The 68,528-nt window shown below is 38.4% G+C and overlaps 5 protein-coding genes across 9 annotated transcripts in view; all 5 read left to right on the plus strand.

Moving 5' to 3' along the window:
• The window catches only part of LOC130719234 (uncharacterized), a 1,173-nt gene extending 185 nt beyond the window's left edge, over nt 1-988 (plus strand). Inside the window, exon 1 of the mRNA XM_057569866.1 lies at nt 1-988. This exon is cut by the window's left edge and continues 185 nt beyond it. Coding sequence (XP_057425849.1) covers nt 1-988 — 988 coding nt within the window.
• A 117-nt stretch (nt 989-1,105) lies between these two features.
• LOC130719235 (uncharacterized) lies at nt 1,106-7,731 on the plus strand. Its single transcript, XM_057569867.1, has 2 exons — nt 1,106-1,630; nt 6,229-7,731. Exons 1-2 carry the CDS (start codon nt 1,106-1,108, stop codon nt 7,729-7,731), a joined length of 2,028 nt encoding a protein of 675 aa, XP_057425850.1.
• An 11,805-nt stretch (nt 7,732-19,536) lies between these two features.
• LOC130720704 (prefoldin subunit 6) lies at nt 19,537-23,398 on the plus strand. 2 transcript variants are annotated; one of them, XM_057571389.1, is made up of 6 exons: nt 19,537-19,727; nt 20,540-20,652; nt 20,748-20,818; nt 20,948-21,072; nt 22,707-22,767; nt 23,156-23,398. In XM_057571389.1, the coding sequence occupies exons 2-6, from the start codon at nt 20,577-20,579 to the stop codon at nt 23,210-23,212; spliced, it is 390 nt and encodes a 129-aa protein (XP_057427372.1). In that variant the 5' UTR covers nt 19,537-19,727; nt 20,540-20,576; the 3' UTR covers nt 23,213-23,398. The 2 variants fall into 2 exon arrangements, with proteins under 2 accessions (XP_057427372.1, XP_057427371.1); XM_057571388.1 differs by having other exon boundaries at nt 19,538-19,727; nt 20,520-20,652.
• A 1,237-nt stretch (nt 23,399-24,635) lies between these two features.
• On the plus strand, nt 24,636-42,180 carry LOC130717376 (protein TRANSPARENT TESTA 9-like). Of its 3 annotated transcripts, none has more exons than XM_057567590.1 (20): nt 24,636-24,889; nt 25,035-25,086; nt 25,162-25,238; nt 25,333-25,466; nt 25,642-25,738; nt 26,041-26,098; nt 27,023-27,131; nt 27,227-27,347; nt 27,451-27,640; nt 28,235-28,566; nt 31,449-31,537; nt 31,640-31,695; nt 32,282-32,344; nt 32,510-32,629; nt 35,201-35,306; nt 36,274-36,348; nt 36,449-36,498; nt 40,284-40,452; nt 40,536-40,702; nt 41,598-42,180. In XM_057567590.1, the coding sequence occupies exons 1-20, from the start codon at nt 24,837-24,839 to the stop codon at nt 41,862-41,864; spliced, it is 2,385 nt and encodes a 794-aa protein (XP_057423573.1). In that variant the 5' UTR covers nt 24,636-24,836; the 3' UTR covers nt 41,865-42,180. The 3 variants fall into 3 exon arrangements, with proteins under 3 accessions (XP_057423573.1, XP_057423571.1, XP_057423572.1); XM_057567588.1 differs by having other exon boundaries at nt 24,637-24,889; nt 32,489-32,629; XM_057567589.1 differs by having other exon boundaries at nt 24,638-24,889; nt 32,489-32,629; nt 40,296-40,452.
• A 12,503-nt stretch (nt 42,181-54,683) lies between these two features.
• Nucleotides 54,684-59,621, plus strand: LOC130717996 (protein SMAX1-LIKE 3). 2 transcript variants are annotated; one of them, XM_057568426.1, is made up of 4 exons: nt 54,684-55,153; nt 55,281-56,457; nt 57,152-57,392; nt 58,306-59,621. In XM_057568426.1, the coding sequence occupies exons 2-4, from the start codon at nt 55,292-55,294 to the stop codon at nt 59,392-59,394; spliced, it is 2,496 nt and encodes an 831-aa protein (XP_057424409.1). In that variant the 5' UTR covers nt 54,684-55,153; nt 55,281-55,291; the 3' UTR covers nt 59,395-59,621. The 2 variants fall into 2 exon arrangements, with proteins under 2 accessions (XP_057424409.1, XP_057424410.1); XM_057568427.1 differs by having other exon boundaries at nt 54,684-55,127.
• Nucleotides 59,622-68,528: the final 8,907 nt, after the last annotated feature.

Genomic DNA, 68,528 nt, shown 5'->3' on the forward strand with positions numbered 1-68,528 from the left:
CATTATGTTTTATGATGCTTACAAAACCCTAGGCTTATCTGTGAAAGACCTGATCCCCTATGACCATGACTTGATCGGTTTCACTGGGGACAGAGTTCTACCGTTAGGATATTTTGATGCATACCTCTCCCTAGGAGACCCTAATGTTTGCAGGACTATCAAAGCCCGGTTCTTAGTGGTGAAATGCCCAACAGCCTACAACGCCATCATCGGCAGACCAAGCCTTAATGTCTACCGAGCCATCATCTCCACCCACCACCTGATGCTGAAATACCCGTGGGTCGGTAGGGCAATTTCCGTACGCGGAAACCTAGCCATGGCCAGGGGGTGTTATAACTCTAGCTGCAGATTGGCGCGAGAGGATCGCAAGAGGAAAGAGCCCGACCGAGGCAAAAGGGTCGAAAACTTCCATCTTCGAGCAGGAGCGTGCTTGACAGACATCGATCCGCGAGTAGACCAATCCAGAGAGGACCAACGTCTTAAGCCGGACGGGGAAGCACGACCAGTCCAGATCGGTCGTGGCCCCGAGCAAACCACCAAACTGGCGCGAGACCTCCCTCAGGATCTGTCCAACCGACTGGAGACCCTTCTGAGAAGTAACAGACACCTATTTGCGTGGTCGTCCGAAGATATGCCGGGCATCGACCCAGCATTCTGCAGTCACAAGCTATCAGTAGACCGTAGATTCAAACCAGTGGCCCAGAAGAAGAGGCAGATGAGCGCGGAGAAACAGGAAGCAATCAAGGAACAGACAACGGAACTTCTGAAAGCCGGGATCATTCGCGAAGTTAAGTACACCACTTGGCTTTCGAACGTGGTCCTGGTTAAAAAATCCAACGGGAAGTGGAGGATGTGCGTGGATTACACGGATCTGAACAAGGCCTGCCCTAAAGATCCCTTCCCCCTCCCCAGCATCGATGCCTTGGTGGACAACTCCTCTGGGTACGAATACTTGTCCCTCATGGACGCATATTCTGGGTACAACTAGATTCCGATGTACAGAGACGATGAAGAGAAGACCGCTTTTATAACCGATCGGGGGACATATTGCTATACTATGCTCCCATTCGGCCTGAAAAACGCAGTGGCCACCTACCAACGAATGATGACCAGAATCTTCGGGGCGCTGATCGGGAAGTCGGTCGAAGTCTACATTGATGACATCATCGTGAAAACACCAAAGGGGGGCGATCATGCAGCCGATCTGGCCGTCGTGTTTGAACAGCTGAAGAAGTACAACATGCGCCTCAACCCCGAAAAATGCACCTTCGGAGTCAAGAGCGGGAAGTTTCTGGGATATATGCTCACCAATCGTGGGATTGAACTAAACCCCGAAAAGTGCCAGGCTATTGTAGAAATGAAAAGCCCTAGGACGGTCAAGGAAGTCCAACAATTGGCGGGGCAGATGGCAGCAATCGGACGGTTTCTCCCGAAGGCTGCCCTACGAGCCTTACCACTCTATGCCTTGCTAAAGAAAGGAGCGAACTTTACTTGGTCAGAAGAGGCCGAACAGGCTTTCTCCCGGCTGAAAGAGGTTCTCACCTCCCCACCGATCCTATCAAGTCCAAAGCCAGGGGAGCCCCTATACTTATACTTAGTTGTCCGAGACAAGGCTGTGAGCTCCGTGCTGGTACGAGAGGAAGCGGGAGCCCAACTTCCGGTCTACTTCGTCAGCCGCTCGCTCAAAGGAGCTGAGCTAAGATATCAGATGCTCGAAAAAGTGGCACTCGCCCTCCTGACCACGGCCAGGCGACTCAGAAGGTACTTCCAGTCTCATAGCATCATTGTCCGCACAGATCAACCGGTCAGGCAAGTCCTCCATAAACCGGATCTAGCCGGTCGAATGGTGGGTTGGTCGATCGAGCTTTCCGAGCATGATATTCGATATGAGCCCAGACGGGCGATCAAGGCGCAAGTCCTAGCAGATTTCCTGGTCGAACTCACGAGCGAAGAAGACACGCCGGCGGAAATCTCCTGGGTCGTCCACGTGGATGGCTCGAGCAACAAAGAGGGGGGCGGCGCCGGGATCGTCCTACAAAGCAACTCAGGGATGATCGTAGAACAGTCGCTACGCTTTAATTTCCCGGCCACTAACAACCAAGCTGAGTATTGTAAGGCCCGAGTTTTTAAGTTCATGCTAAGTGAATAAACTTCTTATTCACGATTAGGGTTGATGTAATGTGAAGGGAAACCTGAACGAAAGTTTATTTAATGAAATATATTTATGAAGGAGAAAGTTCAGGAAAAGTTCAAGGATTGCATTATGATCGATAAAAGTTATAGCACGAACGTTGTACGCTTAAACCTAGGTCAGAAACCCTAGTATATAGCTAATTTTCACTTTTAGGCACGTTGGCAGTTAATTCCAAAAATCTTCAAAGAAATGTTAGAACTTCTCTTTTTCCATATATCACGATCGTCTCGAAGCGAAACTCTAGGATCTACGAACGCCCGATTCCAATCATCGGAAGTTTGCCGAAACCGAATCCCTGGTATTTCAAAACCCTAGAATTTCTCGACAATGAAGACTTTATCTATTCAGAGCTTCAAATGGATATTCTACACGCGTACACCCATTTCTCTTGATGATTTAAATCTTTCTTCAGAAGGAAGTTTTCCATTCCGACGTTCGAGGCAAAAAGCAACTTATCGGGTAAAATAGTTTTACACCGACTTTGCACCGACTTTGCATTAGTTGCCAAAAATACGAGGAGACATCTTTTTAGCTTAGGAATTCCTTTGCCAAAACCTATCTTAGAATTCATGGAGAATGATGCCGGAAAAATCAGATTCGCGAAACTTTCATTTTCCCGCGAATTTCCACCTTCTATATATAGCAAATAAAGGAAGAAAAAACACAATTTTCCTCCATTTTCTCTCCTCTAAACCGCGGCCAAGAACAAGGAAGAAGGAAGAAGAGTTTTTCTTCATTGTTTGCTTGATCGTTGATCCGTTAGTTGCTACTTCAAGGCTTCGAGGTATAGTCGCTAATCCTTACCTCTGATCGCTTTTTCTATAGCTTTTTTGTAGAGTTTTCTGAGTGGATAGTTTATGGGTTTTTGCAAAACTATCCTGAATCTTTCATTTCTGATTCTAAACCTCTTCTATGTATGCCCAAGATCACTTCTGCCGGGTTAGATTTTCCGTTATGTCGCCGGAATTCCGCCGGAATCAATTTGAACCTAAAATACCCATTTTATGTAGTTTTTGAGTAAAGTTCCAATCTTTAGGCTGTAAACTATCGCCTTAGCTTAGTGCTAGTAGGATTAGTTGTTATAAACGTCGTTGGTGACGTCCCTGCAAAATTTTATTTTTGGGATTTCAGTTTTGAAAATCCTAAGTTAAAAATCATGACCAAAATACCCCTGCGACAGTTTTTGATCCGATAATTTTTCCGAGTTCAGAATACCCTTAGTTACGGCTTATGAAAGCATAGGAACCAAGTTTGATCGAAGAAAAATCGAACCCTACAATTACCTATAGTGGCCGAGAGCTATTAAGGGGGAGGAAGAAATTTCCTTTTTCCGAAAAATTGTCTTTTCGCGCTAGATTATCGTACCTTAGAGTATAGATTACTTCGAGTAACCTTAGTAAGTATCGATAGCTTAGTTTCCGATAGATTCTGATTGATTTTTGTGGTTTTGTTCTAAAGGTGATTTTGAGGAATTTCCTGAGGATCAACACCTTGCTTGTGAAGAAGAGTTTGAAGTTTTTGCTGGAGAACCTTCAGGTGAGGGCTTCTCACTGAATCTCTAGTTAATGCTTAGGGTCGACATTTCGACATTGTTTACTGTTTATGCACTGAGATTGTGTGTGATTGGAAATGTTTTCTGAGGCTTCGGCTGACAATGTAGATGATTCATCTACTGAATGTTTTTGAAGATTGACTTACATGCTATATGCTATGTGGGTAATCTAGGATGTGTGGTGCATGCTTTATATGCTAAGTGCTAAGTGTTTATGATGCGATTTATTGATATATGACATGTTGTTGATTGTGATGATTTAAATATGCTTTACACTGAAAATCTGAGATTCTGAATGGTGAGAATAGCGGGCAGGTCATGCCGATTTTATTTTGAGAGTTTTGAGAAAGTTTGATAGGACGAACGAGGTTCGGGCCTTGTATAGGGTTTATGGATCGAGACATTCTCTGGAGTCATTTGGGGATTCGAAGATCCCGAGAACTTATAGGAATTGCGATAAGACTAAAAAGGATATTATTTGGAAAAGAAAATTCATAAGACATTAAACAACCTCTAAATCTTTAAGTAAGGGTAATAATCTCGAAAGGAGGCTTTGGATGAAAATCATAGTTTGGAAAAACGAGAAGTGTCGTCGGATCCAAGTGTTGAGTCTGTTGTTGTTGTGCTGTTGGAGCAGCGTTGGTTGTTGTGCTGTTGGAGCAGCGATGTTGTTGGGCTATCCTGGGGATAAGTCCGGGGAACCGTTAGTTCCCGAGTATGTGATACTCTTGTGCTGTTGGAGCAGCGATGTGTGTTGTGAAGTGTGTCTTTTGTCGCAGAATCGACTTTGCCTTAGGGTAAGATTTTAGAGACTTTAATTTACCTAGAACACGTGGCGACGTGTCGAGTGAGATCGGAGACGTTGGTTGACTAATCATCCTGCATTCATGCAACATTAATGGGGTATTAACACAGGACGTACTCTGGACCTCGTCGGATTCCAAAATGGTCATAAGACCCGGATTTCCGTGATAGAGCGTCTGTAGACGTCTCTTGTAGCAGACCGAAATGGCAGACCTACGGGTTACGGCTGATCTGACTACCGTTGTTGTTGGAGTAAGAGGCACGCGGGCCGAAATGGCACCACCGTGGCTGGTGAAGGGCTGATCCGTTGATGTCCATCCGTTCCGGATTGCATATTGGTTGACTGGGTTAACCTGCATACATATCATGCAACATGCATACTAATTTAGTTGTTGAGTGTGATTGCTATTTGATTATCTTACTTGTAACATGCTAAGTGTTATTATTGCGTTCATGTTATTGTGGAACATGCAACTCTAGGAATGATATCTTTAGCTATAAGCCTAAGTGGCTATCTATTATTTGTACCTATTGGATTTATTATCTACATAGTTCTTTAGAGTTGACCCTCGCGTCTTCTGTGTGTGTTTTGGCGGACAACGCCTTTTGTCAGATGAATATTGCGGACTGGTTCGACATGGTCCACCCTTCGGGGGGGATTAGGTACGAGATGATAGATCAGGACGACCCCGGGTCGTGGGTGGTTGACCCCGCGAGCCACCGAGCGACCTATTCGGGGCGTGTCATGGAGGACCACGTGGACAGTGGAGGACTCTTAAGGTCAGGAGTGTTGAGGCGATGCTCTATCAGCTTCAACTTGCCACCGGGCGTTCACTGCGGACCAGGTCTTGGAGGAGCACCGCCGCCACCGTCATCTTCAGAGGAGGAGGATCCCTCAGAGGAGATTCCAGCGGGAGTGCCTTCGGCAGGGTCTAGTGCACCCTCCGTTGCGATCATTGATGATCAGGGTTCGGGCCCTAAGCCCGTGAGTCCAGCTTCGGAGAGCGTTGCAGGTGCGAGGGGAGGACGGATAGAGTTGATAGACTTGGTCGTTCTGGATTCTGATTCAGACGACGATCATGCTGACACATAGTTTTGGGTGTTAATATGAGCTCCTCGAGTTGGGATTAGTGTAGGAGTAGAGTTTTTAGCTCTGACAGTCTTGCTTCATTTGTTACTTAGGGGACAGGGTAGATCCGCCTATAGCTTTTTGTGTGGTTTCCTTACGGGAATCACAGAGAGTTGGTTGGACTTAGGAGGTCTTATTTTCAGGCCATTGGGTCAGCTGATTCTCAATTTTGAGGGATGGTGTTGTGGGCACTTCACCCTTTTCATTTGGTCTGTATATATTGCCTACGGGCGTCGCACTTTTCTTTCCGTCACTGGAGGTTTACTCGTGACGAGGTTACTACTACAGCGGGGGCTGTTTATATATTGTATATTAGTTCTGATTATTATTATTGTTGGGTTTTATTTAATTCCGTCTTGTCTTAGTTATTATCGAAAAAAAAAAATATTCACGTTTTTCCGCATTAAGTTTATTTTGGTTACTAAAGTGACGCCACCGAAATCGGGGTGTTACAAGTATGAAGCTTGCATCGCCGGTCTGGTGACAGCGCGGGACCTGGGGGCGCAGGACATACTTGTCTGCTGCGACTCCTTACTAGTGGTCTCACAGGCTAACGGGGAGGCGCAGGCCAAGGACCCGATTCTGGAACAATACCTCTCCCACCTGAAGCGGTTGGCTGCCACCTTTCGTAAGGTGGAGTTCCGCCACGTCCCAAGAGCTGAAAATGACCGCGCGGACACCCTAGCAAAGCTGGCTAGCACCGGGAAACCCGGACTGAACAGGACAGTCATTCAGGGCACACTGGCCCTCCCGTACATCGCGGGCCCCGACCGATCCACTAGAATCCACACCTTGAGCGTTGGCACGGACGACGATTGGAGGACCCCTATTGTTAAGAACCTCACAACGGGCTGGCTACCACCCGACAAGTCGGAAGCCATGAAGCTGACTAGGAACGCTTCCTGGTACACCTTGGTGAACGGAGACCTCTTTAAGAGAGGATTTTCCACTCCTCTTCTTAAGTGCTTATCAAAGGAACGAGCAGAGTATGTGCTCGCCGAGATCCATGAGGGCAGCTGTGGCCACCACCCCGGCGGGCGTTCTCTGGCGAGAAAGGTCCTCCGGGCCGGCTACTACTGGCCCACCCTGGAGAAAGACGCAGCCGACCACGTTAAACGCTGTGACCCATGCCAGAAACACGCCGACCACCGCTTAGCCCCACCCGAACGGCTCTCGACTATGGTCTCCCCTTGGCCTTTCCACCAATGGGGAATGGACCTCTTGGGACCTTTTACAACCGCGCCAGGACAGCTGAAACACCTGGTCGTCGCGGTAGACTACTTCACCAAGTGGATTGAAGCAGAACCCCTTGCAACTATCACTTCGGCCCGCATACAACGCTTCTTCTACAAGAACATCATCAGCCGATTCGGGGTACCTGGAGTACTTATTACCGACAATGGCACACAGTTTGCCTCCCAAGGGTTCAAGGAGCTCGTAGACGGGCTCCACATCAAGCACCACTTCACCTCTGTGGAGCACCCCCAGACGAACGGACAAGCCGAAGCGGCAAACCGAGTAATCCTTAGAGGGCTCAAGAAAAGGCTGGACGACGCTAAGGGCAACTGGGCAGAGCAACTCGATCATGTCCTTTGGGCATACCGCACAACGCCGCACTCTACGACTGGGGAGAGCCCCTTTCGCCTAACTTTCGGCACAGAGGCGGTGATCCCAGCAGAGATTGGAGAGCCGAGCGCTCGTACCATGGGCCACGACCCGGGACAGAACGACCAACTCATCAATGAAGACCTGGACCTTCTCGCCGAAAGGAGAGCCGTTGCCAATTGCAGGGAGTTGATCGCGAAGCAGCATGCAGCCATCCGCTACAGCAAGAAGGTCGTCCACCGCGTGTTCCTACCAGGGGACTTAGTCCTCCGCAACGCCAGCATCGGAGCCCGAGGAACCGAGCGAGGCAAGTTGGCCGCCAACTGGGAAGGCCCATACAGAATAACTGAAGCAACCGGCACCGGCGCCTACAAGTTGGAGAAGCTCTCGGGCGAAAAAATCCCCCGCACTTGGAATGCCGCCAACTTGAACCGCTACTACAGCTAGCGCGGTCAATCAAACGTTTGGAATCGGTTTTCTGTTTTTCTTTCATTTTCTTAAGTCTAGGATCAAGGAGCTACTTTCAATCCTCCTCTTGTAACCGACGGGCATACTTGCGTTATTTAATGAATCAAGCAGGAGCGTTTTGTTTAGCTATTTTCATCGAACCGATCGGAACAAAATAAAAGACCCACCGGGCACCAAACTAAAAGACCCACCGGGCACGAAAATAAAAGACCCACCGGGCACCAAACTAAAAGACCCACCGGGCACGAAAATAAAAGACCCACCGGGCACCAAACTAAAAGACCCACCGGGCACAAAATTAAAAGACCCACCGGGCACAACAAATCAAAAGACCCGTTGGGCACGAAGGGACCCACGGGCATGGAATCTTAAAGCCCTCGGGGCACCATGACCATACGACCGCACAAAAAAAATAATGATAAAAATAAAAAGTCCTACCGGGACAATAACAAGACCCAACCGGGCGCGTCAAATAATATAGATCGGAACTAAAGCAAACCAAGTAGTGCATTCATTAACATTGATTGTCATTACAAACGATTACAATAGCCCCGCACGGCTCAGAACACTTAAAAAAAAAAATTACAACCCCCTCAAGGGGCATTCTCCTCCGGGAAGGTTGGGGTAAACTTCCCCTTGGAATCCACAGTTCCGATCCGGCCTTCGGAGACCACCTTTCGATACCCGACCGGACCGGTCTCCAGGCCCGGGTTAACAACTGAAAGCTGACTCACCGCATTGTTGAAAGAAGCCTTGTTAATCTTGGACACGGTGGCCGTCAGCTTTTTCTTGTCAGCTTCCAGAGAGGCGATCCTGACCTCAAACCCTTTCTTTACGGCCGCACCCTGTTCTCGCTCTTTCAGCAAGGCAGCCTCTACCTCTTTCACACGAGCCGCGCCGGTCTCAGCTTTCCCCTCCGCAGACTTCAGTCGCCCTTCCAGATCTTCACGAGCCTTCTCATCGTCCTGAACCTTTTTCTTCAGCTGCTCATTCTCAAGCTTCAGGCTGTCCAGCGACTTGCTTAGCTCTTCGATGGCAGAGCACCCCTCTTCCAGCTCCTTGTTCATGGAGGATATCAGTTGATCATCCTTCTCAACTTTCTCCCTGAGCTCCTCCAGTTCCGGAATGGTTGACAACTGGAGATACCTGACAGCAGATGCAGTCTTGAGCGAGGCACGGAGAACGTAATTAAGGAGTCCGGCAGGCTCCCAATCGCCCAAGTACTTTTGGTCATTCTCCGTCAGCACGAGTTCGTCGATCTGCGCCAGGTGCTCCCGGCAGTTGCCAGCCCTAGGACCCCAAATGGAAAGCCTTTCAGGCGGGGGTACCACGGTGACGGGCACTGCCCGCTCCGGGTCGGAGCCCTGCACTTCACCATCAGCATGATCTTGATGGTCATCCACTCGGCGCTTCTTCGAGGCCGGGCCCTGGGTACCCTCTTCCTCAGAAACCGATCGTCCTTGCTCCTGGACGGGATCGGAGGTCCCCCCAACTACGGCCCCGCCCCCATCCTCCCGGTCGGGCTGGGGTTGATTTTCAACATGCCCCTCTTCCCCCTGGACAGCATCAGTCCCTTGTTCCGCCTCCTCGTCTGTGGACTGCCCGTCTTCAACTTGCAGCGCGTCCAGCAAGGTCCTGTCAATGTCCGCCATGCCACCTGCCCAACGATGAAAACAACATTAGCACTCGAAATGGGAAAAAGGCAACGGGAAAGGGCATTACAAATAAGTAGCTTACGTAGCAACTTAGCGTTCCTTCGAACACTGTAGGTACACAGGTCATAGCATCGAAGGGGACGAACCGGGACCTTCTTGTCCCCTTCCATGACATAACGAATGGCGCCCATCAACAACCGCTTGAATTCCAAATCGGCCGCCGATAGAGCCCCCTCGTCCGAGAAACTGAATGAGGTCACCTTTTCCCGATAGTGGGCCGCGTTCCAGGCCAGTGGGAACCGCGCCCGCATCCCACCCGTTGGTCCCGGCTCGAACCACCAGAACGGAGGCGGCGAGGTCGGCGCCACCCGGTAGAATTGGTCCTTGAAGTCTTTATACGATTCGGCAAAGGCTTTGAAGATCGGGAACACCGTCCTCAGAGTTACCATGCCGTGACCACCGTGACCCTGGGTATGGGCGACCGCAAAAAGATGAAAAAAGAGGGGCAGGGACGACACCTGCCCAAAAAGCGCGCAGGCGGTCTCATAACCGCGCACGAAACCCCAGCCCCCGGGGTGAAGCTGGGAGGGCGCCACCATCATATGCCGCAGCACGGAAACCTGAAAGTCGGTTAATGGCATCCTTACCTTCACCTTCTTCATGGTATAAATATGCATGTAGATGCCGAATGGGGGGGTCTGCGGGAGCCTCTCTTTCTTGCCAGGCGCAAAAACGTCATGCCCTGGACCGATCTGCTTCTCGGACAGATAATACTGTCGCCGGAAGTGCCCCTCGTCCTCATTAGCGTAACAGGACTCGATCCCCAGTATCTCCCGACACCAGTCGTCTAAATGCGCTCGGTCACCTTCCAAGTGAGGCCACTTTTCTCGATCGATCTTTTTCCGTTTCGGAGCATCTTTGCTCATCTTCGGCTTGGAGCCTCCCCCGACCGCTTTGCCCTTTTTCTTTTCGGCTCCGGTCATGCTTAAACCTGCACAGGGGAAAGCGTCGTTTCAATATCTCAAGTTATGGACCACGACTCAAAGGGGAAAACCAATAGGATCCGCCTTTGTCCCCGGCAGGGAGAGCACACCCAGTGCCGGAGGACCAGCCCACGGACCGTCCCTCCGCCGCACGGGGGGGAAGAGACAACCCTCTCCCACCCGCAAAGACGCACCCTAAGAACCCCTAGAGGACGAGACGAGAAGAAGAAGAAGAAAATAAAATGCGGAAGAAGTCGAGAAGAACTCACCAAGTAACAAGAAGAGGACGATCACCGGGGAATAAAGGACGACCGCCGGGAAGCTGCGCCTTACGACGTCGGAATGGAGAGCTTCAAAGGAGGAAAAGATGAGAGCTTGAGGTGCAAAAGAATGGGAAAAACGCAAATGAAACCCCTTCTGCCCCCTTTTTATAAGAAAAGTTAGGAATGGGAAGCGACGCTTCACCAAACCCTACGTCTGTAATGATGACGCTAGGGGAGGCGGGAAAGCTACCACCCAATCAGCTTCCGCCACGTCAGCAGGGGAGATGAAACGACGTAATGCGTGCCATTTCTTGTCAGACGCATTAATGACGCCGCCAAAACGTCACTTCATGTTACTGTTACGAAACGTTTGGATTCGGGGCCACCTCGCCGTCCCAAGACCATGGATGGGCCGGTCGTCCCACTAGGCCTTCCCGGGGTCCATGGGGGGTTCCGACCGTCCCATATCAAAGGGGATGACGATCGTCCCCCACGACCGTACGTGCAGATTCTGAAGCTCACGCCTCACTCATGTAGTGAGACAGAGCTGGGAGGCAACACTGTTCCGGTAAGGGCTGACAGGGACCGACCCAAAGGGCGTAGGGAAATCCACGAGGACCTGACCGGAAGCTTCTAGCCCACTTCCTCAGTGGACTAGAGCTGGGGGGCTACTGTTCTGGGACGACCAGGGAAAGGGTGTCACCGAGCGAGACGACCAGGGAAAGGGTGTCACCAAGCGAGACGACCAGGTAAGGGAATCACCCGAGTGGACTCGACCACGAGCGGGACGGCGCTCACCCCCAGCCCGAGGACATGGACCCCACCACCTAGGGGTTGACCTAAGCCAACCACCCTACGGAATTAGGGTGGTTGGATGGTGGGCCCCCTAGGCAATCTAAACCGTTGGATCACTGCAAATCGCAGAGGGAGCAGAGGGATCCAACAGCCCTCGACCCACCAGTACGAGCCATGCATGACGTTGCATGGCTCCAACCCTAATACTCCAACTTGTATATAAGGGGGGCAGCTCACTCACTCTAAGGTACGTTATTCTCTCCAATTTCAGCTACCCCTTTACTCGATTCCCCTACTCACTTTGGCATTGGAGTCCCTTGCAGGAGCCCCTCCCGGGTCCGTTCAACAACCCAGCACATCGGCTTCACTTCCTCGATCAGCAGCCCCGCTCTCGTGATCCGCCCGATCACAATTCATAAGCACAAATTGAATATTCACAAAACTCAAGATATCTCAATCCAATAATCATATTATCACTCAAGATCAAGAACTTATAGGCAATGTCATGAGCATAACCAACGAAGCAATATGTCTTAGCACCAATACTATTTATCTTAACATATGGTGTTCCTACTTTAGTCAAATACCCCTACAATTTAATGATTTTCAATCATAAGAAGAGTAATTTCTACAATCATTAGAAAGTTTTCACAAAGTTAATCAGAGACTCTGTTAAAATGAGATCAAACCTATTTTACTAGGACCAAAAGCTGTATTTAACCCAAAAAACTCAATACTTCTCAAAGTTTAAGTTCTGGAAGCCATTTTGTACCCTTTTGGAAGTGTAAAAATTTTTGTTTCTAGAAGCTCAAGTTCCGAATAGGTGGTTTATTAAAAAAATTACAAATCTAAAAGTTCAAGATCCGGAAGCTAACTTTTTACTTATGGAATTTCAACTCCCCGAAACTATTTTTTTAATTCCTTAACATAAAATTCCAGAAGTATAAATCAAAATTTTGTGTATAAAATGCGTAACTAATAGTATTTTTTTATCTAAAGGAATTTAGAAAATTAAAAATTGAAATAATAATTATTATTTGTTTTTGGTCGAAAATAATTATTTGATGTGTAATCTATCTATCTATATCTATATATATATATGTAAAGCTCACTTGAGCTATAAGTATTAAATACATTAAACAATGAAGTTAACCAAATTAAATTTCTGTTTAACATTCAATATAATGTAACTTTTGAAACATGTCAATCTTTTTATTTCTTGACTTTACACATGCCAATATAATGTAACCTTTGAATTAAATTATGTAATAATTTTTTATTAAATAAATTAAATATAAAGATTGATTTAGCTACCTATACTAAATAATAAAATTATAAACTAAATTTTGAGTTTTTTTTTTTACATTACCCATTTATTATTTCTTTATTTCAAGAAAACAATCATCAACTATAAAAAAACTACATTAAATCATATGGTTGTACTATATAATAAATAGTAAAAATAGAAAATATATTAAATAATAAAAAAACTCCCGTTTTTTTAATTGTATTAACTATTAATTATAAATTTCAGTTACTTATAAAAAAATATTTATTAGTATTAATTAAAAAATGTTAGAATATTAATTATCAATCATAAATTGAAGGGGAGAAAGTTAAAATAAAACTATGTAATATCTTGATACACAAAAAAATATTGAGAGTTAAAATTAATTATAATAAAATAATATTTATTAAAAAATAATTAAGAAAATGTTGTCTTTAAGTAAAAAAGTGGCGCTCTATAGGTATTTACCATTAACTATAATATGTGTGTATTCGTTGAAAAAATTCTTTAAATATAATATTTGATCTATTATATATTAGTAGAAATTACTTGAAAAAGAATAACGGAGTAAAATAACTATGACCAAAGTTGAATAAGTTTAAATTTAATAAATAATTATTTACACTAATAAAATCATTTCTTATTATAATTTTAAAAGTTAAAATTAATTTATTGTGGATATAATGTGTAAAAATATGTCTTTATAACTTATTTAAGATATTAAAATTTATTACTTGATTTCATATCTTTCAAATTCACATAATGATTTTCTATATTTTTTAAATGAATAAAATTTTAAGTCTACTTCAGTGCTAATTATTTAATATCAATTACTACAGAGAAATGCATGCGTATTTAATTTAATAATAAAGTTGTTTGTGTTGAACATATATGAGACTATTGCTTGGTTTGTGTGTTTGGTGGGTCAAGGGGAAGTGGAATGATTGTCCATATGATTTGGAACAGTTTGCTAGAGGCTTTGAGCGTATCGAATGGCCACGAAAACAAAAGATGCCACGAATAGTGTATTGGGAGCAACCGCCAGCCACTATTTTGAAGTTTAATGTGGATGAGGCGTCGAAAGGGAACCCAATGGTAAGTGGTATTGGCGGGGTTTTGTGGTTACTTTGCAAAAGGAACTGGATTGTTGTGAGCTTTTGACGAAGGTTCAAGTAGTGTTACATGCTTTGTTATTTTTCCAGCAATTTAAATTTTCAAATGTGGTGGTTGAGAGTGATTCTTCCTTAGTGGTTGGGTGAGTGTCTAGGGGAGATAGGAGGTCATGGAAATTGAAAAATGTATTTAATCATATAGATCATCTGATTTTTGTAATTCAGTGTGTTGGTGTGGTGCATGTATTGCGTGAGGGAAACACTGTGACGAACTTTTTGGTAAATCAAGGGTGTGGTAGAGAACAACAGATAGGGTTTGTTGTGATCCAATGTAATTATCTAAATGAGAAGATTGTTCTCATTTTTATTGCGTTTCAATATTTTTTTTTAAATATCAATTATTAATTTGAGTAATATTAATTATTTAGATCTAGAGAACTCTAATTCTATTCAATGAATGTCTCAACTCCATTATTATTTAATTTATTATATTTTATAATTAAACATATTTTATATTTATATTTATTAAAACTACAATAATTATATATAATTTTAAAAATATTATAAATCAACCCGTGCAACGCACGGGTATTATTTCTAGTATATATATGTAAAGCACACTTGAACTTTTGTATTAATTACTTTACCTTTGTATTAAATACATTATATAATTAAATACAAAACTAAAAAATACTACATCTACTTTATTATTCATTATATTAATTAATAATTGTAAAACTTTTCAATTTCTCATGTTTTAAAATATTTTTTAATGTTGATTAAATTTTAATTATTAATTATAACTCGAGGACAAATTTTTAGAGATATTTACTATTAAATATATCGCAGGCGTGTATTATTTAAAAAAAAACTTTCAAATGTGTTTTTTGACCTATTATATAGTAGTAAAAACATTTTCTCAACTTTTCTTATGTTATTAATAATATTTTCCTTTTCAAAAAAAATTTAGGGTTAATGGTCAAGTTAGTCCCTAAGTTTGTAAGCGGGTGTGATTTTAGTCCCTCTGAGGATATATGACGTTTAGTGGCAGTAAAAAACTAACAGTGATTGTAAAATTGATTGCCAACGTAATTTTTTCTCAAATGGACTAAAATTAAACTCGTTTACAAACTCTGAGACTAATTTGATCATTAACCAAAAAATTTATTAAATTTTTGTAATATCATTTATTTACATAAAGAGAAATCTATTACAAACATTTTCATGCATAAAAAAACTCTAATACTCTCTATTTAAATATCTAAACCACAATAATCTTTTCTATTATTTTTTTATTGAATAAATATTTTAATATTTATTATATATATAATTACTCTATTGTAATTTTCATATAATATTAAAAAATAGGCTTAATAGCACTTTTGGTCCCCCACGTTTCAAAAATGTGCAATCTTAATCCCCCACTTTTAAAAATAGCATAATGGTACCTTAACGTTTATCTCCGTTAGCAGTTTTGGTCCCTCAGCTAATTTGCTGTTAGAAACTTAACGTTTTTGTTTGACATGACATTTTTTTTCCGATGTGGCATTAAGACTAAACACGTGAGAATCACGTGAGCCTTATCACAACATTAACCCTCTGATTTTCTTCTCCCCATCGTGTTTCTTCTCCCCATCGTGTTCTTCTCCTCCAAATCCCCAATTCACGAACCCTAGCCATGGGAGGTTCTGGAACCACACCCAAGACTGAGACATGCATAAAATAGGCAATAAACAATCCAACCATGATTCACAATACTCAGACATCAATAAAAAAGGTACCTCGAAACATAGTGAGAGGGCAAATCAGCTCTAAAAAACCAAAAGTCACAGCTTGAAGGCCTTTTCTCTGGGACCATCTTCTCGGGGACCACCTTCTCTTTCTCTTTTGTCGGAGTGTTCTTCTTTTGCCTTGGAGGGGTCTTCTTCGACACACCTTTCTTCTTCGAATCCGTCGCCATCTCTATCGCTCTCTGTCGCTCACAATCGCGATCGCAATCGCAAGTCGTCACCACACTCGAGCTTCGTACCACCGTCGGCCTCGCTCGCTCCTCACAACCACAATCGCACCTCCTCACCACCACAATCGCACCTCCTCACCACCGTGGTCCTTCCTTCCTCTCGGTTTTGTCGCCGTCGTTGAGATATGCACTGTAGATTTTGTGCAATTTTGGACCTAGGGTTACTAATTGGGGATTTAGAGATTGATTTAGGTTCAGATAGCCTTCACGTGAGAATCACGTGTTTAATTTTCCCCCAAAACTTTTCTCTCTCCTAGTCTTAATGCCACATCAGAAGAAAAAAAATGTCATGTCAAACAAAAACGTTAAGTTTCTAATGGCAAATTAGCTGAGGGACCAAAACTGCTAACGAAGATAAACGTTGAGGTACCATTATGCTATTTTTAAACGTGGGGGATTAAGATTGCACATTTTTGAAACGTGGGGGACCAAAAGTGCTATTAAGCCAACAAAATATTGTCAATAAACCCGTGCAACGCACGGGTATCTATATATATATATATATGAAAATAAGGTTTTCTTCTAGAAGATCTATGCCACATGTCCCCTCATAAGTAATTCATTTTCCCTCCAAAACAAAAAAAATATCCAACATTTTTTGTTTCAACATGAACATCTCATATCCTATTTAATTCACTTAATTGTCTATTTCAAAATATTATTTTTAAATTTTCGAAAATTGTCATGAGTTTTAATTATTAATATATTGAATACTAATAATTAATAATCATAATTATTTAGATTAAAAATGAATATTAGATTTTTTACTTTACAGCATTAATTTTTTAAATTTTGATTTTTCAAAAATACATTTGATTTATTTTTATTTATTGTCTAAATAATATTATATTGGTTTTGAAATGAGTATAATGAGTATATCAAATAAATATTTTTTCAATTTTTAGCATGACTTTTTTTAATTTTGGAATTTTTGAAGTTTTTATAAAACAAATAAATATTTCCTATTTTCGACACTCATCACTACTATTTTTAAGAAAACGAATTTTGAAGTTAAAAAATAATAATGATGACAATAAAAAATTAATGAGTCAAACAAGTCATACAAAAATCATGTCAAAAAAATTGCGAAAATGTCAAGTATAATAATGGTGCATAACTCTTCAAATCAATAACTATGATTAAACCCTGCTTAATTAGGAAATTTTAAATTTCAATTAAATAACCAATGGAGCATTTCAGATTAAAAAAGGAGATGAATCATTTCACAGAAGAAGATATCTGATATTTTAACTTCAAACCAATAATAACCACATAGTCATTTCCAAATTCAAATACAATCAGCGGGAATAAGACATGCATAATTAGGAAATTTTAAAACTCTATTAAATAACTACAGTGTAGTATTTTTTATAATTATTAATCTATTGTATATTTTTCCAGTTGATCATGTATATTTATGATCATGTATGATAAAACCAACACATTTATTTTCCAATACAAAAAAAACACGTTTCTCTCTCTGCAATTAATCATGTATATTTTATATTTCCTCTCTTTCTTATTTTTTATACACTTAAAATTGATTTTTTTTTAAGAATATAACATATGCAATTCCAAAAGGTGATGATCTGATTTTCTTTTTCTTTTTTTTTTATTAATGAGTTTGTGGCTCTAGATCACTCTCTGGAAGAGATGAGTTTGTCGTTGTTGGCTGATGCTATAGGTATCCCCTCTGTGAGACCTTAGTCTTCTTTTCTTTTCACGCAATGTACGAAAAAAAAGTAAGGATTAATTCAAAATCATATTGATTTTCAATCCCTCCAAATTAATTTCCAGAAAGTGATAAAGTTTATTAACTATTAATTGAATCAAAAGAATAATAAATAAAATTTGTTAAATTTTTTTTTGCAATTAATTAGTTTGTTTTAGATTTATAAATTAAAATTCTTAAATTTTTGTTTAAATAATTTAGAATTCATGGTAAGTTAGAAAAAAAAAGTTATTCTATTTTCAAAGAATAACATACTCTAAAAGAAATTTATACAAAATATTTAAAATATAACAAACGTATAATATTTTATTCACTATATACACATTTTCAAACTTGAATGCAACATGAAGGATAAAATAATGGGTGGGATGGGTAGCTCACCAAGTGAAGGGTAATGAAGGATGAAGGGTCAGAGCTCAAACCCTGGTGAAGGAACTAATTTACTAATAATTAACAACTAACATTTTCCGATAAAAAATGAAGGATATAAGAATGTGAGTATTATCATACATATTTTACATCTGTATGGTATGTTGTATAGTATAAAGCATGAGAGTATAAAGTCTGATAGTATGAAACCTAACAGTATTAGGCCTAATATAAAATTAATATTATACAATGTTTGGTCATACATTGTATAACTTATCATTTTATTTAATATGTTTTTATTTCCTGTTTTGATTTCTGTTTTGTCTCAATCTTAACCTCAACATATGAATATGATTGGTTGTTAACCAATTCGTTGCATTCGTGGGATAAAATTTTTGATCCATATATCATTACTCTTTAATTAATATAATCTTATATTTCATAAAATGTTGAATGATGAAAGATAATATAAATTTGAGAATGATGTTAAAGGGTGGTGAAGATGGTGGTGGTTGTAATAGTAATAAAGGCGGTGGCGATGACTATAGAGGTGGCAGTGGTGATGCTGAGTGATGACAGCAGTGGAGGAGGTGGTTGTGGCGGTAGCGGTGGTGCATGGCGGCATGGTTCTGTGTCGTGGGTACGGTTATGCTGGTTGGTGGCCGCATGAGTATGGTTACCAACAAGGTCCTCCAGGGTCTTTTCAGTGGCGGAGGTCCGACATATCAGTAGGACAACCACGCAAGAGGTGCTTGTGGACTATATTGGTGATGGTGTGCAGGTGTTGTCGTTGAGTCACCGTGCAGCATCATCTTCAACAAGTGAGAGGGGCGAGTTTGTGAAGGAAACAGAAGCAAATACACATAAATATGGGGATGTTTTGTGGCCACATTCAGATAGTGACATGGATGAGTTTGTGATTAATGAAAGTCCAATGGTAAGGGACAAAAACCAAGCTTTAGTGGTGTTTACTCATGTGGATGGTTCATTTGAGGGAGGGAACAATATGCATGATATTAAGGAAACAATGACATCTTCTATTAATAAAAGGAGAGGGAGGCCTCCAAAGAAGCATGAAGGGAGTGTGTCAGTGGGTGGCTCAAGGAGGAGTCATCCCAAAGGGAGTAAAAACAAACCAATGACTTCGGATGTTTTTGAGTTTCATTTTGATCCGATTTAAGTTAAAATATCTTATGTAAAATTATCATCTAAAGAAGTTTTCTCAATTAACATTAACATGTTTTATTTAAAAAAGATAGAAAATTGTTTTTTAAAATATGAATATATAATATGAAAAAAAACTTAAAATATATATTTCTAATAACCATTTATGCAATTTTCTAATTAAAAATTAGAAAAAATTTCAAAAATATAATATTATATAAAATTTAAATTTTATATACAAAAGTCACCCGTGCATTGCACGGGTTACTCCACTAGTAATATCTTTTTTTTGGTCAATACTAGTAATATCTAGTAAAGAGTAATTTTAGGGTGTGCCAAAGTTGGGCCGTTAGTGGACCTGTGTCTCTGGACGTTTTTTTCCACTACTAATGGCCCAAAAATAAAGGGTTACTGGGTTCCGTAACTTGCGTTCTCACTTCTGTCATCCCCACGGCTTCACACATACTCAGCCACCGTCCTCGGCCTTGCCGACCGTCGCTATTCTCGCCGCTCTCAGATCTGCTTCCGCCGGCGAGTCCACCTTCCACCGGCATAGACTCAATCTCTCTCGTGACTAGGAAGCAACTTTACGAGGTATGAATTTTGAAAGTCTCAATGAAAACCTTGATTTCCTTTTTCTTTTGCATCGCATGCGTATTCATTGTTCTTCTTGTAGTCTCGTGGCTCAGCTTGTAACAACAAAGAAAAATGTCTCAAGCCTGTAAATGATCTTTGCTCTCAATATTACAATGATCTGTGCTTGTTTAACTAAATTTTGAGGATGACCTTATCAATTTTGTTTATAGAATGAAGAGAACTATTATTGATTCTGAAGCTATTCACTGCTTTTAGGCATAGGGATTTAGTTAAAATAGGTCACGTACTTATTTAACTGCTAGGCGTGTTCTTCCAGTAGCTAAAATTAATATTGAAGCTCAATCTATTAGCACTTTTAATTTCTCTGATGAATAAGAATAACTCCTATGTATACGAAAAGTTCCTTTGGCAACATCACAGTTTCTGTTAAGGTCATTAAATTTGGTATTTATCAACAAACTCACTCAATGCCCATATGAAGAACTGTGAAGGGCTGAAGGCTTTACCATGGCGTTGCCATGTAGTTTTTCGATTATGTTATGTGCTCTTTATTATCTTGTGTTCTTCTCCCTTGACCTTCTGTAGCAACTAGCAATTATTAATGTATGTGTCGGCTCTACTTTCATATAATATGAAAGGGAAAATATATTGACAAAGGAAGCATATGAATAATAACATCTGGGTTGGATAAAACTGTGATATATATAAGCAATTGTGTCATTATAAGTCAAATAGTAAAATTTTATCTGTTTGTTTGCTCATTCATTTTTCCTATATCCCTCGTAATAGGTCCTTCATTTCTTCTTTAGACTGAAGTAAATTGAAGTTGATCAAACAAGGAATACAATGAGTTCGTCCAACATTAGAGATCTTCAACGCGAATTGGAGAACAAAGCCAACGATCTCAGCAAACTTCAAAAGGGCAAGTTTCCTCCTATTCTAGTCCAACCCACCTCCCCCCTTACAAATTTGTATTCATTTATACCTTCCTAATTCCTTCGGCAAATCATTCTGCAGATATTGCGAAGAATCACCAAGTGAGAAAGAAGTACACGGTCCAACTTGGCGAGAACGAGCTCGTCCTTAAGGTACCCTTTTTTTTTTGTCTTTGCGGGAAAACCTTTTCTTTTTTAGTTGTAATTGTTATCCTTCTTTTGGGTCCTTCTGCTTTGGGCGCATTTCTCTGACTGTTATTTCTTTCTCTTTTTCTTTTAAAGGAACTGGATTTATTGAAAGAAGACGCAAATGTTTACAAGTTGATTGGCCCAGTACTTGTTAAGCAAGATTTGGCTGAGGCCAATGCAAATGTCCGCAAAAGAATTGAATACATCTCTGCTGAACTGTAAGCTTCTTTTCTACTTTTCTGGGTATATGGGTTTCTTTGCTGTGGTTTCAGTTCATCTGCTTTCCTGATAAAAGCCTGTTGATATCATATACCACTTCTGTTCATGTTCATTCCTTGGGCTATCATATTTCTTTTGAAGGATAACTCCGAAGCAATAGTTATTATGAATGAAAAATAGCAACATGGAGTATGAAACAGTTTGATTTGAATTCTTGTTTACGTATGATTTGCCACCCTTCTTTTTAAGTAAAACACAACCCTGCCCAGTGTACAGGACACCCACCACTCTGAGGCATGGAAAGAGTCGAATGCACTCAGCTTCTCATTGTGGAGAGGTTGTTTCTATGACAAGAACCTGAAACTGATTAGACCATTGAACCGAAGGAAATAAAGGATAGGGAGACATTACCAAATCAGCAAGTAACAAGTGTGCCCAGGGTGTGCACTGTGGAAGCTATGTTCTAGGAGAGATAAGGGGGTGGTTCATGGAGGGGAGACAGGAGAGTTACTGAGTTAGTTATGCCGAGGTGACAGTACTTGTCTCGAGGTTTGGTTGGAGTGAGAAGATAGTTATAGGAGCGAGGGAATTGGGGGGGGGGAGTAAGGATTGATCACCTTCAGTATTGCGGCCTTAGGCTTGGGCAAGGGAATGGATATTACTTTGTGTGTCTGCTATTTTCTTTCTTTCTTCAGAGTTCCAAGTTCAAACTCTATCTTGTAATTTTTTTACCTTCCATAGATTAATACTGAATACAGATTTCCATTTCCAATCCTTTTTTCTGTTTATTATCCCTATCAGTAACAATTAGGTCTTAAGGTAGCAACTTACAATTGTGCTAAGGCTCACCTGCATCCTTCCTTTATAGTACTGCAAGTTCATGTTGTTCAACAGTCTTGTTTCCTTTTATTATAAACTGATTTGGCATCGCTTGATAGAGTAATCCAGGTGGTTTAAGAACTTCATTTTGTTACTTTCTGAATGTAATTCTCACAGGATATTTTGGATGTAAAACCTTTGTTGCCGCCAGTGAATCTGCATGATGCTGCACTCTAATCTGCTTTAACATGAAATTTCTGTCCTAACACCTCTAGATTATTGTTTATGTGTGAAACATCCACACGTAAATGCAAACATGCTACTCTTCTAATGTTTTATCTTGGTTGCTTCATAGCTTTGACTAGAATTGTTAGGGTGCATATGAATATCTAAGTTCAGTTCTATACTGAACAAATTAATGAATTATATATGAAAATACCATTTAGCGTGTTGTGCATATCTAAACATGGCATTGGCAGAGTTGATCAACTTGCTTATTTTGTGCTTTGCTGAAAATCTTCACATAATTATCAACCCCAAGCCCATATACAAGAGGTGGGTTTTTGAGGTAGTCAACAACCAGCATAAATCTTTATGGCTAGGGATAGCACAACACCCCTATCAATACTTATTCTATTTGCTTCCTTCCTTTCCCTCATTTGTGATACTGTTTTATTGTTGCTGGCTTCCTGCATGATTTATTTGTCACCTTTTCATTCTGTTATGGTATGGACATGGTTGTGTTGGTTTGGCATCTTCAGCATTTTACAATTTTTATTATTGCTGTCATACATAAGTGGTATTTGTGTGTCAGGAAGCGTCTTGATGCCACGGTTCAAGATTTGGAAGAGAAGCAGAATAGCAAGAAAGAAGCGGTCTGTAATTTTTCCTTACTCATCTTTTTAGCTTTGGTCTTGGCTCTTATATTGTTTCTCGAGGAAAATAATAAATATTATTTGGTGGATCCTAATGAGTGATGATTAAATAGGCCTCTAGCAAAGTAACACTTAGGATCCCCTACCTTATGTAGGAGAGAGTCTCAATTCCCGCCCTGCTTATGTGAATGCCCAAATGCCTTTGTGTGAGAAATTAAATTAAATAGTCTTCTGGGCTGAGGAGATCATCCTTGTTAAGAGAATAGAGAACACATTATGTTTTGTATTAGCTTTGAGTTTGTATATGTTACCACATGCTTGAATGGACGTGTTAATCCCTATTTGCATAGTACTGATCAGATCTTATTTTTTATTGGTAATCTTGCAGATAATGAAAGTGCAACAAAGGATTCAGTCTCTTCAGGCCGGGAAAGGCAAAGCATAGTTTTCCCTGACAGATTGTTTCCATATTGTAATTTTTATAGTGCCTAGATTGGATGTGTATTTGTGCCTTTTGTTTTGGAATGAAGTTGACTGGTGTGCTCTGGGAATCCGTTTGGCATATTACACTGTGATGATGGTTTAGCGTCTTTAGCTCCGTTTATTATTATTTCTCTTTTGTCATTCTTCATACCTTGTTTCACAGTACAAATGTGCAGGGACAATTGATCCCCACCAATAAGTTCGAGGTGTGTTTAAGTTCTATAACAATGACAAAAATCCTTAGGACGCCAGAACTACAGCAGTGAGTGAACAACACACTTCCAAGCAATCGTATGTACGCATGTGTGAAACATAGTAAGGAAACTTGGTCATGAACATGATACTACACAGGAAATTTGTCATTCAACCAACTCATCTTCAGCCAACCATTTCTAGTACCTTCATAAAATCAAACCAACTTAGTCAAAAATAAGTATGGTTATAATCAATAAACTAAATTTAAAATATAACAAAGAGAACTTACAAGATGTGTGTTGAGTGAGAAATCAAGTGTTTAATGTGTGAGAGGTAGTGTAGTGGGTGCGTGTTCTTGTGAGTGGTACTTGAGGAGTAGGGCGAAGGAGAATTCGTATCACACGGGTGAATATGTTTGTATGAAATTTTCTTGCTTTGAGGCCGATCCTAGGCTTGTCATTCTCTCCCCCTAAGTTTAGCCTTTGACTCATTAGTTCGCCTCGGTCGAGGCGACTTGTCTGTGACCTGGTCCAGGCGACTTGTTGCCTCTTCATGTCGCGGTCGAGGCGACTTGTCTTGTCAAGTTGTGTCGCCCATGAGCCTCATAATTTCCCCTATGAGTCGAATTTTACACTAACTTTACCTATCCGAATTATTGCACGCTCTACTTCATAAATTCTCCATCAACTCAGATTCCCTAAATTTCACTAATTATGAAGACGAGGCCATGTCACCATCCTACATGTCCAAAACAACTCCATATTAGTAAATATTATTCAAGTTGTATTCTTTTTGGTAATTTAATTTTGCATTATTAAAAAAAGGAACCAATAAGCAAATGATGAAGTTACATGACTAGGCTACCCGTTTGGAAAAACAGCTTAATTAAGCGCTTATGGTCAAACGTCTCATTCATAAGCTATTTTAAAAAATTTATTGAAATAAATTGAAAATAAACTATATATAAGTATAAGCTCTTTTTCATAAGCTATTTAGGATAGCTTATGAAAATAAGCTCAAAATAGCTTATGACCTGTCATAAGCTGTTTGCATAAGCTCTGCCAAACACTGACATAAACACTTATGCTATCAGATAGGCTCAAATAAGCTCTTCCAAATAGGTAAATGAAATCCTCCTTCCCCTCCTCTGGGAAACTTATTTACTGTGTATTCAACGTTTAAGAAGACGCAGCTTTGTACAGTTGGTTGCATTTCAGACGTTGAAAGGTTGTTGAGTAGTTTCTGCTCCTTACCAAACAGCCAAACCAAAAGCATTGTGTATTGCACCATTCTACCATGCAAAACACCAACACCGCTTCCTCAACCGTCACATTCCACTCCGAGATCTCATCATCGTTCCCTTCATTCCCATTCCTTCTCTCACCCTCACCATGTTGCGCTCGTTCTGGCGATCCATCGATCGCTTCTCCGCTCAACACTTCAAGTAAGTCCATCGTTTAGGGTTCCATGTGAAATGGAATTTCTGTGCTGATTTCTTGTTCCCGCTGCTGAATTTGTTTGTTTCAACTTTCAAATCACATTGCTGATGATTTTTTCATGCTCATTTTGTGGATTTTATGTGATTACAGACATGTAATTCATGAACTGCAGCAGATCAAAGTTGTGGACAAGCATAACAAGGTAATTCATGAGTCAATTTGGACGTGTTTGCTATGAAAAAAACCTCAATGTAATTATGCTGGCCAATACTTGCAGGAGCTTGTGACGGATTTATTGCAGTCTATTGTAGAGATAGTAACTTATGGCGATAGACAAGATCCGTTGATTTTTGAGTATGAATTCGTTTCGGAAATTTCGTATTTATGATGTTGTTTTTGTATTTTCTTGATGAAATTTCAATGGCTGTGACTTGTTGGAAATTTTCAGATGTTTCATGGAACACCAAGTGATGGCAGAGTTTGTTCGCATACTTAAGATCAGTGGAAATTCAAAGATTGAGGCGCCGCTGCTTCAGTATCTGAGCATAATGATTCAAAACATGGATAGTGAACATGCAATTTGTAAGATGGTTGATATTTTTGATATCTCTGGCTAAGATCAATGACTTCTGAGTTTTGCATGTTTATTCGTACTTGATTTTATATCCGCTTGATATATTTATTTCACATAACACTGTTATTCATAACCCTGTACTGGTGCTTATTAGAAATTGGTATTTCATATTGCATGTTGCAGATTATTGCTTCAGCAATGGTTACATTAACAGCATTATTTCACATCCCTACAAATTTGTTGGGGGAGACCTAGCTCCATACTATGTCTCTTTTCTAAGGTTGTCATCCTTTCCTCCTCCCATTTGTGTCTCTCTTTCATTCTCAAATTTTTATTGTAAGTTCCCCCTGCTTGTTGGTGGAAACATGCTGTTATATTTACTACCTTCTTCCTTTCCTCTTCTCTCCTTTATTTATTTATTTATTTATTTATTTATTTATTCTTTTAGCTGCATAATATTGGGGAGGGCGGGGCCGTGGAAATTTTGTGATTCTGATATTTGTGTCATATTCCTTTCATTCTTGTTATGACTATTATTTATTAAAAAATAAATATGAATTTTCCGTTCATTTCTTCATTCAGGGCAATTAGCTGTAAAATAAACAGAGACACACTTTGCCTCCTACTGAAGGTTCATGGTGTAAGTTAAAACTTGTATGTGTAATGGTTAGCTGTCTTTTAGATCAACATCTTTGCACTATTTATCATTCCAGCTTACTAGTTGAATGTGCTCAGTTGATGATCCTTAAGTTAATAAATTTATCAGCCGGTGTCTAGAAGATACATATTGTTACTGTTATCAAACTAATGTCTAATTTATCCTTTATAAATGTCAATCTATCTCGATATGTTTTGTCCTATCATGTTGAATTGGATCATGTGCAATGCTGATAGCTAATTTTTTGTCACAAACAGTTTCGTAGTATTTTCATACTTTATCTTTAGCTCATTTCATACAATCTTCATCCATAATAGTTCACAAACTCTTTGTGCCATAGCTCAACTTCTTCTTCTGCACTTGAAAATAAGTCCCAACTTCTCCTTTTGCACAGTAAAAATTAAGCTACTCATTTTTTGAAGAGATTTTTTTCTAAAATGTGTTTGGTCCCAACTTCTTCTCATGAGAAAAGAAGCCCAGAAATTTTAGTGCCAAATACGTGGGTGATTTACGGTCTACAGAGTTATGTCAATAATGGAAAGTAAAGGCTTAATCTGTCCTAATAAAGGGTGGAATTCATAATCCATCATACATCATAATTCTGTGCTACGATAGTGCTATTTAAATTATTTACAACAAGGATCTTATTTGAGCAAATCAATAGGTTCATTAGCTAAGATTATGTCATATATTTTAGTTGCCCAAGATATTAGTTAAAATCACAGATGTGCTTCCTACTGTGTATCAGTGGTTTGGTAATCCTTTTTACCACTTTTGAATATGATACGGGGAGTGAATAATTCATCGTTAGTTATTTATGATGGATTTGCTAGGTTCGTTTGTTTTGTTAGCAGAATTCAGCAACAAATATTTTAAGATTCTCTTTGTTTCAACATTCAACTGCAGGATGCTGTTGTCTCCTTTCCCTTGTACACCGAGGCTCTAAGATTCGCTCATCATGAGGAAAAGATGATTCAGACAGCTATACGTGCATTAATCCTGAACATCTACATTGGTACACTGCTGCTCTTTTAATTGCATTTAATTTATGAGAACTCTTTAGCTCAATATGTTTTTGAAGTTTACATTATTTTCACCTTGGTTCTACAGTTAGCGATGATATGGTCTGTCAATTTATATCGACTCCTCCAGTTTCAGAGTATTTCTCTGACCTAGTTCATAGATTACGAGATCTATACTTTGGCCTAGATGCTTTTCTCCATGATAAAGGGTATGAGAATTTGATTTTTTTTTAAATCAGATAATGATTTATAGTATATTTGCACTTGAGTAATTCTAACTTCTGAAAAGCTAACTGCCCTACATTGAAGCAGGAAGATGGACACTAAAAAAAGAAGAAATGGGCTGATTCTTCAATCTGATAAAATTGTTGATGAACTGTACTTCCTTAAAGACATTCTTAATGTTGGCGAGCCTCATTTAACTAGATTGGTTACTGAGAATCTTCTGAACGGGCTAGTGTTTCCTGTACTATTCTCATTATTGGCTTCAAAGGATAATAATGTGAGATGATAAAGTTTCCTGCAAACTAGTCTTCTTTTACTTCTAGTTTCTCTAGGTTTTGTACCATATGACGTCGATGTTCAAGTATGTTAGTTATGGTGTGGTTATGTGGTAGTTGTAGTTCCTACTAAATCGTGATATTTAATCTATAGTATTATAGCACTGGAATTCCCCCAACTGGTATTCAATCTTCATTTTTCTAAAATCAGAGAGTATGGCTTTTCTTGTAACTGAAAAGAGGAGAAAGTCATAGTGCTAAATTATCCACAAAGTCTCTCTTCTTACTTTTGAAGAGGTTTGACTTTTAATATTGTAGTTTTAATGTCAATTCAATCAGTTTATTGATTTATCAAGACAGAACTGTCACACCATCATGTTTAAATAATTTTTCCCGGTGCTTATATTTTGGGTGCTTCACTACTTCCTAGAGTATTATAATACGATAATTGAACAAAATCGTTATAAAAGGAAAGGAATTTAAAAAAAGACTTGTTTGCAAAATTTTCTGCATTTCAGTTGCTTTTTTCATGCATGAGTGATATTTCAAATGTTCTCTACTTGATAGACTCATTCAAAGAATATGTTCTTTGTCAGGGATCTGGTTTATCTGCTATCACTTCACTATATATGGTATCTTGCCTTCTTCAAGTTGTCGGTGGTAGAAGCATGATTAATAATGTGGCAGGTGTTATCCTATATAATTTTATGAAGTTAAATGTGAGAGTGCTGAATGAAGGGAATGCTTATGATGGCCATAATGATAAACATTTTCTGAAGTGCTTAAGTGAAGTGGAAGGAATTGTACGCTATGCTCCTGAGTCAAATGGAGCTGAGAGGATCAATGGGGACAATTTAGGTGCTCAGTTGGAAGATTTGATGTCATGTATGAATATTACAGACTCAAATGGCACAATTTGTTCAGAAAGGTTAGTGTTCTATCATATTTTGTCGTTGTTTTTTACATGTTAATTCCATTATAGACTTTATAGTGTTGAGACAGCTTTGTCTATTACTTTTTTTTCATGTGCCTGTGGGAAGACCCATGGGGAAGTGTGGCAGATAAGAAAAGAAACATTATATATTAAAAGGATCTGATAATTACAGTAAGGATAATGATTGTGATAAGCCATGTTCTGATGGGTCTGCTAAGGGAGATGGCCAAAGGCAGTTCAAGGTCTATGTTAGAAAAAAATAAAAGGCAGTTATAATTTATGTAGCATAGGTAGATATAATTTATGTATAAGACAATTATGTATTATATATGTGACTGTTCCTGTTTGTTTATATTAGCAGGACAGTTATGTTTTTTATGTGGCAGGGCATTTTTTTTAAATGTGGCAGTTACTATTTTGGAATTAGTATGGTATATATGTGTAGGAAAATCATTATATTGAGGAGGGCGTTGTTGTCTGTTTAGTGATAGGAGGAGATTCCTTGTTGTGCCTGTTGTACTCTAATGTGGCCTATAACCTAGATTAGTTCCGTGATATATATATTCAGTATTCTGTGTACAAAAGGCTCATAAATGAATCCCCATATTAGAAGTAATGCTATAGAAAAAAGTGTTGTGGGTTAGTGTCATAGTTTGTCTTAGTTTTTTGCTTTTGGTGTCCATTTAAGGCTCCTAGTTGCTGCATAGTGTTGTAGTGTAGTGTAGTGGCAGTTGCAGCCTCTAAAGTAGCGGAAATGGCAGCCGTTACTCAGCTCTATTTCTCCACAATTTGATGGGATTGGAGAAAAAAATTTGTCATGTTTGGGCATTTTATGGGAGGGGGGTATTTTAGGTTTTTTCTCTGGAAACACAATGAAAAAGGTTTGGTTTGAAGAGGATGAGGAGGAATAGATCTACAACCATGATATTAGTAAAAGCGGTAAACAGGAAGAATTGGATCTAGAAGAGGATGATTGATGATTCATATCTAGGAAACTTTTACTTGAATTTTTATGTTTTTAGGCAGTTTAGTTTAAGTCTTAGAGTCGAAACTTTCTGGTAGAATTGACTTTTGTTGGTATTGACTTTTATGTTTTGTTTAAGACACCTCTGGCTTTTTATTGTTAATTATGAATGTCCTGAATTTTAAGTACTTTTTATCATTTTTGAACGTTTTAATGCATATATGGTATGAATTATATAAACTGTATAAAAAATTCAGCATCACGGCCATCCCGCTTTGCACTATATACCACTATAGCATTTTTGGGGTTGTTGACTAATGATTACACATCGTGTCGCTATCCGTGATTGACTACACTAGATTCATTTCAGTTTTGCATAATCTGATTGTCAGATTGATGTTAATATATCTTGAGGATGTACTTAAACTCTTTGGATTGTATTCTGTTTTTCCCTCTTTTCAATTCATGTTTTTATTAGAGACTTGGTTTTTGAATTTTATATCCGCCATGGTGGAATCTCGTCGCGGGTTTTTGGCTCTCTGCCATGGCCGATATCCCGCCACTGCCATCATTATTTGTCGAATATGGCGGGTTTTTGGCTCTCCGCCATAGTCTGCTTTCTGTCATTAACAACATTGTGCTAGAGAGATGCACGAGAAAGCTACGAGCCTGTTTATTACCTCTTTTTTAATGAAAAACCACTGCTATTTTGAAAATAAATCACTTCTGAGAACTTCAAGTGAGTCTGTTTCAGTGTTAGGACCCCATTGCAAGGTATGGGACTTGAGTCCCACATTGGAAGTATGGGATTCTAATGTGGGGTTTATAAGGCCTTGGGCTCTCCAACTACAACAGCTAGCTTTTGTGGTGTGGTTCTCCCAAGGTTCTTATCAATGGTATCAGAGCCTTCCACCATGTCTCTGAGCTGCAAACGAGCGGCGCGGGTGGTGACGCCGGCATTGCAGTGTTCGCCCGGGACTAGTCAAGGGGCTAGTGCACAGCCAGCCCGCGTGGGCCGGGGCTGCGGAGCGTGGTGGGATGTTAGGACCCCATTGCAAGGTATGGGACTTGAGTCCCACATTGGAAGTATGGGATTCTAATGTGGGGTTTATAAGGCCTTGGGCTCTCCAACTACAACAGCTAGCTTTTGTGGTGTGGTTCTCCCAAGGTTCTTATCAATGGTATCAGAGCCTTCCACCATGTCTCTGAGCTGCAAACGAGCGGCGCGGGTGGTGACGCCGGCATTGCAGTGTTCGCCCGGGACTAGTCAAGGGGCTAGTGCACAGCCAGCCCGCGTGGGCCGGGGCTGCGGAGCGTGGTGGGATGTTAGGACCCCATTGCAAGGTATGAGACTTGAGTCCCACATTGGAAGTATGAGATTCTAATGTGGGGTTTATAAGGCCTTGAGCTCTCCAACTACAACAGCTAGCTTTTGTGGTGTGGTTCTCCCAAGGTTCTTATCATTCAGCTTTTGAGAAAATCAGAATTTGAAAATAATCAGATTTCTGATTTTTTTAGAAGCTATTTAGAGTAGCTTATGGAAACAAAGCCAAAATTATAACTACCTTTTAAAACAGAAGTGCTTTTTGTAATTGCGAGTTTGTATCCAAATGAAAAATAACTTCTGCTTCACATAAAATCTCTAAAAAGATAAAATCAGACTTTTTGATCTTAAATTAAAAGAGGGCCCTAAATCCAAATATAGTTGAAGATTGTATGTTTTTCTCAATTTGTTTGCTTTTCTTGTTTTTGGTGGTGATTTATCTGTTTTATATAAATATAATTCATGAGAAACTTGTTCTTAATAACTAGGGTTTGCAGCTCCTGACATCAGGAGGAACCATGTCCTTGGGCAGATCATTTTTTAACATGATTCTGTGTATTTTACATGATGAAATTGCTATTGTTACAGGAGTGGAATACTTGCATTTGTTTTCTCTGAAGATCACAACCTATTGTTAGCTTCCATATTTCTCATGCTTATTTTGGCAGAAAGTAAAGGTAGTGTTTTTATTTTATTTTATTTTATTTATGTAGCCTGGTAATTGTCTTTTTAGTGATTGAGTATGTGTTATTTGTTGTTTTTTCATACAAGTTTTGCAGATCTTGATTGTCTCTTATCTCCAATGATTGGGCTATATGGGACTGGGGATGTGACGGTAAGTATTGATGATCACATTGATATGAATTGAGCAGGATCATCAATTTTCAGAATGGCATATATTGTAGTACATCTTTTACCATATCATGTCAAGTATTTGGTATACTGGAAACAAAGTGTTTTTTGCTCAAGAAATTTTGAAGTTTAAATTGGCTGAAATATCCGTATGTAATGATTATTTTTCCTCCATAAATCTCCAAATTTTATGCCTTATGTTACTGTTTACAATTTGGCACGCTCGAGGTTGATATGCTTTGTTGTATTTATCCCTTTTTCAGGTTACATACACTTATTATTTGGAAAATTACGAAAAAGGAATTATTGATAAAATATTTAGAGTTTAGGAAAATGTAACTACTGAAGTGGTTAAAAATAACTGTTACTTGTTAAGAACTATCTGAACATTGCTAATCAATTGATTGGTATTATTACCAACTAAATTCATTTGTATTTAATTTCATTCCAAGTGATTTTCCCTAGATTATTTAACTGAACAAGTTGGTTTTAATGCATTGTATATCATGATTTCTTTCTCTTTCTTTATCTTTCATTTTCTTTTGTTTCTCTAACTGTTTCATTTGCAGACTAATGACAAAACAACTTCTAAGTGTGTGGATGGAAGTATCTTCATTAGATTTATGCCTCAGGTACATGTAATGTTGTTATGTTATTTTTTCGATCAAATTATTCATAAGTATTAAATATGTTGTGTAGTATTACCATTGTCAAAATTTGGTTCCATATAGCATTCAGATCATAACAAAATTCCTATGTCCATTTGAATTTGACAGATTTTAAATGCTCTGCTGAAGGTTTTATCCCTCCAGCAATCCCTCTCTGCAATGATACTATGGCATGTTGGGTGGTGCTTGCAAAAGCTACTTAACTTCCATAGAGAAGGACTAAATGGTTATAATCTCCTCTTATTCACTGTAAGTATATTACTGCTTCAGCTAATTTCCTTACAAACTTTTACTTGTAGTATCTGCTTGCCTCGAGATCTACTTGTATTTTTCCAGTCAAAAGTAATGCCAGATTAAATTAATACTTTACATTAAGATGTATCATATATTTAAGAGTGGCAGTCAAAAGTATTGCTGGATAATATTTTACTTGTGGATAACTATGGGCATACTATTGCTGTCAAGCATCATCAAAACTTATTTTGTCTGCTATAAGGAGCTTGTTGATAACTTCACTAAATTCGTGATGGGTCCAAGGATGGTGTACTACATGCTTGATGCATATGATCTACCATCCAGCTTGAGGGAGAGAGTTGAGATATATGTTATATATTTTAGTTTGTTGAGATAATTCTGTTAATATGCTAGGACTAATTTTGTTTTGATTAGATTTTATTTTGTAATTTTTCCTTGTTATCTTAGTGTTATAGTTTGTTTCCCTATATCGTTTGATTAGGACTGGGAAACCTTATATATGAATATTGTACTTCTATACTATGTTAATATCAAGGCTTAATCCAGTTTTTGGTCCCCAACCTTTGGCATAAATATGGCTTTAGTCCCTCGCCGGAGCAAAGGTGGGGGTTGGTCCCCAGTTTTTGGCTAAATGATTGGCTTTGGTCCCTCCGGCCGTTTGGGTCAACGCCGGAGCTCCGGCGACCCATGTGGCCATGCCACGTCAATTAATGAGCTGACGTGGATTTTTTTCTTTTTCATTTAAAATATTAAAAAAACACATAATTAACCTCACTAATTAATCTCTCCCTCACCAAACTAAACCCTAGAACTCCCCAACCACACCACCACCTTCAAATCCCTAGATCCTTTCTTCTTCATGCGTGATGTATCAATCTTCCTATCATTTTCTCTCCCTATTTCCTTCTCGGTTTTGTTTTGGGTGAGGATTTTTGGGTTGGGGTGCGATTTCTGGGTCGGTCTTCGTTTCACAGGGGTGTTGGTCACGTGGTTGGTGAGCAGCTGGGCCTTCACCGTGTGTGATCACGATTCAGAGGCAGATAGATGGAAGCTCTAAAGCTTGGAGGCAAATATGGCTCTAAGGTTAAGCTTTTGGGTTGATATCAGATTTAGGTTCAAAGTGAGAGGACAAGGAAGAGAGCTGGGTGAGGGAAGTGTTTCTGGATCTGGATCTGGGTTGGTCTATGGCAGAGAAAATAGTGGTTTTCTGGGTTGGGATGTGGAAGGTGCAGCAACTTCAGGTTTTCTAGGTTAAGGTTGTTTTCTGGGTTTTGAGATTTTGGGTTGAAGGATTTTAATTTCTGAAAGGGAGAAGAGATTGGGGTTGGGGTTGGGGGTGAGGGTGAGAGAGAGCGTGGGAGGTGGGGGGTGAAGAAGAAGATGTTGATGTGGAGAATTCAGGTACTCTTTATTTGAGTGGGTTTCCCAGCCGCTGGTACACTTGCAATCACTGGAAGCAAGTGCAGGTTATTTCGTATGGCTCTTACAGGTGTGGTTCATGGCGTTTGTTGTACAAAATTGCTAATTTGGATCCTAGGCCTTGAAGGTGTTCACGTTGTTGATGAAGCTGAGGTGTTGCGGTTGATTATTTGTGGCAATGAATTATCAGCATATTAAGGTTGTCAAGTATTTGGTTGGGTGGGAGTTGTTTCGTGGGGTTGATTTAGTGTTGGTGGACCTGATGTATATGTGTTGGTAATTTGGGGCAATTGGATGCTCAAATTTTGTGGCTTCGTCCTAATCATTTTTTCTAGCCTATTATCTGTTACTTCTGTCTCTGTTTTCTTCTTGTAATTCCCTCTCTGTTGTATTCTGGGTTGTAAAGAAGATGTTGATGTTGATAAAGATGAACAGAGGTAGAGATGAAGTTGTTGTTGCATAATTGTTAAAGAACTTAAGAGTTTAGTAGTTCATAACCTTTATGAGGAAGATCATCATTAAAAAAATTGTGTTTAATTTTTATTTAATTATATTTTTTTAATATTTTAAAAGAAAAAGAAAAAAATCCACATCAGCTCATTAATTGACGTGGCCATGCCACATGAGCTGCCGGAGCTCCGGCGTTGACCCAACCGGCCGGAAGGACCAAAGCCAACTATTTTGCAAAAAATTGGGGACCAATCCCCACCTTTGCTCCGGCGAGGGACTAAAGCCATATTTATGCCAAAGGTTAGGGACCAAAAACTGGATTAAGCCTAATATCAATAAACTACCAATCAATTATTCAGGATACTTCCAGTTTCTAGAGTGACTAAGGATGTGTTATAAAATCAAATAGAATAAATTTAAACAAAAGAAGGCTGAGCTATGCCTTGACTTGGGACTTGATTATGTTAGGCATATATGCTAGAAAAGCCATAGATTGGCGATAACACTTGATTTTTTCTATCTACATGAGCATTACATCTTGTTATGTGGTTGATTTATTACATCTTTAGTTTTGGGTTTTGTAAATACGAAGTGAGCATTGATTTATGCATTTATTGTAAGTTTATCACTTATACCAAGTTGCATTTACTCTCTCAAAATTTCTAAAGTTTTATAGTTTCTAGTTTCCATCGGCAGACTTCATATGATCAGTCTCGTACACGCTTTCTGAAGGAAGTTGATGGAATTTGGTTCGATCATATTCCAGATACTCTGAGAACTGAATGGGCAAGCTGTAAAAGAGGTATTGAATATTTATTAAATGATTCACTTTAAGATTGAACCCAATACATTTTTATTGGTTAACTTGGTTTTTGATTAGTTAAAAGTAAGTCTAGTATATTTGATAGACCTGCAGAATTCGTTTAGGGTCATTTGCTTGACCCAGGCCCAAAGATGCCCACTTTCTGGAAGGTATATTCTAGGAAGAAAAAGAAATCTGTCAGCATGGCAGTTGGTTATAAAATGAGAGGGTTCTAATAGCAGGGGAGTATATGGGGGGGGGGGGGGGGAAGTGAGGGGAGAGAGAGGAGGATTTGAAGTATCATTGTAAGAGTAGAGGTTTTTCTCTAGAAGGTCTGTAATAGGAGGTGCAATTAGTATCTTGTAACTCATTCTACTTACAGAATATTGTGATTGAGAGTAACTCATCCCTAGCATTTGGGTGGGTGAATAAGAGATCTAATCATCCTTTGTCTTTGCAAATCACACTGAATTTAATTGACCTGCTTATAATGGAAACAAATTATGTGGAGGTTACCCATATTTTGAGAGAGTCAAATTCTATGGCAGATGTTTTAGCTAACCAAGGGTGCAAAATACTGAATGATCTTTAGCCAATGGTTGATTCCCTGTAAATGTTATATTATTGTTTCCTTCTTGAGAAGGTTGTTCTCAAAATATTGCTATTTAATGAATTGATTCCAGTTAATTGGAGAGAAAAATGTATGTTTTTTTCCTTGTGCTCTATCATTCCGTTCATTATAACCATCAAAATGCACATATTTTTGTAGTAAAAAAAGAAAACTAATATTCTTGCTGCACCATTGAAGTTGGTTTTTGGGAGTCCAATTGCATTGTTTGATCCAACCGAAGTAGCTAAGCTCATTTTTTTGGGTATTAGAGTTGGTTATTTTGTTGTAAGAAAAATGAAACATCTTGAGAGTTTTATTTATTTCCCCTCTAAAGCACATTCCTCATATTGCACGCAGCTCTTGAACAGTCTTCCCAATATAAAGATCCATTATTTTTGTTGGATCTTGATCTTCACCAACAATCAACCAACGGTATGGTTATCTTTGCATGAACATATTGGTCTCTTCTTTACTGCATTGGTATTTTCCTGTGAATATTGAATGATATTTTGTAAATGAATGTCTATGACAGATGAAACGTCTTCGTATTATGCTTGGCAAAGGATGGTTGATACTATAAAGGTGTTGTTTATTCTTTCCAATTTGTCATCCAGATTAGTTCTATTATTTTGTTAATGATCCCTTTCCAAGTTGTATAAGACAGTGAGATAAATGTTCTTTTCCAATGATTATAAAGTTTAAGTTGAATTGTACTTCCTATCTTGGACATATTTACTAGGCACATGCAAGAGCTAGTGCTCAACATATGCTTTTTGCAAACGATAGATATAGTCCTAGTTGATTAGTCAAGACAAGAGAGCAAAGTCTAAACTTGAGTTGTGGCAAGAAGGAGAAATTCAAAGGGGTTTTGGGTAAGTAGGTGTAAAGATGAAGTGCATGCAATGCAAGTTCAACAAGAGGTGAGTTAGCAATGATTTTGACGTGAAAATTGGTGATCATATCATACTGTATGGTACATAGTCTTGGTATCTTGGGTCTATACAACCAATAACCTGTAAATTGAATGAAGTTGTCCATATTACAAACTGATAAAGATATTACACATAGGCAGAGACAGAACCAGAAAAAATTATGCAGTACAAATTTTTTAAGGGGGGCGAAAAACACATTTATATGCTATTTTATTAAGGAATATGTTAGAAGTCCCACATTGGCTAGAGAATAGAGATATGGCAATGGCATAGATAGTCTTTATAAAGGGTAGAGCAACCCTCAACTCTTGAGCTAGCTTCTGGGTTGAGTTAGGCCTCCCAAATTCTAATAGAATATTTTTCTCTCGGGGGGGGGGGGGACGACTGCCCCTTATAGGAACAACCTAGCTCCGTCCCTACGCATAGGATTCAAGTTATAAACTAAAAATGAATGGAGTAAACTAATGCTTCACATGCAATTTTTTATTAGAAAATTCCTACCAAAGTCAAGATTTCAATGGGCAAGTATAAGATAAAAGGTGCTCTATGGTAGTGAACATTGGGCATGAAAGCCATGGACAAGAATAATTTGATAAAGGTCATTTTAGCCAAAGGAGAAAAGGTGCTACAATAATTGAAGCCAAAAACCTGTAGTTGATAGAGACCATTTTAGCCATAGGAGAAAAAGTGTCACCATAATCTAAACCAAAAATGTTTATATATCCTGTGGCCACTTGAGCGACCTTAAGCTGATCAATGTTACTGAAAAACATTCACTCAGAAAATCCATCTTCAACCTAAAACAAACTTCTCTAGGGAAAGAGGAGTGAGGTCCCAAGTACCACTGCCTTGAAGTGCACACATCTCATCTATCATATCTCATCTCCAACCATGATGAGCTAAGGGATTAACTATTGTCATAGAAACAAACATAGGGGACAAAGAAGAGGGATACATATAATTGGAAAGAGACAAATGGTGATATCTAAAAATGACATAATGAGGCAAAAGATTACAAGTTGAGTGTTAACCTTAGAAGTGCGGCAAGGTGATAAAGCTCTGGTGGTGGGCTGAAGCCTGAAGCATATGGAGGATTTGGCTTCAGATGAGAGTCCATTGTGCTTTCATCACTATTGGTTGTGGCAAAGAGAAGGGATGTTGTCGACGATGATACGCCCTCAGAGGCGGTGGCAATAGATATATTTAGATCTCATATCGACTAGAGATATGACTAAATAAGACCTTATAAAGGGTAGACAAATCCTCACCTCTGAGCTAGCTTATGGGGTAGAGTTAGGCCTAACCCAAATTCTAGGATGGTATCAAAGCCTATCTTGATCTAAAATTGAACCAACCACCGCTGTCTCAAAATTAACCTGGGCCCACAGCTTTCCCAGTGCAACCTACTTGGCCGTGAGGGGTGTGTGCTGAGATCCCATATCTACTAGAGATATGGAAAAGTAAGACCTTATAAAGGGTAGAGAAATCCTCACCCTTGAGCTAGCTTTTGTGTGCTGAGATCCCATATCTACTAGAGATATGGAAAAGTAAGACCTTATAAAGGGTAGAGCAATCCTCACCCTTGAGATAGAGACGAAGAACTAGGGAGTAACATTTATAACCCTTATGAGGCCAAGTGTAACCTAGGAAGGCACATTTGATCGAGACTAGCACTGGTATTATGAACAAAACAAGTACGACGAAAAGCATGAGGTGTCAAGGAATGTAGGGTCTCTTGAGGAAATAACACAGAATGCGTGCTTGGTTATCAAGGACAGAGGTGGGCATCTGATAAATTAGATAAGAAGCAGTAAGGACAACATCCCCCTAAAAAATCTAGGTGACCACAACCCAGGTGGTGGCAGCTGGAGTTATGCTGTCACCGCTGCCATTCACCATGAGAAGCTGCAAGTCCTGGGCCCGTGGAAGGTTCTTTTATAGTGGGTCCACCAATGATAGGTCTTACTGGAGGAGATGCTTCAGATCTTTAGGTCATCGGCCAGAAAACTTAGGATGTTCGCCTGCACTGACCAGAAAAACTGTCTTAACATATTGAAAGAGACTAAGGTGGAGGAGAAAGAAAACGGTTATGGACGGCAGCAGTTATGGCTGGGCAGTTGATAGGAACCCAATTGTTAGGTATAGGCCCAATACTACTAGAGTCCATGGAAGTAAGAAGAAGAGGTGCAATGCACCAAATCAATTCCCACGAGAGGTGTAACCACCTGCTGAGGTGGCATGAGCTGTGCAGGTAGTGGGAAAGAGAGAGAGATTGGGGATTATATAAGCATGTATTGTGTGTGAGAGAGGGTAGGCTTGAATTGGGATTAGGCTTGGACTTGGGAGAGAATAGAGGCACTCTCTAATTTGCCTCTGCTATCTTTTCGTTTATTATCTTTTTCCATCTGTAACTACTGCTACATTGATTCTTGGTGATTTCACCAGAATCTCAGTAAATAATACAAGTTAATTTCAGTCTATTCCTTCCATTTTTCTGGGTTCCTAACAGCAGTGGCTGCCGCAGAAGGAGGTTTAGGCCTGTCAGAATGAGGACATAGCTGTGGAGATGGTTAGAAACCAGAGATGGAAATGGTTTCCGGAGAAAAAATTTGCATCCATGAGCAGTTGGCATATTTCATGACACCCTTATGGCTTTGGTGATCTTCATGTTACGCCTTTTCTTGTACTCGGCTGCAAGAACTACTGAACTTTTATATAGTTTCTGACATTTGGCTCGTGTGCAGTGATGCACAGACTTCGACTCGGACACCAGAATATGTGTGTGTGTGTGTGTGTGTGTGTGTGTATTCAACTTCCCAAAACCGAGACAAGTTAGTCTTTTTATAAAGAAAACAAAAAACTACTTCCTATGCCCTATTCTGATCAGCTTAAAAAAAAACTTAAGAGACTCAGGTTACAAAGTAAGCTCTTCCTCTCCAAAAGAAAGAACTAATCTGTCTGACAACTTTCGCCTCCTTTTTAATTATCATCATTGTAAAAAATAGACTCTGGCCCTAGTTTATCAAATGACAAAGTAGTAACTTGAAGAATTTCACTCTCATCAAGTGATCCAAACTCATCTCTTGCTATATCACACATGTTAATTTAAAATATAAATGATATTTTATTGGTTGACTTTAAAAAAGTTAATATCAATGTCCCACAAGTGTCTAGGTAACAAGAGGCATCGGCTTCAAGTCTCTGAGCCGAAGGAAATTTTTTTTTGCGCAGAGCCGTAGACACCGCAAAAAGGTGTTTGACACCTGTAGACTGTAGTACAGGTTTCTTGCAGCTTATCTACTAAAAAAAATGACTAGATAAACTCCAATAAGTGCTATTTGGTCCGCATCCAAATGGGATTTTAATTGCTGATGTTAATTAGATCATGTATTTTATTGTTTCTTTAAAGTTTCTGAAGCATATGTCTGATACCAGTTATGTATCCAGGTTTTTATTCTCCACGTACAGCTGAAGGCATTTATTTTGAATGGTGTATTGGTGGAGAAGGCATTGTTAAACACTGTTGCAACTTCTACTAATGATTCTGCTGCAATCCGTGCTTCAGATATTTCATCTGCCAGCTTTGGGTCCAATGTTTCTTTGGGTAGGCATTGTTATATTTAAACTTATATATGCCTAACAATTTTTATTTTTATTTTAATTTTTATCCCAACGTAACTTTTGCAGAATCTGGAATGCCGTGTGAAATTGCATTTTCAAATTCAGAAATTAGGGATATATATGTAATACCAGTGGCGTGTGGGATGATGGGAAAATTGCTACTCACAGAGAAACATCCTTTCCGTAGTCGACACGGAGTTGTGATTGCGATTGCTCCATTGGCAGGGTTACGTGTAAGTCAATATAGCCATTAGCCATAACTTCATGTGTTACTTGATATAGTGTCACGGATAGGATACTTTTCACCCTTCTGCCTTGCAAGCATGTCTTAAAGTAATTGTTTCAGAGAGTATGTATGTATCGATCTATCTATTTATCTAGTGGGGGATCTACTTATTCCCTGAATTACTCTTGTGATACTTACCCTGTTCAATAACTTTTTGTAGACATTAATTTTCATCAATCCAACCATTATGTTCTCACCAAGTAGATCAAGTCTACAATGTTTCAAAAAATTTAAAACAACTCCAATTTAATTTGTAATATACTTTTTAAAATATAAATATATATGGAAATGTTAGACAATAAGATTAATGTTTCAATTTATCAAAAATTCGGTGTGCGTGGTGATTGAGATAATATTACAAGATTCAGTGGTTGAAATGAAATTTGATGTTGAAGTATCACGGGAGTTACTCCTGAGTAGAGAGAGATTGCAGACTTGCATTACGGTTTACTATTATATTTCAACTTCTTCTCTTAAGTCTTAAAACAGCTTATATGTAACATAGCCCATATCTATTACGGTGCACATGGGCTATGGATAGGTTCATTTAACAATTATATGTAAATTTTTTTAAGCAGAAAAAAGAGGAAAAGTTGTTAATACTTAAAACAGCTTGAATTTTGCTGTATCTCACATTTTTCTTTTATAAAATTCAACTATATCAAGCACCTGAAAAACAATCATATTATAACCATTAATCCTTACATGTCATATTATAACCATTAATCCTTACATGTCGTGTCTGTGTTTTGGAGGTGAGTTGGTGTCTAATATTTTTTGGTCAAGTCATAAGTTTTTTATTTCAGTGTATTACATTTGCCCTTTTTACCTGCTTGATACAGCCTAAGATAGATGAAGACCACCCCTCGTGGTTGCATCTTCGTATTAGAGAGTTTGGCCCACAGTTTTATACAATTAAAACAAGAGGAAACCCACTGAACATGCCTGATCACTCGGCAGATGGGAAATGGACTCTTGGTTTCACAGATGCAAAAGCTTGTGAGGAAGCTCGGTTAGCTATTCTGAATGAAATTACTAAGCAGAGATCAGCCGTGGAGTATGTGCTTGCTCCTTTACTTCAGAATGATCCTGGATTAGCTGAAAGCTGAGGTAGTTTAAGTTGTGACAATGAGTTATTGTAGGTTAGTTTATATTTTTCCCTCTTTGATTTTTTATTGATCACATTGTTTCTTCTCTTACTTTTCCTTATATCATCAGTGCCTTTATATTTCGATTATAGCTTTGCATATTATTAGTGTAGATTATGTTATACTATTACTTCCAACAAGTACAAGCGAATTTGGGTAGCATGCTGCATGTAATAATAATATTGAAGTGTGTAGTATGTCTTGAGCGTATATACTAATAGATGTCTCTAACAGATGTATATCTGATTACATGTTGAAATCTATTGTTTACAGTAAACTCATATTTTCTGTAATTCTGTTATTTTGGTGCTTATCTTACTCCCTTGTGGGTTATTGGCGGCTATGTTTTCACTCTTTTCTTTTCCATGTTAAGGTTAGCATAGGTTTTTTTTTTTTTTCTCTCTATTCTGTCATTTCAGTGTGATTGCCTCGTTGTTATGCTGGATCTACAATTCACCATTAGAAATGCAGTGATCGGATCAAGAAATAAGGATATTACTTCCCTGGGAATATTTATATGAGGATGAAGAGAAAAAAAAGATGGACAAAATATTTTAGGTACTTGTTATATGTCAAGAGAAATGATGCCAAGTAGCACCACATTATTTATAACACTTCTGTGATTGAGTGAATTTAGCCTGTATTATATCGTTTATTTCCCAATTAGCTGCCCTCTAAACCCAAATTAATTTTACTGAGCAAGAGAAATAGGTTATCAGGGAAAGAGTGCCTAACAGGGAAACAATATGAACCAAATGGGTGAGAGCTACATTACTTAGTAAATATCATGTCAATTTAACTAATTGAATTATGTTGAAAAAATACATTATAGAGTATATTATTAAGACTCTTTTGAGTCAATCACTTGCTATGCTAGTTAGAGCTTGTGCTACACTTGATAGTAGCTTGCTACAAGCTACTACGTGTCAATAACTCAAAATATTTTTAAAATAAAACTTTCTAACATTTATGAAAACTTAATCCAAAATAACAAACTTTGCTAAATTACTAAATACCGTAGGGTAAAATTTACACCACTCTGCTAGAATGCAAATAGCGTTAAGGACCAAGTGAAAATGAAACAACTTCATGTTTGGAGTGGGGATGTGTCAAATTTCAAGTTTGTAAGCATGTTGTAAGTATTCTGTGCTCTATGGAGGCGTGATATGTTTAGAACTTACTTTGTTGGGCTATTGGAAGGGGGAAGGCGAGAACTCCAAATGAAATTTACTTCATACTTGTTTGGTATAACAAAAATTTGAGGAAAATAAAATGCATCAGTTTTCACTGTCATACTTTATTGAAAGATATTCTCATTCCTTTTGTTTTTTACCTTCTTTACTTTCCCTTTTCCACCTTTATACTCCACCAAAACAGACAGTCTTTTAGGAAGGAAGCATGTTCAGATCATAGACACTGCTAATTATTGTTACCACTGAATTGTTGTATATAGCTTGTTCCCATTTCAGTCTTTTAGAATTACTTTGGCAAAGCTTAATGTATGGTTTCATTATATGAATAACTGAGTATAGTGATTGAATCAGCATGGCCAAGAACATTATCCCTAGTTAGGGATAGAAACAGTTTCTCCCTAACACTCTTTTTTATTATGAAATTCATGTGGCTTCTAGCAAATAAGGAGTGAGACCTACTAATCAGAGGGAAACCTATATGATTTACTGAATTCCAGGTGAATTTCAATCAGTAGAACAGAATGTGATGAAAACAAAATATTGAAGACAGTATGATGGGAAGAGAATGTTAAAGAATGCATTTCTGTCCTAAATTTAATGCATAATCAGATGAAATCTTGTAATATTAAGAATTTTCTCTTCTAATTTTCTTCTATATTTAAATTAATTCATGTAATATTAAAAATGCTGCAAATTTGTACTAAAATAAAAAGAAATAAATATTGGGTTTATAAGGGTCATATTGGAATTGGAGTATTGGCACACTTGAAAGATTCACCTACCACAAATCCCATTGTATATACCTCCATGTTTGGATAGATGGTAGAAAATCACAATAAGATAAAATAATGGTGGATAAAAATAATTTCCTTTAGGTACAACCAAACATGCATGTACTCTCTATACATAAATAGACGATCATAAAATGCCTAGATTTGCTTTGTCTTCTGCGGTTGTGCCCAGATAACACGAGGTGGAGTAATCATTTGTATTCCTGATGGTAGTGGCTTTCTTCCTTGTGAATTATAAGTTTATTTAGTGCAGAATATCAGATATTAATCAAGCATAAAAATAATAAGAAACTTTTGGCGAAAAGAGGGAGTGTATGGTACGTAATTCCATCACCTTTCCATAAACAAGGCTGTCATGTCAAAATTAGAGCAACTTTTTCCTCCTCGATCTATATAGCCTTTAAAGCTGCCCATCCTGCCCAGTACTACTATTACTATTTATTAATCATTTTCCCTTTCTCACTCTCTAGTTTTCCCTCTCTTCCAATATCAATATACTTGCTTTCAGCCACATGGCCACGTAGAGGTCGAAGATGCTTGTTTGAAGGCGCAAAAGCATAAAATGAGCGTTCCTTTTGAGTAAATAATGCCATATTTTACTTTTAATATTGCTTTATGAGAGACCGCTTTACTTTAAGCAAAAGATGATATTAAGGGTATATTAAAATTGAAGCTCTAATCAAATGTTTGATGGGAAATTAAAAGGAGAGGTTTGATGGCGAAAGAAGAGAAAAGATACTTCTGTACCTTTCACTTTGCCTCAAATCTCATGGTTTCCGAACAGATTAAGAGATCAACTTTTTTATTTTCATATGTATATATGACAATTATCCTTTATTTTAAAAATAAAAGCTAAGCCGTTATTGGTGGGGATAGAGAGATTGTGTTGTAAGTAAGTGTTGTATATATTCTTCTCTTTCGTTCAAACACTCCTTTTCTAGCTAGCATATAGTAGAGTGCTTTCTTTGTGTTCAAATAATCTGGTGCCCTTGCTAGTCTTTTTAGGCCAACAAAGATAGATGAGACTTTTTGACTGGAAGCCTGGGCTAGCCACTCTCCCAAACTACCAAAACCACAAGACACTTCATAAAAAGTTTAAAGATTTGGATTACCTGTTAATAGATTCATTTTGGGTCCTAATTCTAACCATGTGCTTATCTTCTGTGCTTACTTTAATTTGTATCAATTATATTTCTATACATGGTTAATTCAGATGCAGTCAATGGAGGATGTGTTTGGTTATTTATTTGCATCAGCAAGTATTAACACACTTTAAGATTTATAATACTGTGTAACAACTTATTTATTTGAGTTTATTTTATAGCATGAAAAATAAAATATTAACAACACTTACTCTAACACAATTTCTTTTTGATTGGTTGAAATTCATGTGTGTGGTTCACTTCTAATTTAATGAGATATACATAAATTTTAACCAAGCAATGAGAGAATGTTGGAAAAGAGGGTTAATGTGAGTGTTGATAACACTTCTTGTTACAACATACATACTTATACAAGTGTTTGGAAAAGCTTGTGTAAATAACATTTGATATACTTATAAGCGATTTTGAACTTCCTATTAAAAGTTGTTCAAATTAAATTATAAATAAGTGCTGATACCTACATAAAAGCTTAATTAAACTGCTTACAAACGTAGCATAAAAGTAAGGGCGACACTTTTTAAGAGTTTAGTTAAGTTGCACTGAACAGATATCTAAATATAAACACTTAATCTCCAAATGTGACATTATGTATTTTGTCCTTGTCAACTGTCCTGTGAAAATGCGCATGTATATATGTATGGCTTCTGGTTTCCCAAAAAAAGACATTCGCATAGTTATTAATTTGAAAGAATTTATACTGTTTCTCTCATTGAGTGCTCATGAAGTAGTTATCCAATATTATCATCACTTTCTCTATGATTGTTACTTCATTTCTCCCACTCTTTTCTCCTTTTCTTTCTTGTGATGTTCCTATTTAACTACTTTCTTTCAAGATGACAAGCAGAGACTGAAATTCATAACTGACTGATTCACACAATATTAATGAGACGTCATGGGTCATTGCACAAAACAAGTAAAAGTGGAGTAGATGATTGAGCAGTGAAAGGGAGATATCTGTGTTGGAAAATATTCTCTGATTTCTTTATGTAATTTCTATGATTTCTTTTTCGTGAACACCTAGATAGATGGAAGGGGGGCACTAAGTGGGTACTGCTCTGCTTTCTATGCAATGGTAGTACTGGAGAGTGGAGACTTGAAAATTTATACCCTGAACCTAATTAAATTGGACACAGCTATCTAAGGAACCTACACATTAAAATCGCCAGCACAGAAAGTGAAGCCTGAAGAATGGAATGTAATTGGCTGCATTTTTCACACACTGAAACGGTTGCAAAATTTCGTGCATTTCTCATGAGTTATCCAGCGCACCCAAACTCAGTGAAAATGAAAGAAAAACAACTAGAAAACAAGATAAATTCGCAACCTTTATATAGTCCAAATAGGCATTTCTTGTTGACGTGGTATTTAAACACTTTATTTAACAATTTAAAGATTGTGGCATCTCTTGTTGACGTGGTATCAAGGGTCTTCAATTGAAATGATCCATGAACCATTTTAGACTTCATGTCCTCCGAACTAGGAACAACTTCAAGAACCGTTGCTACAACTTGTTGCAAGACTTCCTTAGCTTTCTTTACGTTTTCTTTAGCCATTAATCCACTTAGTTCCTTGAGCTCTCGGTCCTTGTCTTTCAATGTTCATGTGCCCCCTTATGTTCACATCACTGAACCACCACCTTAATAAGCACATCTCGCCTAGCACGAGAAATAGAATTTCCCTTCCAACCTTTGTGCTTCTTCCAAACACGGTCCTTAACAAAACTGTGCCAGCAACTGAGTAAGCTCATAAATCTTGGAACTAGGAACATTTCAGGTACAAGAGAGTTGAGACTTGTACAGATTAATCTTCTGACCAAAAACCCACTCGAAAATGGAAAGAATCTCAAAAACAAAATTTCTCCTTCACATTAGCTAGAGAAAAAATAATACCATCATCAATAAATAGAAGATGAGAAATTATCAGAACCCTTTGGGCAATTTTGATCACATGAGATGACGAAGAAGCCATAGCCTATTGAAGCATTGTAAAGAAAACCTCCCCACAAAGGATTAAAAAATAAGGAGAAAGGAGATTCCTCTGCCTCGAACCTTGCTGAGGGAAGAAATCCTATTGTCGTTGACCTTGAAGGAGGATAGAGAAGCTCACAGTTGACACACAATGCATAACCAAAGTAACCCAAGATGGCGGGAACCCCATTTGAACCATAGCACTCTAGAGAAAAGCGATCCGAGTCAATCTGTCATAAAAGCGATCTGAGTCTCACAGATAATAATATCTGGGCAATTTCTTTGGTACCCCTTCAAAAGTGAAGGATTCCATACCTTTTAGTCATGTTTTCTTCATAATAAACTTTATAAAATTTGCAAATTAGTCCTTTGTATGGTAATAAATGAACAAAAGGGTACTATACCCTCTTATTTTTAATGGGTACCGGAGTAACGCCCTAATATCAGGCAAACCCAACTTAAGACGATTAGCGAAAGTCTTAGTAAAATACCACATTACATAGACTTTGTAACAGCCCGATTTCTCAACCGATGAGTCACATTAGAAACCTATCAAAGTCTAAGGACTAATTTAAAATCCTAAAGAAAACACGATATATATTTTTTTTGAAGACAAACTAAACATACTTGAAACCATAACATAACCTTAATTAAACAACCCGTTCCCGATCTATAATAATAGTGACTTCCAATAACATAAAGCAGGGTTCCAAAATAAGTATGCACACTTTAACAGTGGCTAAGTCAGGGTTCCAGTAAAAGAGTTTTCAGAGGATGAAGAAGACTCAAGTATAAACTACTAAAAGAAAAACAGACAGCTTCTTCCATCTCTGCTCCGCCGCTTACTATCCCTCCTCCATCTCGACCATAGCTAAGCATCGTCGGAAGGCTCTTCATCGCCTAATAGCGTTAAGCGCCCAAACAACAAATAACAAACAGAAAGGGTTAACTCCATGCAACTACCACATATAAAAGAGAAAACATGTTATTTAAGTTTAATTATATAACAGGATAATTAGACTAACAACTTATATAAATTTAAATGACGAATCCTCCAACCAAATATCAATATCATCGAAAGTTAGTTCCCTACAATGCAACTACATGCTGTTATCAAATGGATCGATCAATAACGTCTCACAAGACGGGACAATCACGTGGGACATAACCACCTCATTGCCACTTAACGCCACAACGGACGGGACAATCGCGTGGGACACAACCACCTCATTGCCTCTTTAGGACATCTCGAAAGATGGGACGATCCTGTGGAACACAACCACCTCATCGCCACTTCATAACGCCTCAAAAGACGGGACAATCACGTGGGACACAACCACCTCATTGCCACTTAGGAACATCTCGAAAGATGGGACGATCGCGTAGGACACAACCACCTCATCGCCACTAAAGTTCCACTCCTATATGTCACAGTCGGTCATCAACATCTCATCAATCTCAGTAGTCACTCAATCAATCAATTTCAACTCAATAATCAAATCAGAAGAATCACATGTTATTCATATTATCAACAAACATAAATCAAATTCAATTTCTTACCAACTCGGTTCAACGACAGAAACCAGTAAACAGTCGAAGCCTCTCAGAAAATGGAGACACACGTCTCAATAAGTTCACTCGGCCGAAGCCTCCAGAAAACATTTGGTACAAGCCTCAGAAACAGTCAACATAAGCAAGCATACAACATTGCAAGCATACAATATTTCAATCAACGCCAATCAAATTAAACATCTTCATCTCAAACGCATGCAGTGCGAATAAATCATGCAAGACTCAAATGCCGCTCTAAAACTGAGTTACCCTTACCTTCGTGAGTAGAAGTTGTGCATGGAAGTTGCGAACCTAGAACAAGGAAACACAGTCATCAACACAAGCCCTACTAGAAGTAATCAATCTAATAAGACTAATCGAAACCGGAAAGAAAGCTTTAAAGCTTCGGAGTCCCTATTTAGGCATGAATGAACAACGAAAACTTCGTTCGCTAAAACGCGCATAACTCGAGCTACATAACTCTGAATGACACGAAACTAAAGCCAAAATTTCGACAACGGAGAGGGCTACGCTATGGCTCAGGCCATACAAACCCAAAAATTATTTTTGGACACGGTACAGCTCCAAAAAGTTTCGGCCACTACCAAAAATCGGGTTTCCCGAACTTTTTCTTCGATCTAATTTAATTCCTAGTTATTTGTAGGTGATATCTAGGCCAGGGAAACTCTCAGAAAAATTTAACGACCGAGAATACGACTTAGGGGTATTTTGGTCAAGAATTAATGACCCAAAAACTCAAAGTTGAAATTCTGAAAAACAAAATTGATGGGGTTGTTCACAATGACGTTTATAGCACTTAATCTCAAGGATACTAAGCTTGGTTGCGACTTTTTGATAAGAAAGTAAGCACATGTGAAGAAAATGGGTTTTTAGTCAGTTTTTCAGATCTACGGCGACTCGGTGAAAATCCGAACGATCCAACATTGATTATAGCATGTTGGGTTGCAGTAGAAGATAGTTGGAAAGAAAAATCGAGGTAATCGGACATTTTTACAAAAACTCAAAACTTTGAGCTCAGAAAGACATAGAAAAACCCAACAGAAAGAAGAAACAAAAGTAAGATTAAGCATCCTTACCTCTGCACCTACGCGTAGCTTCTGAAATCAGGACGATCGAGCAAGAATTGAAAAAGCTCAGCTCCTCTCTCTTTCTCTCTCTAGCCCTTGGCCACTCTTGGGAGAAAATGAGAAATTTCTCATTTTTTTTTCCCTTTTTATAGGTAAGGGGAAAATCCGAAAAATCGAGATTTCGCGGTTCTGGTCGTTTTGGTACTTTCATCTGCTGATAAAAATTGAGTATTCGGCGACAGAATGTCGAAACTCAAATCGAGGTTCATTTAATTGAGGAAAACGTCTCAAAGACGGTGTGAGTCGATTTACGCCGAAAAACTACTTTTTGCAGTCGACGTCGGATGAAGAAACTTCCTTCTGAAGAAATATCACAAACGTCAAAAGGAATGAGGTGGCGCGGATGGAAACTTCGTTAGAAGCTCCGAATAGAAAAACTCTTTATTCAGGGTCTTAGTTAAAGTCCCCGAGAAGTTAAAGTCTGGCTTCGGCAGACTTCTGGAAAGCGAAACCTAACAAGCGTACAGTCCAGGGTTTCGCATCGGAAAGCTGGTCATGGGAAAAATACTCAGAGGTTCTTATTCTCCCTTTAATTCTAAAATTATCTTAAACAGTGCTTTAGGAGCGGATATAGCCTTTTTCAGACACTCTCGACCTTAGTCGGATGCGAATATGGCTCGCGCTATCAATCAAAATGACTATAGTGTCATCCTTAAACATACTGTGGACTTTCATCTTCATAACACTAGTCAAAAGGTCAAACACAAGTCAACTTCCACTCACGCTTACACAGAGTCCTATGCGTGAGCTGGAAATTAATTATTTAATTATAAAATCCTAGGTCTTACAAACTTAACGACCGGAATTGAGAAGCATGAGAGAGCTTCTTAATTTTAGGGATAAGCACAATGAGGGTTTGATTAAGAGAACCTCGCGATGTTGTACAGTTCAAAACCTAGAGGCACAAGTAAAAAATTCATCTCCAATAATATTCCAGAAGTTTTGATAAAACAAAGCTAGTAGCCTATCTTATCCAGCGACTTTCGTGGGATGCTTATGAAACAAAGCCCCCTCCACTTACTCCCAATTAAAAGGGGAAAATAGAGTCATGGCCAAAAGTGACCCTATTAACCACCGAATAAGTGACATACTCAATTCCTGAAGGAGATATAGAGTGCTAAATATCTTGGAAGTAACTTCTCAAAATTGCCTCTTTATCAACCTCATGAGAAATTGAGAGTTTTTAGGGAAATATAAATGATTAAAATTGCCACTTTATCAACCTCATCCTCATACTCCCCCATCTATTGTGATTATGTAATTTGGATTTATGAAATTTAAAACGAGAGATTTTGGTCCTACGATTTTTTAGAGGGTGGACTGGGCGGGCCTTTCTCAACCTATTGCCTGCCTAGCACACTCAAATAACATGGCGAGATTAAGCTTGCTTGGATACCTGGCGACCATCGGGGTAAAGTAGAGCTATTCGCCTGATACGTGGTCCCAGGCCAGCTGTCAGATTCTTTCCCTTTTTGTCTTATTTGCATAGAGATTCGGGTCTCGTTTGTGAGGCCCAAACATAAAATATTCTAGATAAGGACCACACCCACTATAAAAGGGGGTCCTCACCTTGTACTAAGCACATTTTTTTATCATTAATGAGGATATTTTCTTATTTTACATCATCTTTCTATTTATGGTATGCTAGGGTTTACTGAGAATATTCCTTTACACTCTAAGTAAGCTTTAGTATGGAACATTGGCGCCGTCTGTGACTCTGACCTAGATCTACCAGTGACGTACGAGGGTAAGAGTTGCAGCTGATGGAGACGCGGTCTTGTGGCATCAGACGCTGTGAACCTCGCCGTAGAGGTGGAGGCCGGCACGGCGGCCAGGGCGAAGACCGAGAAAACAACCAGGTGATACATTCTGAACCGGAGCAGGAAGCTTCTTTGGATGGTGCTCAGTCAGTGGCGGCGCGGTCGCATGCCTCCCTGGCGACAGAGCCCACTCCGTGCAAACCTTCAGATTTGGTTGCAAAGTCAGATCTAGATGTCCGGCGATGTCCTCCGACGCTGGTGCACATAGATCTGGACGGTGTGAAGACGAGGGAGCCTGTGAAGGAACAAGAGGTGATAACGGGCATCACTCCGGTGGCCTTGAAACTCGTCTTGGATACTTTGCAGGAGGTTCAACGCCAGAACGAACACTTGCAAGCTCAGGTGGAATACTTAAACCAAATGAGAGACTCCCGCCGCGGTTAGCGCATTGACGCTGAAGACGTGGTTGAATTTCAACCTTTCGTGCCTACAGTGGCGGCTGTGGAGATACCGGAACATTTACAAACCATGATATGTTGGATACATTTTCTGGCGACTCTGGTCCCATGGATCATTTGAGGCATTTCAACACGAAAATGGTCATTGGTGGGGCAACGACTTTGGTGAAGTGTCGTTTGTTACCATCCACATTCAAAGGCATGGCAATGACGTGGTTCATTAAGCAACCGCCCTTTTCCGTTAGTAACTTCACTGATTTGGGTAATTGAATTTTTTTTTTTATTCCTTCCCTATCACTTCGTTTAATATACGACACCGACTATCTGCAAAATACTTTTGATGTCATACGCTTTTAGCGACTGTTTTTGACTGAAACACGGCCACTAAACAGAGAGTTAAAAAAAGAGTCATAATTTTGTGGTGTATGCAACATTCTTAAACCACCAAAAAAATAAACACCCAACTTTATGGCATTCTCCCAAACCTTCAGAAAAATGATTCTACTTTTGTTAGATACTTTGAAGATTGTAACGATAAAAAACCACAGTAATCTGCGTGTGTTGATAGATGTTCAGTTCGAACCGTATGTACGGAAATCATTTTTTCGAAAGCACAACATTAATTCATGGGAAAAATAACTATGAGACCAACTCTCACATATGGGTAAGCTATAGAACAAAGCATGAACAACCGAACACTTACCACAAAAAGCCAACAGATGCAAACATAATGGAAACAACGAAACTAAACAATGAAAAGAAAACAACCCAAACCCAAACCACAAAGAAAAAGATGTTTCAAGGAGCTCCATACTTATTGGGGTGAGTACGTTTGAGATGTTGTACACACCCCTCAATGACCTCTTCATCAGGACCATCCCAAACAAGACCCAACTCCTTACCAACCATCCATATCTCACGAACTCGCTCATAGACACAATCCTACGACCAATCCTAAGAAGGAAGAGAGTGCATACCCAGAGGATCCACCCTAACAGACGCAGCACCGAAGACATCCTAAGCTTCTAAGGCATCGGAACCAACATCATGAAAACATTGCTTTTTCCTACCCCTCTTAGTGACTTTCTTAGGACGACCTCTTTTTCTCCCAACATAAAAAGTTGGGTCCTTAGAGGTCTCCTCCACAGAAGGACAACGGGAAAGAGGCTCAAATCTTGAGAAAATCACATTGAGGGGAACCACCGAAGGAACGCAATGGTTCGATACTTGACGCAGATCAAATGCAGCCCCTAGATCATCCACAGCTACCGCCTCAGAAACGACATGATCATTACCCTACTCAAAACCTGAACAATTAGCTACTCTACCACTCAAACTTGTATCTAATGAACACAAAATCTCCCTAAAAGAACCACCACCAAACATCCTTTGGGAGAGACATAATATCTCAAGACTCACGAATGAAGCATAGTCCCCGCGACGCAAAGCATCCGTCCTTACTTCAAAATTCTTCAACACGATATAAGGAGCCAAACTTCCATAGGTAGTCCAATCCACAACACAGCAGAGGAATCAGGCCCTGTGAAAAACTTTACCTCACCATCAGTAATAAACTGATACGAATCACCTACATCTCGAACCAAGCGCAAATCAATCGGTGACTTGTCGAACAAAGCCGAATACGAAAAAACCTCATCCTCATTCATTGAAGAGTCTCCATCGACGTCAAGCAAAGCTAACGACATATTATTAGGAACTACGAAAGGACCTACACTAACTCAAGATTCCGAAAAAAGAAACTCATCCGAAATCCACTTCTTTGAAACCAAAGGCCAGACCATTGAATAGTTGAAATGCAGTTTCTCCATTATGAATTATTTTGTGCAAAAGAAAGTTCAACTTTACAAAATAATGGAGAGAGAATCATTTGAAGTAATACAGGCCGGGAAGAGAATGTTGGTCTCGATCCCCATGCAGCATAATGAATTTCAAAGGGGTCATATTTAGTTTAGCATTGGATTTTAAATCCCTAAAAAATAAGCAAGAGAAGGGGTACTCACCACTTTATTCCCTTCCTTGTCTTTGGGTCTGGAAGAAAATCGTACACAGTTCTCGATTCCTTAGCCCACATATAACATATAAGATTATATATATAGACCCCATTCTCTTTTCAGGTCCTCGGTTTTGGCACACTCATGAAAAAGATGTTTCCTCTCATTCTCTTTCAAACATTGAAATAGGTTTGATGGAGCGTTGATCTTTTTTCTTTCCTCTGTTTTTCTGTAAGCAGTCGTTGATCTACCACTTCTCTGGAGGGCTCAATGTAAATCAATGTTTATTAAAAAGCGTAAGGATGATTTGAGCTAGCTAGAGACTCAACATTCAATATTAATTACTTAATGAATATTTTGAAGGAAAATGATTAGTAAACATGCACTCAAACATCCATTAGATATTCACAATGAGAAACAAAGAAAAAATAGAGAAGGATGATCGAATGTATATATGATCAGTGCCTCACTAGACACCATTTTTCAATGAGCACAAAATTAACACCTGTAGCTTGTGAAAGTTTTTAATCACCACAATTTGTTGAGTTTTGTTTTAAGCTTTACAATTTGTGATGGTAAAAAGCTTCAAAAATTATAAATGTTCTTGGGTGCATGTCGAAAAAATAATATATGTTAGAAATAATTATACAAAATTATTAATATGGCCTTACGTAACAACTTAATTAAGCTTTTGAAATCATAGATTACTTGACAATATAAACATGTCCCAACCCAATTAACATTTTGCATAAAAAGAGAAAGTGCCCCCACTTACAAATACCGAAACTTTTTTACGAAATTTGGTGTGTGTATGTGGATGTATGAAGAAGAAAGAAAGAGTGAGGGAGCAAAGCTGAGTTGCCTTTGATACTGCTGCAATAGTCCTGCTTGTCAGCACATGCAATCCACTTTCCACAACAAAATCGACTTTGGACCCCAAAATTTTACCTCACCCACAAGAAAAGCACACCCCACCTCTCATAAATTTCATGCCCCTTCTTCTACCTCGTCCCCTCTCACTCTCTCTCTTAGACCAAACCACCTTCTTTTTCATTCATATTCTAGACACAAGATGAAGTATTCACCCGTTTATACTAGACTATAACAAAGAGGCCTCAAACCTAGAGCTTCCAGATAAATACCAACCAACCCTTTTGTTCTCCACCAGTCCATCCTAAACAGTAAGTTCCTCCTCTCTCTCACTCAGGTATCATTCTTCTCCCTAACCAAATGATCAACATCACCTTACTGAAAAACAAGATGCCAAATTCCATTGGAACTCACTATTAACTTCTCTAGATTCTTCTGTTTTCTTTTTCTTGCTCTTGTTTTAGATTCAAGAAAGATGAGAACTGGAAACTGTGCTGTGCAACAAGGCCTAACTGCCGAGGCAGCAAGCTTAGTGAAACAAGCAGTGACCCTCGCGAAACGCCGTGGCCACGCTCAGGTGACTCCACTCCACGTGGCAAACACTATGCTCACTGTCACCAACGGTTTATTCCGTACAGCATGTCTCCAATCCCACTCTCACCCTCTTCAGTGCAAGGCCTTGGAGCTTTGCTTCAACGTCGCCCTCAATCGGCTGCCGGCGTCCACAGCTTCAAGCCCCATGTTGGGTGGTGGTGCTCACAACCACCACTCTCAGTACCCTTCCATCTCCAACGCCTTAGTCGCCGCCTTCAAGCGCGCTCAGGCGCACCAGCGCCGTGGATCGGTCGAGAATCAGCAGCAGCCGCTATTAGCAGTGAAGATTGAGCTTGAGCAGCTCATTATTTCAATCTTGGATGATCCTAGTGTTAGCAGAGTCATGAGAGAAGCTGGGTTTTCTAGCACTCAAGTGAAAAGCAATGTTGAACAAGCTGTTTCCTTGGAAATATGCTCTCAGAATAACAACCAAAACAACAACACTTCAAAGGAGAACAACAATAATCTAATTCTCTCTTCACCTTCTTCTCATGAGACTGTGGGTATGGTTAGGGCTGAGGATATAGAAAGCGTGGTGGAGAATTTGGCGAGTCAAAGAAAAAGATGTACTGTGATTGTGGGAGAGTGTGTGGCTAGTCTTGAAGGTGTGGTTAGAGGAGTGATGGAAAAATTTGATAAAGGGAATGTTGGGGAGTCACTTAGAGGTGTCAAGTTTATCACTCTTTCTCTTTCTTCTCTTGTAAAATTTTCAAGGGAAGAGGTTGAACAAAAGGTTGAAGAGCTTAGGGGTCTTGTGAAAATGGCCTCTCATGGGAAAGGGTACGTTTTGTATGTTGGGGATCTTAAATGGGTGTTTGATTATAGGAAAGGGAGAGGGTGTTACTGCCCTGTGGAGCACATGGTAATGGAGATTGGAAAGGTGGTGAGTGGGGTTGGAGAGAGTGCAAGGTTTTGGGTGATGGGTGTTGCCACTTTCCAAGGTTACATGAGATGTAAAAATGGCCAGCCTTCATTGGAGACTCTTTGGGGTCTTCATCCTATTACTATCCCAGCTGGAAGTTTGAGTTTGAGCCTCATCACTCACAGGTAAAGCAGTTTGGTAAAGTTGGTTATAATTGTATGTATGGCTTTGATTCAATCTTTGTTATTATTACCATCCATTTTGAAAACTGTGGAAGAATTAAATATCTATTAAGTGTATACACTATTTGTATGTTTAAGCATCATTTTTGTACTGAATATTTGTTTTTTCTAATTTGAATGTCTCTTGGATGTCTATACTATGCACATGTCCACAATCGCTTAACAAGCTCATAATGGACATCCCCAAAGGGCAAAAAATGGAACTGTCTTTTGATCTTTAAAGGTTAAAACTTGAAAAGGAAAACATATATGGGTTGGAAGCCATATAACATACATGCTAATCCCAAACAATTTAGGGAAACAACTTTTTTTTCTTTTTTTTTTTACTTTTTCCTTCTCTACCAATTGTTTCTCAACTAGTGCTGCATATGAGAAGGGAAAAATGGCAAAAGATGATTTAAAGTGAATGCACTGAAACTAACAACATGTCAGTCATTATAGTGTTGCTTTCTTAGTTGATTAGAACTAAGTAGAAAAGAGGTTTTTTTTTTCTTCTATTAACAATGACAACTAGTTTCTCTTTTTTCTCCTTTACCATTGTATTGTTACTATTCTGAATGTCGACTTTGAAGGTGGAACATGACCTGAAATAAATGATGAAGTGAGTCATTGATATATCTTCTCTTTTTACTCTCAGTGGTCTACAAAATGAGCCCACCAAGGAGAAAGCTGACAGCAACAGAAGTAGCTGGCTATTGCTTGAAAATGATGATCAGAAGCAACCGGCTTGCTTTGCGGAACCCTCAGGGAAAATTGAGACCGAGGTTCGAAGCTTGCTGAGTAGTGATGCTTGTAACAGTGATTCCTCAACTTCAAGCCTTCCTGCATGGCTTCAACAGTATAAGAATGAGAATAAAGCAACTACCTACAATCATCAGGTCTTGATTATCACAATGATAGATTGATTATAATCATAGCATGATTTCATCAATTTCTAGTGAATGGTCAAATTGGTCACAGAAAGTGTTCGGGTGCTGGCAAGTTCATGCGCGGACTTAGTACCCCATAGTCTCTAATCGTATAAAATATCGGTTAAATTAGTCTTTTTGGTGAAATTAAACGTCGATCTATGGACTAACTTGACTGACATTTTCCAGGAACAAAAATCTCTATTCTAAGAATGCAATTACCAAGGTCCAACACTTTGAGCGACCAAATTTTGACCATTCACTACTCATTTAATTTATTTTTCTTTTAGAAATCAATTTTAACATTCAAAAACTACCTACAAAGCTTCGACTTTAAAATCAAGAGTAGAAAAATTTCTAAACACACTAATGAACTAAGCATAACATTTATATTATATTAATAGTATTACAACAAATATTACAAAATCTATCCTCAAGTAATTTTTGAGTGAGAATAGGCACATATATCTCTTTCTTTTATTACATCACATCATATATCATATATTCTCTTCTAATTTTTTTTCTAATTTTGGGAGTTAAATTGCTGTATTATACGGATGTGTAAAAATTATTTTTCAATTTTAATTACTCAATGGCAACATACATTATGTATATATTTTTTAACTTTCAAAAAAAGACCATTATAAAAAAATGTTTATGAAATGCAGAAAGAGATTAAATAAAATACAAAGTGAAAATGATATACAAGAGAAAGTGAGGTGTGAACAAACCTCTAAAAGATTAATTGATTTTACTAGTATTTTTTGAACTTGAAACAAATACATACTATCCCTATGCAAGAATCATTCTCTATGTTGTATCTATACTTGTACACTAACCGTATAAGATGAAATGTTAACTTTTTTCATGTATATTCTAACAGGACTGTGTCCCAGTGGGAGAGCTTTGCAAAAAGTGGAGCTCTATGTGTGGCTCAACCCAAAAACAACCCTATCTTTCTGAAAAAGCTCTCACATACACACCATCCTCCGTGTCACCTTCTTCATGCACTTCAGGGTTCTCATACGAACATCACCAACATACTAACAAAAACCCACAAAGCAACAACCACAATTTCTGGATCTCTGAAAGTAGTAGCAAACTCAATGAATCAACTTTGCGAGTTTACAGTTCCAACCCTAATTCTACTTCTTCTAGTGATGTAATGGAAGTGGAGTACGAGAAAAGGTTCAAAGAGTTCAACTCAGAGAAAATGAAAAGCCTGTGCAATGCCTTGGAGAAAAAGGTGCCACGGCAGAAAGATATAATTCCAGAAATTGCAAGCACCGTTTTGCAATGCCGGTCCGGGATGATAAGAAGAAAAGGGAAAGTGATAAACAACAATGAGGTGAAAGAAGAAACTTGGTTGTTTTTCCAAGGTGTGGATGTTGCAGCAAAAGAGGAAATAGCAAGGGAACTAGCCAGGCTTATTTTCGGTTCCCCGAACGACTTTGTTTCAATATCTCTGAGCAGTTTCGCAGATTCAACGGAGGATTGTTGCAGAAACAAAAGATCAAGAGATGAACAAAGTTGCAGTTACATTGAGCGGTTCGCGGATGCAATCTCTTGCAACCCTCATAGGGTGTTCTTAGTTGAGGACATTGAGCAAGTAGATTATTGTTCTCAACTTGGTTTCAAAAGGGCTATTGAAAGAGGAAGAGTTGTAGACTCGAATGGTGAAGAGATTGCGCTTTGTGACGCGATCATCATTCTCAGCTGTGAGAGTTTCAGTTCAAGGTCAAGAGCTTGTTCTCCTAACAAACAAAAAGCGTGTGAAGGTAATTCTCAAGAAGAGAAGGGTGACAATACTTTGGAGGAAATCACTAGCCCTTGTATTTCTTTGGATTTGAATATTTCCATTGATGATGGTGATGATGGTGGTTGTGATGATGATGAGGACCGGTCGGTGGATGAAATTGGGCTTCTTGAATCTGTGGATAGAATGTTTATCTTCAAATTTCAGAACTTATGAGGAAAAAAGAATTTTAGTAGCTAGCATGTAATCTTTTTCTTTTACTTTCTTCCTTTTTAGGCTATTTTTTCTTTATTCATCTTGTCTTTGTATTCTCTGGCATTTCCTAGGGCTAGGGATGAAAAATTGCGTGCCCTTGAGTTTTATAGTTTTGTAACTACATGTATATTACCAAGGACATCAACTATATCTCTCTGTTAGAGGAATCTGAGCCTTTCTTCTATCAAGTTATTTGTTCCCTTCTGTTTCTAGCTATATGTATACTAAAGGGGTTTCCATTGACTCACATCCAACTTTTCTCCCCTTTCATTTCAACTACATTTATTCTTCACCTTCATATTTCTCTTTCTAGCCTTTCTTCGAATCCTATTTGTCCAAGTCAAAATTGGGTGTGAAACTGTTCCCTTACGTAAGTTTAAGATATGAACAATTAATAAAATAAAATAAAAAATATAAAAACATAGAAACATTTTCTCTACATAAGCTTTTTCTCAAGAGGAAGATAAGTTGAGGAATCGCCGGAACACTTACCGCGGCCGGTAGGATGCAATCTGGTTTGGAGATTGTGGTATAAGAGATTATATCAATAGAAGGTGTTAACAAGTATTGTCCAAAAAATGACAAAACTGCTACTAGAATGACCAGAATTAAGGTCTAAATCATATCACTACAAGAAATTAGTCCGGTAGAAATCGTCAAATCGGTCGCTAAATTGCCAAAATCGGTCACTAAGCGTTGGTCGCTACGGTTAGTGACCGAAATAATGACCGAATTTAGCGATCAAATAGTGAATGATTTTGCAACTGATTTAGTGACCCAATTAGCGATTGAATTTGACGTCCGAAATAGCAACGAGCTTAGTGACGCATTTAGTGACGGAATCAACGACTAATTTAGTAACGGAATTAGCGACGGAATTGGAGACCATGTAGAGATTGATTCAGTGACGAATATAGTCACCACATTAGCGACCGAATTAGCGACGGATTCATAAAATTTCAAATGATGTGACATAAATTTTAGCCGATACTTTTTATTTTTCTAGCAGATTTGATTATTTGTTTAACCTTGTAATAACCATATCTATCAATCAGTTTAAGAACAATAAAAAAGTTTAAGAACAATAAAATAGTTCAAGAACAATAGAATAGTTTAATTCACATCAATAGTACTCTGCCTACAATCATCACAAACTAGTGTGATCTCATACAAGTTAACATTCATAAACTAGACTATTACATTTCACTTAAAAACAAAGTTTGATAAAGTTCAAATAATTCCTCAGCCTCTGACTCCTCTGAATCCTTTGAATCACTTAACCTGTGATTTGCATGCACATTGGTTGTTGTTGGTGGTTGCATCATTTCCATCATCTAACGTATCATTCTTTGAGTGGTGTCCAATGTGTTCCTTAATTGATCAAACTCTTCTCTTCGTACCCACTCAGATGATGAAGAGCCTAAGCCACGATATTTGTTATGCACCAGACTAGACTCCATTCCTAATCCATAAATTATGTCTTTGTTCACGTCAGCTCCCTCACGCCATACATCTACCTCATTAGGTGGAGGAGTATTTTTCTCATATTCTTTATAGCTTCCACATACTTTCAAATGTAGCCTGTTAGCAAGAATTAATTACAATAACATTAATCATAGTTATACATAAAGCAACATACCACTCTTTTTAAAGACACTTATAAAATTTTCAGTACTTCAAATGACCACCACATATTGTCCATACAACTCTATAAGGCTTACTAACTTATATTTAAGAGAAACAAAGACAAGAACACCATACAATATTAATTAAACATAGTGATTGCACCACCTACAATCTTCAAGCAAATAGATCTACCAGAATTAAAAAAGCATTCAAAGCAATCAGTAGACAACCTTATATGACATACAACAAGAGCGTAGCATACAATTCATTCAAAACAATCAAAAAGAGGAATACCAAGTAAAACAACTACTAGATCAGTGTTTTAACAATTCATGTATACCTGTGCGAACAAGTACCTTATTCCTTGGGAACAAGTACCTTATTCGTTGTGCTAGTCTATATGGTTAGACAAAAATGAATTGATCTTCCAAAACTCTAATTTCTTGGCAGAATGTGTATGGGACTTGCATATTTCCAAGATTGCTTGGTGGATAAAAGCTTGGTGGCTGGAATGCTCGTTTTCAGTGAATGCTTCCACGCTTAATTTCCTAGCCATTCGGGTAAAGTCAGTTGTGAGGGAGCCTAGAACTAACGTGTGAACTCCACAAAATTATGGAACTCTCAAAGTCAATGTTGATTGATTAGCTAAGGGTTTCCCGGGCTCAAGTGGCACTGCGGGGGTTGAGAAAGGAGTTGCAACATGCGGTGGGGTATTTCTCTTAGGCCATGATGGATTTATGAGCCTATCAAGCAGAAGTAAAAACAATTATAAATGCCCTCCTCTTTTGTAAGTAGGTCAATTTCAATCACGTTGTGATTGAAAGTGATTCTTCCATCTCAGTTGGTTGGGAGAACACTAAATCAAATAAGCCTTGAAAAATTCCACACGACTTGAATCTGATTAATGTGTTAAGGTTTGAAGTGCAATGCTTAGAAGTCAAACATATTTTCAAGAAATCAAACGATGTATTACATATTCATTCAAAGGAAAATTATATTATATAGAAATGAGTTTACGAAATACAAGAATGATGAGGTGGATGAGTAAAAGAATATTCCATAGAAATTTGAAGTGTAACTTAAATGAGAAAATAATAATATATAGGTTCTCCAAAAGGTTGTTCAGTTATGAATAGAAGAAATGTTAGGAGAAAAGTGGATCAATTAGAAGGTAGCTTAGTTATAAATTATAGAAGGAAATTGATAAGCGTATAATTGATGCACTTTATGTGTGCATTTCTAAGCTTCATTATATACATTTTTGTGCTTAATTGTTATGACTTAGCCATGTTTTGACCATTGGTGCTTATTTGGATTAATCATGGAAAAATGCTTAATTCTACACTTTTAGTTTTTGTGACTGTTTTGCTAGAACAGGTTGAATCTGAAGCTACAAATATTCAAATAGGGCTACTAATATGCCGTTGGAAAGATAACTCGAAGCCCTACAACTTTCATATTCAGCAAAATTCGAGAAAAAGCTTATAACATGGTAAGAATTGCCTTGCAAAGTTGCTGTCGCTAATCCTGCGAGTCTGGAATAGTCTGCAGTAAAATGATCACATCTTGCGCTACAGAACTCCGAATTAGGATCCGATTAAAGGCCCGCGAAGCTAGATTAAAGAACTACGATTCTAATGTTTACCTTGATTGAAGATTCAGACTTCTTGTGAGACCCGAGAATGCCTGATTGTTAAGCAGCTTTCTCATTTATGTGGGCCCGATTTTATGAAGATTTAGAAAAGATTTAGATAACAAAGATTGTTATTTGATGAACAAGTTTATTAATTAATATAAATAAGTGAGGGTTAGGCTTTTGTTAGACCTCACCTCACCTTCTATCTCTCCCTTTTTTCTAGTATGAGTTGCTAAACTCCTTAGTTAGTCTTAGGATTTTTAATATTCTTGTGTTTGCAAACTTGAGGTTCTGTTCTTAATGCAAATTTCTTCTTTCTTAATTTTCTTCATCTCTATTTCTGATCTAGGGTTTGCTTAATTCCGTAGTTTTAGAAATAAGAGTTGATGCATGTTCGCTCAGTTCATGTTAGTTCGTAACTGTTTCTTAATCGCTTAGTTTAAGAAACTGTGAATTAATTTTCGCTTAGTTAATTAGTTCTCACGAATTGGGGAATTAATAAGGAATAATTAATCTTTTATAACCAATGAAGGTTTGTTGCACTTGAATGTTATAATCCGATGATTAACACTTTCTCTCTTTTAATTTCTGTTTGCTTACATTGCAACGAAATCAATCAAAACCCCCTTTTAATTTGCTTTTGTTTTACTCTAATATCAATTAATACTTCATCAAGTCCTTGTGAGAACGATCCTGGTGTTCATCACCTTGTACTGCACTTAAACGCAAAAATACTTTGACACGCATCACGACAGTGCGTTCGTCAGAAACCAATCTCTAAATCTGAATTTATGCAAAGGCTTTAAAGTAGGTACTGTCAAAGTAGAGGTTGCATTATTACTACAGTTTGTGGACCTCTTATCAGTTGGGAGGAATCTATTCAGAATGTGCTGGTGATGAAGAGTATTATGAGGTGTCTTGAATTAATGTTGGGATTAAAATTGAACTTATATAAGAGAAAGTTGGTTGGAATATCAATAATGAGCAATGGAATTCAGAAATTTGCTTCTACAAGGAAATGTAAAATCCAATGTTATGAAAACCGGACCAGACCGACCAGTCTGACCGGTTCGACCGGGAACCGAACACAGTACCGGTCCGGAACAGCTTGAAAACCGGCTGCACAGGGAACCAGAGTCAAACCGAGGAAACCGGAGTTGAATCGACCCAACCGGTAAAAACCGCAGGTTGGCCGGTTTTATGCGGTTCTGTCAACCTAAGTGTTGTACACACTCACGACGTCGTTTTGAGTGTTTTTTGAAACAAAATAAAAAAAAGAAAATAGAAAGGCAGAGAACTGAAACGTGAACATGGACGACGTGAATTGAACCTTTGAAACAAATATTATTGTTGCTTGTCTTTATGCTACAATAATGTCACACAACTACGCTTTGTCTTGTGCACTCAAGGCAGAGCGCAATAGATTTTTCACAAAATAATCCCCAAAATATTATATCTTCACACGTTTCCTAGCCAATTTATTTTATACGGCCATGATTTCATATATATAACCCCAGATTTTATATCCAGGACTGCAAACAAATTATTCCCTCCGTTTCAGAAAGATTGTTGCTTTAGCTAGTTACTCTCCAATTTTTTCAGAAAGTTTGTTGATTTAGAAAATCAATGCATATGTTTCTAATTTTTTCATCTATACACTCATTTAATAAATTTTCTCTCACTTATCACCTTTCATGTTAATCAACAACCCTTCTCTATCAACTACATTTTTCTCTATTCAAGGGAAAATAGTTGGTTAAATAGCGGTGTTTTAGGGATATATATATATTATACCATCAATAATTGTCATCTAACTCTTTGTATCACAACCTTAAACAACAATCTTTCTGGAACGTGGTGAGTAATAGCCAATTCCATTTCAACCCAATAGCCTTAATCCAACAAATATTTGGTACTTCCTCTGTTTCTTTTTATAAGAACTAAATGAAGGAGGGTGGAGCTTGATATTTTTTATAAGAACCAACTTAAATTTTTTGGTACATTAATTATTTTTGACAATATTACCCACATTTAATTAGGTTTTCTCTCTCTTTCCACTGTGTAACTCATTAAGAGCATCTCCAATGCTAGTTCTTAATTCTTAGTTCTTAAGATTATTCATGTGGGCTCGTACTGCCACATGTGCTTAAGCAACTCTTTGCACATTTTGCTCCAATCATGAGTTCTTAGTTCTTAGCACTATTCACCCGGTCCCACAATACCATTATATTAATATTTTTTATTTCCATATAATTTTGATTTAAATTTATATGCTAATTCAATACTTAAATTAAATGAATGAGAGAAAAAAAATTATTTTTTTATGCTAAGAACTCAAAAAGTAAAACTTCTTATATAAGAACTAAGAACTCCACGTCATCGCCTCCAGTGGTTAAGAACTCAGTTCTTAGTTCTTAACTCAAAAATAAGAACTAAGAACCTTCATTGGAGATGCTCTAACAATGAATATAAATTAAAAAAACAGGTTAGGGTAATTGTGGAAAGTTGGTATAAATTTAGAATAAATTTAATGGTACGTACTAACTACTTTAACTAAATTTCTTAAGGGGCATAAAATGCTAGTTTGATTTTTATAAGAGAGAAGGGACGCACTATTTCTTATAGGAAAATACTGTGCGACATGACGTGGGGTCTCGTGCACCACGCACGAAGCACTTTCTGGCGGTTTAAAACCGTCAGAAACTGTAGCTATTCTTTTTTTTTGGCAGTTGTAATTTTGTGGCGGTTCAAAACCGCCACTAAATGACTCTCGTGCCTTTGTCGTACCACGTAGCCATGCTCATTTTAAAATAATGACAAGAATATATTAACTACTAATTAGGTTCACACATTATTGATTTAATTTTACTTTTCCAAGGTCAAAACCGATTCAATGAGGAATTGAATGTTGTTTCCTAATCCTTTCGTATTTCCATCTATTCTTAGCTGATTATAAGAAAGAGTGCCGCTATTTGGTACGAGGGAAAGTGGCACGATGATGCACGAGGGTGATTGGATTTCATTAGTTCTTTCTGTTTCTCTCTCCCTGCCATTTTTATCAGTTCCTTTCTCTTTCTTATTAACTTTGGTAGATCAGTATGTTTTCCCTTTCTTCTATTTGGTACGACAGGGTTTGGCACGAGAGTGCACGAGGAGCAGTTAGTGGCGGTTTTAAACCGCCACAAAATTTCGGTGCCAGAAAAAAACCCAAGGTTTACACATTTATGGCTGTTATAAACCGCCACTAATTTGTTGTGCCAGAAAAAACAGCAAGCTTTACACATTTCTGACGGTTTAAAACCGCAAGAAATGGCCTCGGCTCCCATCGTGCATAGGTCCTCGTGCACTCTATCATTATCCTTCTTTGTTACATACTTACATCGCTCATTCATGGCTATCATTTCCTCTTCTGCTTTCAATCATCTCAATTGCAAGCCCTAATATTTTTCCATAAATTTAATGGGTATGGAACCAGACAATAGATCACTGTAAATCTGTGCTTTGTTCAATCATGGTAGCCTTGGCGAAGCCACCATGCGCGGCGCAGGCATGGTAGTTGGGGGAGGCGGCGCAAGACTTTCCCAAGATACGATAGGAAGCCTCCAAATTTGCACGGATCTAAAAAGGCGATGTATGCAGCGCAGCGACGGTGTTTTTCGGCAGTGGTGGCTTGCGGTGTGAAAATGGAGAGAAGTTTTTATTTCTTTGGAGAATGGAGATTTGGAGATGTGATGGTAACAATTATACAAGACAGTGCTCCAGCTTTTGGAGTTATTTCTAATTTTGTACTTTTAAAAATATAAAAATAATGTTATTTTCAAAATTAAAAATTATAAAAAAAAGGCAAAGCACCTAAGTCGTGCACTCTCGTGTGGATGGCCATCGTGCCACATATCATTTTCCCTAAAATATTTTATTTCCTTTTGATTTTCCCTTTTATGCTTCAAAATACAAAATATGTTTAAAAATGTTCATTACCGTTAGTTTGGTCATCGGCAAGTCATTGTGGATCTTACCATCAACTTTGACCATCAGTGAATTTATTGATGGTTTTGACCGAGGATAAAGTTATTGATGATCAAGTCCATCAGTAATTTACTGCTTGTTTATAATTGTTGGTATTAACAAAAACCCAAGCCATCAGTTCTAACTCGACTTTAAATACCGTATATCAAACGAGCTCTTATTTTCATATATCAATGTCATTATCGATCCAAATGTTATATTGATATTTTAATTTAGTTTTTTTTTTCTGAAACATAATATTTTAATTTAGTTAATCTTATGCAAATGGCTGGTGAAACAAGTATTTGTGTGCGATACCAAAAAGGTAAAAAGTAAATAGATTTTATAATGCATCGTATTATGTATAATTGAATTGGATTGTGATAAATATGATCGATAAAAATATGGCCCATGGCATAAGGGTTGTGCAAAGTATAGCAGCAAATTAAATTTTTTAATTCAAAATGAAAAGCATAATCTTCACTAAGATATACCAAAAGAGAACAACTTTTAATGCTTTCAGATGCATTCAATTTTGCAAAGAATAACTTTTCTCCTTCTGATTTTCGTAACCCAACATTCTCGTCTTTGGAAAGTGTTGAGAATTGGCTCATTAGTAAAATCTGTGGGCCGCAGATTTTATTTTGAGGCCAATATTCAGTTTAGTAGGATTTGATTTAATGGGGAACACAATCCCGGAAATCAAGATTCAGGAGTTGAGCAGTTGATCTTCACGAGGGTTCGAGAATTCGCCAAGGTGGAGATTGTTGGGATTGACTCATTATCTTATCAGTTATTTGAATTTGATTTAAGGGGATTGTGATATTGGGTTAGAGGGATTCTATCTTATGGGTTTAGATAAGACTCTATCTTATCTTATGGGTTAAGATAAGACTCTATCTTATCTAATGGGTTTAGATAAGATGTTTAGATTATCTTATCTTGTAATACTAGAGTTAGTAGTGTCCTATAAATAGATAAGACCTCTAACAATAAAAGTGTGTCAGGTGCTAGTGTACGCCAGGTGTGTGCGGAGTGCGCCGCAATTGGGCGGTGTGCAAGTGCGCCGCAATTCAGCGGTGTGCGTGGGTACACAGCAATTAGACAGTTGAGAGAAATTGCTATTGTAAACACAATTGGTTATTGAGAATCAATAAAGGGAGTTATAGCTACTCTATAGCCGCAGATGTAGGCTCAATTGGCCGAACTGCGTGAACAAAGTTTCTGTGTGGTTTATTCGTGCTTTCTCGCTCTATCGTACTGTCTGAATCAAGTTGTGCCTTTCTTTTCCCCAATTTTCCCAACAATTGGTATTAGAGCGCCTGGTTCGCGGGACCGAGGCTGGTGTGCCGAAAGTATCCCTTGACGGTGTGGTCAGGTGGAGTGTTCCGTTTCTCACGGGGGAGCGAACGGCGGTGCAAGGTTGGATATCTTCCGCTACGGATAAAGGCCATGAGGATTGCAGAAGTCAGCGAGAGGAGAAACTGACGGATCTAACAGACACATGACATGGTGTTGAGCAAGGTGGAGTTCGAGTGTCAGAGTGCAGCGAACATGTTGACTAAGCCAGTCACCACAAATCCCGAAAATCAAGATTAAAGAAACTGAAGCAACAAATCATCACAAGGGAGTTTGGAATTCGCCAAGGTGGAGATTGTTGAGAATTGACTCATTAGTAAAATCTGTGGGCCGCAGATTTTATTTTGAGGCCAATATTCAGTTTAGTAGGATTTGATTTAATGGGGAACACAATCCCGGAAATCAAGATTCAGAAGTTGAGTAGTTGATCTTCCCGAGGGTTCGAGAATTCGCCAAGGTGGAGATTGTT

The sequence above is a fragment of the Lotus japonicus genome, chromosome 5, assembly GCF_012489685.1.
Source record: "Lotus japonicus ecotype B-129 chromosome 5, LjGifu_v1.2".
NCBI classification, from domain to species: Eukaryota; Viridiplantae; Streptophyta; class Magnoliopsida; order Fabales; family Fabaceae; genus Lotus; species Lotus japonicus.

Excerpts from the sequence above, each read along its gene's own strand:
- LOC130719235 (XM_057569867.1), top strand. The coding sequence starts at position 1,106 with ATGACCAGAATCTTCGGGGCGCTGATCGGGAAGTCGGTCGAAGTCTAC. Across the intron at positions 1,631-6,228 it reads AGGCTGTGAGCTCCGTGCTG|GCTAACGGGGAGGCGCAGGC; the intron begins GTACGAGAGGAA and ends GTGGTCTCACAG.
- LOC130720704 (XM_057571389.1), top strand. The coding sequence starts at position 20,577 with ATGAGTTCGTCCAACATTAGAGATCTTCAACGCGAATTGGAGAACAAA. Across the intron at positions 20,653-20,747 it reads TCTCAGCAAACTTCAAAAGG|ATATTGCGAAGAATCACCAA; the intron begins GCAAGTTTCCTC and ends ATCATTCTGCAG. Across the intron at positions 22,768-23,155 it reads AGAATAGCAAGAAAGAAGCG|ATAATGAAAGTGCAACAAAG; the intron begins GTCTGTAATTTT and ends GTAATCTTGCAG.
- LOC130717376 (XM_057567588.1), top strand. The coding sequence starts at position 24,837 with ATGTTGCGCTCGTTCTGGCGATCCATCGATCGCTTCTCCGCTCAACAC. Across the intron at positions 32,630-35,200 it reads ATAATCTCCTCTTATTCACT|ACTTCATATGATCAGTCTCG; the intron begins GTAAGTATATTA and ends TTCCATCGGCAG. Across the intron at positions 36,349-36,448 it reads TCACCAACAATCAACCAACG|ATGAAACGTCTTCGTATTAT; the intron begins GTATGGTTATCT and ends TGTCTATGACAG.
- LOC130717996 (XM_057568426.1), top strand. The coding sequence starts at position 55,292 with ATGAGAACTGGAAACTGTGCTGTGCAACAAGGCCTAACTGCCGAGGCA. Across the intron at positions 56,458-57,151 it reads TTGAGCCTCATCACTCACAG|TGGTCTACAAAATGAGCCCA; the intron begins GTAAAGCAGTTT and ends TTTTACTCTCAG. Across the intron at positions 57,393-58,305 it reads CAACTACCTACAATCATCAG|GACTGTGTCCCAGTGGGAGA; the intron begins GTCTTGATTATC and ends ATATTCTAACAG.